Source organism: Trichomycterus rosablanca, chromosome 4 (genome assembly GCF_030014385.1).
Source record: "Trichomycterus rosablanca isolate fTriRos1 chromosome 4, fTriRos1.hap1, whole genome shotgun sequence".
NCBI classification, from domain to species: Eukaryota; Metazoa; Chordata; class Actinopteri; order Siluriformes; family Trichomycteridae; genus Trichomycterus; species Trichomycterus rosablanca.
In genome coordinates this window covers 12038252-12104153 of record NC_085991.1, presented here as the reverse complement: position 1 = coordinate 12104153, position 65902 = coordinate 12038252, and the positions used below count along the sequence as shown (strand labels likewise).

The 65902-nt window shown below is 39.7% G+C and overlaps 5 non-coding genes and 1 gene segment (V, D, J or C); 2 read left to right on the top strand and 4 right to left on the bottom strand.

Annotated features, from left to right (window-relative positions):
- Positions 1-25469: 25469 nt before the first annotated feature.
- Positions 25470-25541, bottom strand: trnap-agg (transfer RNA proline (anticodon AGG)). The gene has a single exon. It is a non-coding gene; the product is annotated as a tRNA-Pro (tRNA).
- Positions 25542-26636: 1095 nt separating this feature from the next.
- Positions 26637-26708, bottom strand: trnap-cgg (transfer RNA proline (anticodon CGG)). The gene has a single exon. It is a non-coding gene; the product is annotated as a tRNA-Pro (tRNA).
- A 3851-nt stretch (positions 26709-30559) lies between these two features.
- Positions 30560-30641, top strand: trnas-gcu (transfer RNA serine (anticodon GCU)). Its single transcript has one exon. It is a non-coding gene; the product is annotated as a tRNA-Ser (tRNA).
- A 6614-nt stretch (positions 30642-37255) lies between these two features.
- Positions 37256-37715, top strand: LOC134311814 (T cell receptor alpha variable 14/delta variable 4-like). The segment is given in 2 exon segments: positions 37256-37298; positions 37408-37715. Coding segments are annotated over 2 exon segments (351 nt in total).
- A 22135-nt stretch (positions 37716-59850) lies between these two features.
- trnap-agg (transfer RNA proline (anticodon AGG)) lies at positions 59851-59922 on the bottom strand. The gene has a single exon. It is a non-coding gene; the product is annotated as a tRNA-Pro (tRNA).
- Positions 59923-60477: 555 nt separating this feature from the next.
- On the bottom strand, positions 60478-60549 carry trnap-agg (transfer RNA proline (anticodon AGG)). The gene has a single exon. It is a non-coding gene; the product is annotated as a tRNA-Pro (tRNA).
- Positions 60550-65902: the final 5353 nt, after the last annotated feature.

The window sequence follows — 65902 nt, the reverse complement described above, 5'->3', positions numbered from 1 at the left end:
TGATTCATTTATATTTCCTATTAGAATTAAAAAAAAATTGAAATATATTTAAAATTATTATATTTTAATTTAACACAAAAATTTTAACTGCATGTTGCTTAACAATATAACCCTTTTACTTTCAAATGATCAAACCAGATATACTGACAGAGATATATACACTTTATTAGAGGAGGTATACTGTCCATTTTATTAGGAACACTTTGAGAATAATATAATAATTAAGTTAGTCAGTAATGCAGCATGAGTGCAGTGCATGAGATCATACAGACCTGGGTGAAGATTCAGTTACTCCTCATATCCAACATGAAAATAACATTTTATCTGAGATGTTATTAAAGTTATCTGATTGACTTTGACATGGTTGTTGGTGCTGGATGGGCTGAATTATGCATGTCAGAAACTGTCTAGACCAGTGGTTCTCAAACTTTTTAGACCGAGTACCACCCATTGTCAAACCAAAACTTCCAAGTACCACCTATGTCTCTCATCACAGAACCACATATAGCACACATTAATTAGGTGTGTGTGTGTATATACAGTATATACTGTATATATATATATATATATATATATATATATATATATATATATATAGGCAGTGATGGGAATTATGGCTTCTTGACAGGAGCCGGATATTTTGGCTTGGTTCCTTTTAAAGAGCCATTCAAAAAGTGAATCTTCGTGCTGCTAGGTAAACTATAAGACATCCCCGATATTAACATAAAATTTGCATTAAATGTAGGCCTAATTCAAACATCACTTAAATAAGAAAGATTAATTTCAAAAGGCAAAAAACTACAGGGAAGAGACAGACTTTGGTTGCATTTCATTAAGTTTTAGAAAAATCCTTTCTTGTACAAAGATGTGACTGAGTTTGATTCTGCTTTAAAACATAAGCACAATAAAATAATCAGATTTAACCTAATTAAACAAGTTTATAGTTTATTTCTGAATTATTTGTCATTATACTACTAGCTCTCTCTCTCTCTCTCTCTCTCTCTCTCTCTCTCTCTCTCTCTCTCTGTGTGTGTGTGTGTGTGTGTGTGTGTGTGTGTGTGTGTGTGTGTGTGTGTGTGTGTGTGTGTGTGCGTGCATGTGTGTCGCTCGCTCATTCTCCGCGATACTGAAAGTGTTTTCGGATTTGAGTGAGTGCGCGTGTTTAGCGGAGCAGCCTGGTGATGTCAGGAACGAGATCAGTGAGATTCAAACACAGATCTGCTCTGACAAAAGCGAGAGAGCTACTGATAACTTTACTGATAACTTTACTGATAACGTTTCGGAAATTTCGAGATGGAAACTGCGAACGTGAAGTATAGACTTAATGAAGTACGGTGTCTGCGTAGCCCCGAATATTTTTAAAAACACATTAGTTTAAATACAACTTGTTTTAATTAAACTGATTTTATTAAAACAGAATTATAAGAACTTTGAAACAGATTTTATTAGTAATTTACACATTTTGTTTCATATTATTTTTTATTTATAATTATTAAATTATTTATTTTTTCGGTCCATGTAATTACTTTTCCGAGATTATCTGGCGTACCACCTCATGCTGCTTCACGTACCACCAGTGGTACACGTACCACAGTTTGAGAACCACTGGTCTAGACAAACACGACTGTCTAGAGTTACACAGAAAGATACAAAAAAGCTATACAGGCAGAAACAGCCTGGCATAAATGATCAGTTACCAATTTGTTTATTTTTGCACACAGATGTAGGGAGGGAAAGTACACACTTGATGGCAGACTCCATCTACCTTTTGCCAAACACTGTAACAAAGCTGTACTGTTGGGGAGGTTGAAGAGAGGAAATGGTTCAGACAAACATAAGAATGATAACAGTCTTTTTGCTACGTTATTCAACAGCACAAATATGGCATTGCTTGGTTTGTATGCTGAGTGATATTCATCGATGTATTTTACTATATCACAAACACTATATGGATAAAAGTATTAGGACATTGACACATAACACCTCCAGGAGCTTTTATGATATTCTATTCTAAATCCATAGGCATTAATATGGAGTTGGTCCCTTACTTGCAGTCATAACAGTTTCAGTTCTCTCTTCTAGGAAGGCTTTCTACAAGATTTTGGAGTATGTTTATGGGGATTTTTGCCCATATTTTAAGAATGAGATCAAACACTGATGTTGGGCGAGAGGGCCTGGCGCAAATTTTCTGTTCTAGTTCATTCCAAAGGTGTTAGATGGGATTAAGGTCAGAACTCTGTGTGGGCCAGTCAAGTTCTTACACACCAAACTCACTTAACCATAGCTTTATGGAGGCGCAGTCCTGCTGAACCAGAAAGAGGAAATCCTCAAACTGTTATCACAAAGGTGGAACATACAATTGTCCCAAATGTTTTAGTATGCTGTAGGTGTGAAACCCTGTATCTGGCATCAGAATGCTCGATAGAGTAGGATGATTCATCACTCCACAAAACACGTTTCCACTGCTCCGGAGTCCAGTGGTGGTGTGCTTTACATCACTCCATCTGACAATTGACATTATGCTTGGTGATGTAAGGCTTGCATGTTGCTGCTCAGCCATGGAATCCCATACCATAAAACTCCTGGAGCAGTTTTTGTGCAGATGTTAATACCAGAGGAGGTACTGAGTCAACAAAGCGTGACAATTTATTTAACTCACCAGCAATCACTTTAGAAACCACAGTGTAGTGTTTATTTCAACATTTATATAAGGTTGTATAATAAGTTTAATACGTTTATAATAAGGTTGGATATAAGGTTACTTAGAGCTAAAAACTATCAGAAAATGCATCAGGACCTGTTACTTCATTAGAGGAACAATTGAGAAAATTTAATTTGTAGACTCCCATTTGCAGCATATATAACAGTATTTGATTAAAATATTAAATATAGCTGTGACTAATGTAAAGCTCTGCTTTTATTCCCCACTCAATCAACTAAATATAGGAGGAGTTTGTATAGAACTGTAAAGATGCACAATTACCCCGTCCTTCCTTCACTTCTCACAATACAAACATGATGTTCCTGTGTTCTATTCTACTCTTCTCAGCTATACAATGTAAGTACATCTCAGTATTTTTATGCAGTCACAGTACACAATGTGTTTTACTTTTACTGTATGACTGTATTTATTTATTCCATCACATATAACATATTTATCTGATTTGCAGGGAGGAGTTTGGCACAGTCAATAAAATCACTGAATGATACATTAAATGCAGCAGTGGGTCACAGCATTGTTCTGTCTTGTGAATATAAAAGTGCAAATGTTCTGCAGTGGTATCGTCAGCATCCTGGATCTACACCAGAGTTTATAGTTTATATCGGTACACATCAGTCCTCTGAGAACTCAAGCATTCCTGGTTTATCAGCTACAATTAATGGATCAGAAAACCTTGTGAATCTGAAGATCTCCTCTGCTGCAGTATCAGATTCTGCTCTGTACTACTGTGCCATGACGCCCACAGTAACAGGAAACTCCACTGTGCTATACAAAAACCAGTGTATACAGATCACAGACTGAGTAACATGCATTATTTTTATAATTATATTACAGAATGTGATTGGTTTCTCTTTGGATCTTAGTTTTGTTTTTGTATGTGGATTCTGTTTGCTTACTTTGAATCTTGACACACACCAGCAGGACAAAGACCTAAAGCAAAAAGTAATAAAAAAGGACAAAACACTCACACATTCTGAAGTTGCTTACGATGAAAATATGAAACCCATCAAACACACATCAAAGAGATTTTAAAACAGTTGGGAGAAAGAAACCTGCAAATGTCCAAAACTAGAAAAAATTAGATAGATGAAGAGAAAGTAATTAGATTTAAATATAATTTCTGTTATTGATTACAAAAAGTGTGCTACATATATACAGTGTATCACAAAAGTGAGTACACCCCTCACATTTCTGCAGATATTTAAGTATATCTTTTCATGGGACAACACTGACAAAATGACACTTTGACACAATGAAAAGTAGTCTGTGTGCAGCTTATATAACAGTGTAAATTTATTCTTCCCTCAAAATAACTCAATATACAGCCATTAATGTCTAAACCACCGGCAACAAAAGTGAGTACACCCCTAAGAGACTACACCCCTAAATGTCCAAATTGAGCACTGCTTGTCATTTTCCCTCCAAAATGTCATGTGATTTGTTAGTGTTACTAGGTCTCAGGTGTGCATAGGGAGCAGGTGTGTTCAATTTAGTAGTACAGCTCTCACACTCTCTCATACTGGTCACTGAAAGTTCCAACATGGCACCTCATGGCAAAGAACTCTCTGAGGATCTTAAAAGACGAATTGTTGCGCTACATGAAGATGGCCAAGGCTACAAGAAGATTGCCAACACCCTGAAACTGAGCTGCAGCACAGTGGCCAAGATCATCCAGCGTTTTAAAAGAGCAGGGTCCACTCAGAACAGACCTCGCGTTGGTCGTCCAAAGAAGCTGAGTGCACGTGCTCAGCGTCACATCCAACTGCTGTCTTTGAAAGATAGGCGCAGGAGTGCTGTCAGCATTGCTGCAGAGATTGAAAAGGTGGGGGGTCAGCCTGTCAGTGCTCAGACCATACGCCGCACACTACATCAAACACTACGTCTGCATGGCTGTCACCCCAGAAGGAAGCCTCTTCTGAAGTCTCTACACAAGAAAGCCCGCAAACAGTTTGCTGAAGACATGTCAACAAAGGACATGGATTACTGGAACCATGTCCTATGGTCTGATGAGACCAAGATTAATTTGTTTGGTTCAGATGGTCTCAAGCATGTGTGGCGGCAATCAGGTGAGGAGTACAAAGATAAGTGTGTCATGCCTACAGTCAAGCATGGTGGTGGGAATGCCATGGTCTGGGGCTGCATGGGTGCAGCAGGTGTTGGGGAGTTACATTTCATTGAGGGACACATGAACTCCAATATGTACTGTGAAAAACTGAAGCAGAGCATGATCCCCTCCCTCCGGAAACTGGGTCGCAGGGCAGTGTTCCAGCATGATAATGACCCCAAACACACCTCTAAGACGACCACTGCTTTATTGAAGAGGCTGAGGGTAAAGGTGATGGACTGGCCAAGCATGTCTCCAGACCTAAACCCAATAGAACATCTTTGGGGCATCCTCAAGCGGAAGGTGGAGGAGCGCAAAGTCTCGAATATCCGCCAGCTCCGTGATGTCGTCATGGAGGAGTGGAAAAGCATTCCAGTGGCAACCTGTGAAGCTCTGGTAAACTCCATGCCCAGGAAAGTTAAGGCAGTTCTGGGAAATAATTGTGGCCACACAAAATATTGACACTTCAGGAACTTTCACTAAGGGGTGTACTCACTTTTGTTGCCGGTGGTTTAGACATTAATGGCTGTATATCGAGTTATTTTGAGGGAAGAATAAATTTACACTGTTATATAAGCTGCACACAGACTACTTTTCATTGTGTCAAAGTGTCATTTTGTCAGTGTTGTCCCATGAAAAGATATACTTAAATATCTGCAGAAATGTGAGGGGTGTACTCACTTTTGTGATACACTGTATATATATACAGTGTATCACAAAAGTGAGTACACCCCTCACATTTCTGCAAATATTTTATTATATCTTTTCATGGGACAACACTATAGAACTAAAACTTGGATATAACTTAGAGTAGTCAGTGTACAACTTGTATAGCAGTGTAGATTTACTGTCTTCTGAAAATAACTCGACACACAGCCATTAATGTCTAAATAGCTGGCAACATAAGTGAGTACACCCCACAGTGAACATGTCCAAATTGTGCCCAAAGTGTCAATATTTTGTGTGACCACCATTATTATCCAGCACTGCCTTAACCCTCCTGGGCATGGAATTCACCAGAGCTGCACAGGTTGCTACTGGAATCTTCTTTCACTCCTCCATGATGACATTACGGAGCTGGTGGATGTTAGACACCTTGAACTCCTCCACCTTCCACTTGAGGATGCGCCACAGGTGCTCAATTGGGTTTAGTCCATCACCTTTACCTTCAGCTTCCTCAGCAAGGCAGTTGTCATCTTGGAGGTTGTGTTTGGGGTCGTTATCCTGTTGGAAAACTGCCATGAGGCCCAGTTTTCGAAGGGAGGGGATCATGCTCTGTTTCAGAATGTCACAGTACATGTTGGAATTCATGTTTCCCTCAATGAACTGCAGCTCCCCAGTGCCAGCAACACTCATGCAGCCCAAGACCATGATGCTACCACCACCATGCTTGACTGTAGGCAAGATACAGTTGTCTTGGTACTTCTCACCAGGGCGCCGCCACACATGCTGGACACCATCTGAGCCAAACAAGTTTATCTTGGTCTCGTCAGACCACAGGGCATTCCAGTAATCCATGTTCTTGGACTGCTTGTCTTCAGCAAACTGTTTGCGGGCTTTCTTGTGCGTCAGTTTCCTTCTGGGATGACGACCATGCAGACCGAGTTGATGCAGTGTGCGGCGTATGGTCTGAGCACTGACAGGCTGACCTCCCACGTCTTCAACCTCTGCAGCAATGCTGGCAGCACTCATGTGTCTATTTTTTAAAGCCAACCTCTGGATATGACGCCGAACACGTGGACTCAACTTCTTTGGTCAACCCTGGCGAAGCCTGTTCCGAGTGGAACCTGTCCTGGAAAACCGCTGTATGACCTTGGCCACCATGCTGTAGCTCAGTTTCAGGGTGTTAGCAATCTTCTTATAGCCCAGGCCATCTTTGTGGAGAGCAACAATTCTATTTCTCACATCCTCAGAGAGTTCTTTGCCATGAGGTGCCATGTTGAATATCCAGTGGCCAGTATGAGAGAATTGTTCCCAAAACACCAAATTTAACAGCCCTGCTCCCCATTTACACCTGGGACCTTGACACATGACACCAGGGAGGGACAACGACACATTTGGGCACAATTTGGACATGTTCACTGTGGGGTGTACTCACTTATGTTGCCAGCTATTTAGACATTAATGGCTGTGTGTTGAGTTATTTTCAGAAGACAGTAAATCTACACTGCTATACAAGCTGTACACTGACTACTCTAAGTTATATCCAAGTTTCATGTCTATAGTGTTGTCCCATGAAAAGATATAATGAAATATTTGCAGAAATGTAAGGGGTGTACTCACTTTTGTGATACACTGTATATATATATATATATATATATATATATATATATATATACAGTGTATCACAAAAGCGAGTACACCCCTCACATTTCTGCAGATATTTAAGTATATCTTTTCATGGGACAACACTGACAAAATGACACTTTGACACAATGAAAAGTAGTCTGTGTGCAGCTTATATAACAGTGTAAATTTATTCTTCCCTCAAAATAACTCAATATACAGCCATTAATGTCTAAACCACTGGCAACAAAAGTGAGTACACCCCTAAGAGACTACACCCCTAAATGTCCAAATTGAGCACTGCTTGTCATTTTCCCTCCAAAATGTCATGTGACTCGTTAGTGTTACTAGGTCTCAGGTGTGCATAGGGAGCAGGTGTGTTCAATTTAGTAGTACAGCTCTCACACTCTCTCATACTGGTCACTGAAAGTTCCAACATGGCACCTCATGGCAAAGAACTCTCTGAGGATCTTAAAAGACGAATTGTTGCGCTACATGAAGATGGCCAAGGCTACAAGAAGATTGCCAACACCCTGAAACTGAGCTGCAGCACAGTGGCCAAGATCATCCAGCGATTTAAAAGAGCAGTGTCCACTCAGAACAGACCTCGCGTTGGTCGTCCAAAGAAGCTGAGTGCACGTGCTCAGCGTCACATCCAACTGCTGTCTTTGAAAGATAGGCGCAGGAGTGCTGTCAGCATTGCTGCAGAGATTGAAAAAGTGGGGGGTCAGCCTGTCAGTGCTCAGACCATACGCCGCACACTACATCAAATTGGTCTGCATGGCTGTCACCCCAGAAGGAAGCCTCTTCTGAAGTCTCTACACAAGAAAGCCCGCAAACAGTTTGCTGAAGACATGTCAACAAAGGACATGGATTACTGGAGCCATGTCCTATGGTCTGATGAGACCAAGATTAATTTGTTTTGTTCAGATGGTCTCAAGCATGTGTGGCGGCAATCAGGTGAGGAGTACAAAGATAAGTGTGTCATGCCTACAGTCAAGCATGGTGGTGGGAATGCCATGGTCTGGGGCTGCATGAGTGCAGCAGGTGTTGGGGAGTTACATTTCATTGAGGGACACATGAACTCCAATATGTACTGTGAAATACTGAAGCAGAGCATGATCCCCTCCCTCCGGAAACTGGGTCGCAGGGCAGTGTTCCAGCATGATAATGACCCCAAACACACCTCTAAGACGACCACTGCTTTATTGAAGAGGCTGAGGGTAAAGGTGATGGACTGGCCAAGCATGTCTCCAGACCTAAACCCAATAGAACATCTTTGGGGCATCCTCAAGTGGAAGGTGGAGGAGCGCAAAGTCTCGAATATCCGCCAGCTCCGTGATGTCGTCATGGAGGAGTGGAAAAGCATTCCAGTGGCAACCTGTGAAGCTCTGGTAAACTCCATGCCCAGGAGAGTTAAGGCAGTTCTGGGAAATAATGGTGGCCACACAAAATATTGACACTTCAGGAACTTTCACTAAGGGGTGTACTCACTTTTGTTGCCGGTGGTTTAGACATTAATGGCTGTACATTGAGTTATTTTAAGGGAAGAATGAATTTACACTGTTATATAAGCTGCACACAGACTACTTTTCATTGTGTCAAAGTGTCATTTTGTCAGTGTTGTCCCATGAAAAGATATACTTAAATATCTGCAGAAATGTGCTCACTTTTGTGATACACTGTATATATTTATATACTGGCTGGCCAAAAAAAGTTCACACACTCTAATATTTCGTTTAGCTGTGGCATTGTTTTCACAAGCTTCTGCAATGTCACAAGATTTATTTCTGTCCAGAGTTGCATTAATTTTTCCCCAAGATCTTGTATTGATGATGGGAGATTTGGACCACTGCACAAAGTCTTCTCCAGCACATCCCAAAGATTCTCAATGGGGTTCAGGTCTGGACTCTGTGGTGGCCAATCCATGTGTGAAAATGATGTCTCATGCTCCCTGAACCACTCTTTCACAATTTCAGCCCGATGAATCCTGGCATTGTCATCTTGGAATATGCCCGTGCCATCAGGGAAGAAAAAATCAATTGATGGAATAACAGTGGTTCAGTATATTCAGGTAGTCAGCTGACCTCATTCTTTGGGCACATAATGTTGCTGAACCTAGACCTGACTGACTGCAGCAACCCCAGATCATAGCACTGCCCCCACAGGCTTGTACGGTTGGCACTAGGCATGATGGGTGCATCACTTCAGCCGCCTCTCTTCTTACCCTGATGCACCCATCACTCTGGAACAGGGTAAATCTGGACTCATCAGACCACATGACCTTCATCCAATCTTTATGCTCTCTAGCAAATTTAAGCCGTTTCTGCCGGTTAGCCTCACTGACATTTTCTTAAGGCTACACAGCTGTTTAGTCCCAATCCCTTGAGTTCCCTTCGCATTGTGCGTGTGGAAATGCTCTTACTTTCACTATTAAACATATCCCTGAGTTCTACTGTAGTTTTTCTACCATTTGATTTCAACAAACGTTTAAGTGATCGCCAATCACGATCATTCAAAAAAAAATTTCCGACCACATTCCTTCCTTGAAGATGATGTTTCCCCACTGTCCTTCCACTTTTTAATAATGCGTTGGACAGTTCTTAACCAGATTTTAGTAGTTTCAGCTTCTCCTTAGATGTTTTCTCTGCTTGATGCATGCCAATAATTTGACCCTTCTGAAACATCTTTTCCACGACCACAGGATGTGTCTTTCCACATGGTTGTTTAACAAATGAGAAGCTACTCACTGCATCAGTTAGGGTTAAATAACAGCTGAAACATAATCACCCATGCAGTAATTATCCAATGGGACCAATGGGGGGCTCTTACCTCTTTGCTTAGTTATTTCAGGTGGTGACCCTTTTTTTGGCCAGGCAGTGTATATTATACTTTTTGTGATCTGGATCAGTTGTGTGTGTTAATTGTTATTGAATAAAACAGCCAGCTAGTGAGCTGTTTAATCAGAATAATTATATAGGAAAATAAACAGAAGGTGGCAGCATCCATCTACATTTTACTATAATCTGACCCAGCTGCAGATGTGAAGAGGAAGTCAAAGTAAAGACGGTAAAGAGTTCAAACCTACATAACTGCAAGATGAACAATGTAACACTGTAATTCAGTCATGACACTGCTTATACATCTCTGTGTTCTTCACATTATTTTAGGTAAGACATCATGAGCTCGTATTTATTTTTATATTCTACATCACTTAAATACACACTAATATTTTACATTAATTTTACATTTATATCTGATAGAAATAAAGAAAAGAAATAAATCTGATTAATCTTTTTTCCCTTTTATACAGGTTATAATTCTGCAGCAAAAATTCAGCCACTTTCTACAACTGTCCTGGAGAAAACTTATGTTACTTTATCCTGTAATTACAGTAGATCAGGTCAAAATAATGACAGACTGTTGTGGTATCGTCAGAACTCAACATCCAGACCAGAATTCCTTATTTTGATTACTGAACTAAAAACTGAAATAAAAGCTGATCCTCCAGTTCCAGGAATATCTGTAAAGATAAATGAAGATAAAAATCGAGTGGATCTGAACATCTCCTCTGCTGCAGTATCAGATTCTGCTTTCTACTACTGTGCTCTGCGGCCCACAGTGACAGGAAATCATTCTATACTGTACAAAAACCAATAAATGGACATGAATTAAACTAATTTCATAAAGAATATTCTTTTTTTGTCTGTGTTTCAATACAAGCTTAAACTTTAGTTCCACAATTTGACTTAAATAGCAAATAAAACATTTCTTCCACAGATGCTTTACTCTTTCTTCTGAGTTTTGGCACTTTGCTTTTTTCATTTCCTTTTCTTTTTATTTCATAGAATAGAATAGAATAAAATAGAATAGAATGCATGTACTTTTAATGTGAGCATTTAGCCATACATAGATCCGGAATACATTCTTTGTGGTAATACTGAACAATTCTGAACAACTAATGCACTTATAAATGGTGTAAACACTTTGATTAATTATTATTAATGTATACCATTTAAATTATTTGTAAAAGAATTATAAAAAAAAATACAAAATCAGCTAAATATTTTAATTTTATGTTCATAGAAAAAGTCCAATATGTATTGTAGTTTGTGACATGGTGCATTACAATGCAGTAGTTATTATACACACATATGAGCAAAAACACAATTAGGGTTCCACATTGTATTCTAATCTAAACTGACTGAGAAACAATTACAGATTCGTTATATGTTACTGTACTTGTTGTCATCACATTTTTGTTTTAAAATACTTCACACATTCTTTATTGGGGACAGGTCAGGACTGCAGGCAGGCCAGTCCAGTACCTGTACCCTCGTCTTCCACAGCCATGCCTTTGTAATGTGTGCAGCATGTGGTTTTGCATTGTCTTGTTGGAAAATGCATGGACGTTCCTGGAAAAGATGTCATCTTGAAGACAGCTTATGTTGCTGTGGTTATACTTTTCTGCATTAAAGCTGCCAACACAGAAGTGTAAATTACCTTTGCCAAGGGCACTGATACACCCCCATACCATGATAGAACCTACCATTTAAACTTGTTGCTGATATCAGTGGCTTTTGTAAATGTATCTCCGGATTGTAGGGCTGGACAAAGATTTGCCAAAGTAATCCCTTGCCCATAAAGTGTATATGAACTGTTGATGAATAACAGTACTTGATACAGTGTCGCCTGAGAGATTGGACATGTGTTCATCCTAGATGTGCACTCTTGCTCTTCACACACTAAAATTCCTCCAAATTCTGCCAACCTTACATAAATGGCCAGACAGTGGATATTTACTGCTGTATCTTTCTTTGCAAGATGCAGCTGCGCACTGCAGTCTATAGTGACAGGAAATCCAAAACACTGGAGAAAAAGCAACTGGCAGATCCTGCTTTTGTCAAAAGAGGGAGCTAACTGTTTATATTTTACATGTTTAATAATCTAAGATTCTAAGCTGTTTTAAATGTTAAAGTTTCTGTTACACCAGGATTTACAATACAACATAAATAAGAAATATTATTGATACTTTAATTGTTGAAGGTCTGTGCACTGGTGACTTTGTAAATCATTCATTCATTGTCTCTTTTACCACCACTTTATCCTATTCATGGTTGCGATGGGTCCGATTCAGTGGGAAAAAGGTAGGAAACACCGTGGACAGGTCACCAGTCCATCACAGGGCACACACAGGGCAATTTTTTTTAGCTCCAATTAACCTGACTTTTAACCAGATAAAGAGAGAACTGTCTGGGAGAGCATGGAAACTCCATACAGAAAGAACCCAGACCTGGGAATCAAACCCAGGAGCTTTGATCAATGTGAGGTGACGGTGCACCATATAAAATGCAGGATGAAGACTTGTATTCACCTGTTGAACTAACAAAATATATATATAATTATTATCAAATTTTACATCAACCTTTACTAGAGTCACTAAGTACTGTATTACAACATACTGTAGCACAATCAATTACTGTAAACTTCCCTTTGAATCAACCAATAATCAAAAACAAATGAGCCAATAGAAATATTTGTGGAATTTTATTGTGTTTAATTACTTTAGAGGTCTGTATGATGTTTAACTGTGTAACAACACATCAGATGAAGGCAGAGTTGACATGAATGTAACTGAATTGGGGGTGGGGATCTAAATGTGGTTACATACAGTGAAAGCAACTCTATTCTACGTAGATCTGAATCTGACACTTGGCACAACAATGTTACTCATCTTCTTCATTTTCATCATTGCTGATAATAATGGTGAGTGTTATATAATAAGCATCATGTTTAACTGGTTCTTCGCTATAACTAAACTATTACACACCTTTTTCATTATTATTTAGTATTAACTAAATGTCATAAATTGCTAAATGTTTTTATAGCAGAGGCTGCTGAGAGCATTACAACAAACCAAACCAGCGTATCTTCAGCTGAAGGCAGCAACATCACACTGTCCTGTACATATAATCATCTCAGTGTCAGTAATCTTCAGTGGTATCAACAAAAGCTTGGATCCACACCAGAGTTTCTGCTGCTGATTGTTGAAGGTATTAAAGATGTTGCTACAGTTCAATCTCCAGACCAAAGAATGTCCATGATACTCTACAATAAGGAAAAGAAAACGGATCTGAAGATCGTCTCTGCTGCAGTATCTGACTCTGCGCTGTATTACTGCGCCCTGGAGCCCACAGTGACAGGAAATCCAACTTTGCTGTACAAAATGCAATTTTTAAAGGAGTTGACTATTACACTTACATTTACAATTTCCAGTCTATAATGTCAATGTATTGTGTACGTTAAAAAGGCCTTTGTGAAATAACTTCTGAATAATCCCAAATAACATTTTAAAACAACCAGTCCAATTATAAATAGTTTATCTAATACACAACCACTTTGTGTCAAACTTTGTAAAGGATTGCTAATCAGTGTAAGAACACATTTTTCAACAACAGATTGCAATATTTTAGGTTTTAACATAAATTCTAAAAACTGAATTAAATCTCTATCAATGTGGAGGAATTCATGTGCCCTCAACGCTGCATGTAATATATTGTATAATAATGTTGCCATCAAGGCAACATCTTTTCCAGAGAAGTCTCCTATTGTAAATAAATGCTGCATCATGAAGAGGTTGATCAGTCAATTGCAAAACTTCATAAATTAGTATCCTCAGTTCCCAAATAAATAAAAGTGAAAATAATTGGAATCCTAATGTAACACCGTGCTAAACATGCATTTGTCTTAAGTGGGTTGCAGGCATTAATTTTTTTTATGTTTTTATGTGTACAACATATGAATTGGTCAGTAAAACATTGGAAATCTTGTCCTTTTTGTCACTTGAATAAAGGTTCAAGAAAATGAAAAGAATCACAAATTCTTGTGTTACTGCACTTTAAAAAGTGTCCAAACTTTTCTGAAAATTGGGTTTGTTTTTAGGGGTTTGTTAGCTCTGTTGTGTGCATAGACTGACAGAAGTAATCCTTAATGTTTTTTTTGCCATTTTAATTAATATGATAAATCAATTGATTGGTACAATTTTCCTATTTCTGCACAATGAGACTGTAACGGGGGGGCTAGGACAAGACAATAAGGGTGGACACACACGCAGAGATGTATAAGCTAACAAAGGATATTTATTGATAACAAAAGACAAAACCATAACATACAAAACCAAACAAAACTAAACACACATGGACTAACAAGGCAAACAAGGAGAAACACAGCTAACTAAACTAGAAACAAGACTTAGCATGATCAAGGGCTACAAACATGACTTAGCATGAGCAAGAGCTACGACATGACTTCGCATGAGCAAGAGCTACGACATGACTTCGCATGAGCAAGAGCTACGACATGACTTCGCATGAGAAAGAGCTACGACATGACTTCGCATGAGCAAGAGCTACGACATGACTTCGCATGAGCAAGAGCTACGACATGACTTCGCATGAGCAAGAGCTACGACATGACTTCGCAAGAGCTACGACATGACTTCGCATGAGCAAGAGCTACAACATGACTTCGCATGAGCAAGAGCTACAACATAACTGACTTTGCATGAGCAAGAGCTACAATATGACTTTGCATGAGCAAGGGCTATAAACATGACTTAGCATGAGCAAGGGCTACAAACATGACTTAGCATGAGCAAGGGCTACAAACATGACTTAGTATGAGCAAGAGCCACAAACATGACTTAACATGCGCAATAACAGACCCTACAGATTGGAACAGAGTCCTGTAAAGCAGTCCAACCAAGCCACAATAGTTCCCAAGGTCTTTGCTCCAGCACACCTCTTATATAGGGGGCAGCTGGAGCCAATCAGTTTGAATGAACCAATCATGAGCTAGGGCGTGGTAGGAGACAGAGTGTGCTCATGGAGAGGGGGGCGTGGCACATCAGGAGCACCAGAGCACACAGAGGCTTTCAGTGTTACATAACCCGCCCCCCCAAGGGGCCTAGAAAGCAAAAAACACAAGGAGGTCCTGGGCCCTGCGGGGCAAATTTAAAGTCATTGAGAAAGTTCTGAGGCAGGCATGACAAAATCGCTGCAACACAGGCTGCTGACGGAAAACCAGCCAACGAGAGTTCAGAAGCACCCTTTCGGGGTGCTGACTTGACAGGAGCGCCATCGGGGGCCGCCAACTCTGAAACAGAAGCGCCCTCGGGGGGCGCCAACTCGGGAACAGAAGTGCCATCAGGGGGCACCAACGACGAAAAAGAAGCGCCGTCGTGGGGCGCTGATGAGGAGCCAGGAGCACCATCTAAGGGTGCCGACGAGAGTTCAGAAGTGCCGTCGGAGGGCACCAACGTGAGTTCAGAAGCACCCTCTGGAAGTGCTGACTTGAGAGCAGAAGCGCCATCGGGGGCGCCGACTTGAGAGCAGAAGCGCCATCTGTGGCGCCAACAAGAGTTCCGAAGCACCCTCTGGAGGTGCCGGCCTGAGAGCAGAAGCACCATCGGGGGCGCCGACTCGGGAACAGAAGCGCCATCGGGGGGTGCCGACTCGGGAAAAGAAGCGCCTTCGGGGGGCGCCAACTCGGGAAAAGAAGCGCCTTCGGGGGGCGCCAACTCGGGAAAAGAAGCGCCTTCGGGGGGCGCCAACTCGGGAACAGAAGCGCCATCGTGGGGCGCCAACTCGGGAACAGAAGCGCCATCGTGGGGCGCCAACTCGGGAACAGAAGCGCCATCGTGGGGCGCCAACTCGGGAACAGAAGCGCCTTCGGGGAGCGCCAACTCGGGAACAGAAGCGCCTTCGGGGAGCGCCAACTCGGGAACAGAAGCGCCATCGGGGAGCGCCAACTCGGGAACAGAAGCGCCTTCGGGGAGCGCCAACTCGGGAACAGAAGCGCCATCGGGGAGCGCCAACTCGGGAACAGAAGCGCCATCGGGGAGCGCCGGCGAGAGTTCAGAAGCACCGTCAATGGGTGTCAACTTGGAAACAGAAGCGCCGTCAGGGAGCGCCAACGAGGAAACAGAAGCGACGTCAGGGAGCGCCAACGAGGAAACAGAAGCGACGTCAGGGAGCGCCAACGAGGAAACAGAAGACAGGAACAGCTTCGTCTTGAGTCAGCCGCTTGGAACCTGGAGAGGTTTCGTGAATCAGCTGCTTGGAACCTATAGAGGTTTCTTGAATCAGCTGCTTGGAACCTGGAGAGGTTTCTTGAATCAGCTGCTTGGAACTTGAAGAGGCTTCTTGAGTCAGTAACAGGTTTCTTGGGTAAAAAACGCAACTTAGAAATAACTCAGACTTGGTAGACTCTGACTGGTTGGCTAGAGGACCCGAGACTACAAACAATTTCTCTTTAAAATCCTGGTCTGATGACTGACACTTGGAACTGACAGAGACAGATGAACATGGAACATAACTAGACAAACTAGAACTCATGGAACCTGACTTAGAGACATGATGAACTTGGACAGATGGACAAGACATGACAGGCTGACTGAATGAACAAGCCTGACCAGACAAATCAGGACTTACTGAACCTGACAAAGGGACAGGACGGACCTGGACAGACGGACAGGGCATGACAGGTTGACTTACTGCGCAAGCATGACCAGACAAACTTGAACTTACTGAACCTGACTTAGACACAGGACAGACTTGGACAGACGGACTTGGACAAGACTGGACAGACGGACTTGAAACAGACAAGATCGACGGACTAACAGAATTAACTGGACTAAACGCAGTGGCTGGACGAGTCTGACCTAGCGAACATGACATGGACTGGACTGAACTAGACACTGGCAAACATGACCGAACTGGCAGGATACAGTCATAAACTTTCCTAGACAAAGACTTAAACTGATTATGAGTCAAGGAAACAGACGGAACCAGCAGAGGACTCACCCGAACCTGAGTACCTGAAACTGGCAAACATGACATGGACTGAACTGGCATGTTACGGCCATGGACTTTCTTAGACATTGACTTAGGCTGACTAGGAGTCAAGGAAACAGATGGAACCAGCAGAGGACTGACCTGAACTTGAGTACCTGGAACTGGAGCCGACGAAAAAACAGAAGGACCCCTGGAGCCATTGGGGTCTTTACAAGGAACATGACTAGACAAACTAACCTGACTGGCTCCTAACATGGACATGGGACGGTCACGAGCTTTGATAGCGGGCACTGGCACCCGGACCACATCAGCAGTGGGCACTGGGGGAATTTTAACATCCCCAGTGGGCACTGGATGCCGGGTATAAGCTGCAGTGGGCGCTTTGCTGCTGGGAGCGTCACCAATGGGTACAGGAGGTTGGGAAAACCTCCCCACACCAAACCGGCAGGGGTTGCTTGGTTTAAATTCAACTCGCATGAGGCCCTCAAACACTTGCACCCAGTTCAGCTCAGCTCCCCCTTCAGACCATAGCTTCCTAGCCCATTCACGAGCTTCACCCCTCAGCCGAGACATCATGAACAACACTTGTTGTTTCTCAGTGGGCTGAGGGTCACTGAGGTACTGCAAGTAGAGCTTGCACTGATGAAGGAAGCCTTCCACACCGAGGTTGCTTCCATCATAAGGAGCTGGCCTACTAAGCGTGCAGGTCTGAGGGAAACCCATGGAGTCATAGTCAGGGAACTCTTGAACAAAAAACATCTTGCTGTGTCCAAGTTTGGGGAACTATTATGTAACGGGGGGGCTAGGACAAGACAATAAGGGTGGACACACACGCAGAGATGTATAAGCTAACAAAGGATATTTATTGATAACAAAAGACAAAACCATAACATACAAAACCAAACAAAACTAAACACACTTGGCACGAGCACGGGCTACAGCACGACTTGGCACGAGCACGGGCTACAGCACGACTTGGCACGAGCACGGGCTACAGCACGACTTGGCACGAGCAAGGGCTACAAACATGACTTAGTATGAGCAAGGGCTACAAACATGACTTAGTATGAGCAAGGGCTACAAACATGACTTAGTATGAGCAAGAGCCACAAACATGACTTAACATGCGCAATAACAGACCCTACAGATTGGAACAGAGTCCTGTAAAGCAGTCCAACCAAGCCACAATAGTTCCCAAGGTCTTTGCTCCAGCACACCTCTTATATAGGGGGCAGCACCAGAGCACACAGAGGCTTTTAGTGTCACAGAGACCTGATCTGCACTGTTCTTTCTTTTCATTTATTTTGTATTATGGCAATGAAAGCTGCTCTGTATTGATGATCTGTATAATTTTTATTTGACTCTTTCATATATTTCTTTGTCTCTCTTTAAAATTAATATTATTAATATAATAAGTAACTTAAATTATCTGCAGTACATTTTTTTCAATGTTTGCTGTGGGCGTACAGTGACATACTAAGAATGAATCTGTATTGGTTTTGTACTGGCAATCTGGCACAATAATAAGTGATCTTAATACTACCAAGTGTACTCAACTATGTTTTGTAATGTATAAAATTTTAATCTATAAAAAATGCTACCAAACTGCATGACTTGTGGGTGACTTCTGTCTTCTGGGAAAAAAAACAAATGTTGTTTCATACCATCTTCTGTGGAAAGTAAAAAGAAGCTAATTTAACCACAGTCTTTGTAAGTAGCCTAGCACTGTGTACTAAAATGCTGAATTATAAGTCAGCACAGGCAGAAAAGCATTAAGGAAGCTGCTTCTAGATTTAGACCCTCCTCATGATTCACTATGACTGTGGGGGGAGCTAGATGTGAGAACAAAATGTACAAACATGCATTTTCTTTAAAGCTGCTTATTTGACCTGACACACAGAACAACCATGTTACTCCTTGTTTTAGCATTTATTGTTGTTGCTCACACTGGTAAATATATATTTACTCTTTGTTAATTACATTTAGTATTACTATTATTAGTAGTAGTAGTATTTGTATTGTTGTTATTATAATTTAATTATTTATTTTAATACACTTTATTTGATATTGGTTTGAGTAAATTATGTTTTTATAGCAGAGGCTGCTGACAGCATTGAACCAGACCAAACCAGCTTATCTTTAACAGAAGGAAGCAGCATCACACTGTCCTGTACATATACAGGATCACCATATAGACTCCACTGGTATCATCAAAAACCTGGATCAAAACCAGAGTTTCTGGGGCTGATTATGCGATCCACAAAAGATGCCACATATGCTAAACCAGCTGATCCACGTCTGTCCATAACTCTTAATACAGAAGATATGAAAGTGGAGCTGAAGATCTCCTCTGCTGCTGTAACAGATTCTGCACTGTGTTACTGCGCCATGGAACCCACAGTAACAGCAACTCCAGTCATGCTGCACAAAAAGTCCTTCATGTGAAAAGTGTTTTGTTCTCACTAGGTGGGGCTGTTTGCTTTTTAAACAGATGTATTTTATCTGGTAACGTTTACTCATATATCAAAGATGCAGGTACTGTAGCATGTACTGTAAAGCTTTTGTAACACATGAATTGTCATGTACAGTAGGTTGTCACTTCGTGGTACTTTTACACATAACACAGACTCTGTAATTTGCTGTTTGAAAAGTACTTAATTCTGATCGACAAGATAGAGCAAAAACTTGGTATTTTGATAGCTAGTTATCTCTGAGGAGGCATTGCAAATGTTGGACAATTTTTTTATTTGTTTGGGATCTCCTTAGAATCTTCCCCGGAACCGTGTAAACAAACAGTGTGGCGTGAGTTGCGTAGATGAATGGGAACAGTCCCGTTAGTCAGATTTCAGTAACGTGAGGCTAATTTAGATCAGTTTCAAGTCGGTGGTTGTTTTTGTCACAGAAAAGTCTGGTTCCAGTCGTTTTGGATAACGTGCAAGTGGATTCAGTGGTGTTATCTTGGAAAACTTTAGAACAGCAACTCAAACTCTGTCTCGCACTCTGTAGCATGCATTAAAGAGGAAATGCCCATTCTCTCTCGTTCCCTTCGTGAGTACACCCTGCCATGAACCTTTCTCTCTGCACTAGAACTGGGCCAAATTAAAGTGACACTAGACTGAAAGTGGAGTGTTTTTTGTGGTTTTGAGACAAATGGAAGTTTCAGATGTTTGAGATTCTTTGCACATCAGCTAACGAACTGGGGAGCGTTTCCCGATAACGATTGATCTTAGCGATTTACGAACAACTTTAAGAATGACGTAACTTTAAGAACGCCAATTTTGCGCCTGTTTCCCAAAAGCCCTCGTAAGTCTCCGAAACTACGAACGAGGTGTAAGTAGTTCTTTGTTTGCTCCGCCTCTGAAAAGGCACCACCAGTCGAAAACTGAATCACCGATTATCATATAATTTCTCATTATTACATCACAAAAAGCAAATAATTCTTCAAGAAAACCTTTTTTACAAACTACTAACCAATAGATCTTTAAATTACTGGTATAAAAACTTTACATTTGAAATCGCTATCAGTCGCATATTAAGGCTATAAATAGGCGCATCAATCCAGAAAAGCATGCCAAGTCTACAGCGCAAACTGGGGCGTAATTCAGGAAAGAGAGAGCCAAGACAGGTGTAGGTCAGTTATCTGCAACAGGCCTTACTGTGGAAGAGGAAGCATTACTGACAATATTAAGTCCAGCAGCCACTGAAGGGATAGCTGGGGGAGTAGATGTATGTTTAAAGTTCCCATCTACCCATCTACCCCATCTCTTGTGCAGCCTTCATTTTGCAGCAGTCCTGGGTCATCTCCTGGGCCTTCCTCTGCACAGTCCAGTCAAATAGCTTTACCTGATCAACAGGACTTCATGGCCAAGCAGTTTTCAATAGCAGAATTATAGCTAACCAATGCCATCTATTGATTTAGTTATAAAAAATAATAAAATGATTTAAACATTGAAATACAACAGTGCTTATTTTATAGTCAAAATTAAATGAATGACCTGCACATATATATATATATATATATATATATATATATATACAGTGTATCACAAAAGTGAGTACACCCCTCACATTTCTGCGAATATTTTATTATATCTTTTCATGGGACAACACTATAGAAATAAAACTTGGATATAACTTAGAGTAGTCAGTGTACAACTTGTATAGCAGTGTAGATTTACCGTCTTCTGAAAATAACTCAACACACAGCCATTCATGTCTAAATGGCTGGCAACATAAGTGAGTACACCCCACAGTGAACATGTCCAAATTGTGCCCAAAGTGTCAATATTTTGTGTGACCACCATTATTATCCAGCACTGCCTTAACCCTCCTGGGCATGGAATTCACCAGAGCTGCACAGGTTGCTACTGGAATCCTCTTCCACTCCTCCATGATGACATCACGGAGCTGGTGGATGTTAGACACCTTGAACTCCTCCACCTTCCACTTGAGGATGCGCCACAGGTGCTCAATTGGGTTTAGTCCATCACCTTTACCTTCAGCTTCCTCAGCAAGGCAGTTGTCATCTTGGAGGTTGTGTTTGGGGTCGTTATCCTGTTGGAAAACTGCCATGAGGCCCAGTTTTCGAAGGGAGGGGATCATGCTCTGTTTCAGAATGTCACAGTACATGTTGGAATTCATGTTTCCCTCAATGAACTGCAGCTCCCCAGTGCCAGCAACACTCATGCAGCCCAAGACCATGATGCTACCACCACCATGCTTGACTGTAGGCAAGATACAGTTGTCTTGGTACTTTTCACCAGGGCGCCGCCACACATGCTGGACACCATCTGAGCCAAACAAGTTTATCTTGCTCTCGTCAGACCACAGGGCATTCCAGTAATCCATGTTCTTGGACTGCTTGTCTTCAGCAAACTGTTTGCGGGCTTTCTTGTGCGTCAGCTTCCTTCTGGGATGACGACCATGCAGACCGAGTTGATGCAGTGTGCGGTGTATGGTCTGAGCACTGACAGGCTGACCTCCCACGTCTTCAACCTCTGCAGCAATGCTGGCAGCACTCATGTGTCTATTTTTTAAAGCCAACCTCTGGATATGACGCCGAACACGTGGACTCAACTTCTTTGGTCGACCCTGGCGAAGCCTGTTCCGAGTGGAACCTGTCCTGGAAAACCGCTGTATGACCTTGGCCACCATGCTGTAGCTCAGTTTCAGGGTGTTAGCAATCTTCTTATAGCCCAGGCCATCTTTGTGGAGAGCAACAATTCTATTTCTCACATCCTCAGAGAGTTCTTTGCCATGAGGTGCCATGTTGAATATCCAGTGGCCAGTATAAGAGAATTGTACCCAAAACACCAAATTTAACAGCCCGGCTCCCCATTCACACCTGGGACCTTGACACATGACACCAGGGAGGGACAACGACACATTTGGGCACAATTTGGACATGTTCACTGTGGGGTGTACTCACTTATGTTGCCAGCTATTTAGACATTAATGGCTGTGTGTTGAGTTATTTTCAGAAGACAGTAAATCTACACTGCTATACAAGCTGTACACTGACTACTCTAAGTTATATCCAAGTTCCATGTCTATAGTGTTGTCCCATGAAAAGATATAATGAAATATTTGCAGAAATGTGAGGGGTGTACTCACTTTTGTGATACACTGTATATATATATATATATATATATATATATATATATATATATATATATATATATATATATATATATTGGGGCTGTCAAACGATTAAAATTTTTAATCGCGATTAATCTCAGAATTTCATATAGTTAATCGCGATTAATCGCATTAAAAAAAAAAAGAAAACAAGGATTTTTAAGTGAAATGTTACAATTAAAATGGTGAACACATTTTATGCTAAATGTACTTATGTTAAAAACTGCTGGGACAAGAGAAAACTGTAATTCACTCACATACTAGGCAGTAATACTATCCAGCAGAGACCCTTGACTTCGTATAAATGTCAGATTGTAGGTTAGAATTTCTTCAAACATTGTAGATCAGCGGTGCTTTAGGTGGGATAAGGCGTAGTTATTGTAACAGACTTTTCTGTGGTTGTATCGTGACATTTGATGGACGTTTCTACACGAAGTGAGTGTGTTTTGACCCTTTGGGGCTTCCATAGTTCATGGAATAGCATGCTTGGCTAACGCGATGACTCTAGCTGTCCGGTACCGTAACAGAAGGAGTTAATAAAGTGTTCTGCTCCCGACAACTTGTGAATATACCGTGTATTTATTTCTTTATTAAGCGAGTGCATCACTACACGCTTGATTACATTATGTTAACAAACCGCAAATGAAAAACGGTGGCAAGTCTCAACATGAACTACGGATGACTCGCAGGGCCAAATAGAATTTGCGTTAACAGCACTATTTTTTTAAATCGCGTTAAATTGAGATTGCGTTAATGCGTTATTATCGCGTTAACTTCGACAGCCCTAATATATATATATATATATACAGTATATATATATATATATATATATATATATATATATATATATATATATATATATATATATATATATATATATATATATATATATATATATATATATACTGAGCAGCCATAACATTAAAACCAGTTAGTGTGTGTTGTGCTGGTGTGTTGGGCTAACAAAGCATGCAAAGAAACAGATGGACTACAGTCAGTAATTGTAGAACTACAAAGTGCTTCTATATATGGTAAGTGGAGGTAATGAAATGAACAGTAAGTGTAGAAACCAGAAGGTGGTTTTAATGTTATGGCTGAACAGTGTGTGTGTGTGTGTGTGTATGTATGTATGTATGTATGTATATATAAGCACAATTCAAGTATAAAGTATAATTTAATATATATATTTCATGATAGTTAATATTTTTTATAAAGGTGATGTTGCGGTGTATAGACCCAGTGCATCTGTGAGCTTTTTTAAAGGCAAATTGGCTTAATTAATCGGTTTTGGGCACGTAAAGTTCAAGTTAAGAGGTACTTAGTGAGTTACGAATGGGTCAGACTACTCTTAATTTACTAACGATTTTAAGTACTATGTTAGTTGCGAAAGGTTTCGGGAAACACTCGTAAATTTAAGAATGTTCGTAAGTACGAGGTTACGAAGTACTTAGCGTTACGAACGTTTTGGGAAACGCACCCCTGAACATTACATGAAAAAAAAGGAAACAAACTAGTTTTGTTCATTTTTTTGACCTGTTGACGAACTATGGAGATTGTGGGTATAAATAAAGAATGTTTTTACTAAGACGTGAGTGATGTAATGTTTAAGTTTCTCTAAATTCACTCTCAACACAGTTTAATTTACTGTTTATTAAATATCTTTTTCTAATTAACTAATTTCGCTTTGTGTTATCAATTGGTTTTTTTGTGATAAATTTATTTCAGGAGCTTTGCTTAGACAAACTTACCCACAGCAGTGCTCACTCTATCTGCTGCAGATCTCCCAGCATTCAGTTAGCTTAATTGAAAAAGGTGCTGGCGGCATATGACCAAAAGATGGCCCTGAACTATAGACATAAACGTGAGCATCATTTAACACTGTTACATCAGCATGTGTCATTTTTGTTTGATCATTAGATTTTAACAGGACTCTTGATAAGTTTTTTGTATAGTTCAACGAAGCATTCCACTAAACATGGGCTCGTCCGGGATTTGAACGCAGGACCTATCGCACCCAAAGCAAGAATCATACCACTAGACCAACAAGCCAGTGGGAATAAGAGTCTTTGTGTTACTTTGATCATATTTGAAGCCTACACTTTGGCAAACTGGTTTTAATTAGTCAACTGTAAAGACTTGGATTTTAACAAGACACCTCCCAAAATTTACCCAAGAATCACAAATCTTGGACAAACCATCCTACGACGACTAAAAGTCCTTTAAATTTACCCAAATATTACAGTAACCAAATATCTAAAGTTACAATTCTTTATGACAACATTTTTAAAATAATTAAATCAACTTTAATTTACATGTCATTGATCAGTTGGTTCAATTATTATTTTTTTTTTTTACATACAAATAAAAACATAAAACAGATCTTGTCTAATAATTTAATTCAGAGGCAACAAAACAGCATTTAATATTCTAATAATAAAGTTAGTAATATTTATTTCTTTTTCTACATAAAACAAACGCTATAATGTTTTGTATTATCTGTTATTAATACTAAAGATTGAAAGAAATTTATGTTGACATGAGATTTTCCTTGTCGTGTTGACTTCATACTCTGCACTGTTTGACTTTCCTTCACAATGACAGTGCTTTACATTTAAACATGGATTCACAAAACCTCTCGATGGCTTTTAAAATAACTCTGGCAGCATGATTTTATAAAGGTTTTTTTGTTTGTTTTAATTGTACGAGGACAAAGTTTAAGCTAAAGGTTAGAATTTTAATAATGTGGTTTGGCATCCACATAGAAAGCTGTTCAAGTTTTGCCATTTAATCACCCCGTTTCATTTCCATTTGCACACTGGGATTAGAACCTGAAGATGCAGTTGATATATTAAACGCGAGTAAACAAGGGCTCGTCCGGGATTTGAACCCGGGACCTCTCGCACCCTAAGCAAGAATCATACCCCTAGACCAACGAGCCAGCTAGAACAAATTCCAGGGCATTTCTTTGATCTCAAAACCATGTTGACTGCTTGCAATGGGAAGTTTATTCATGACAAAACAAAATTCAATGCAGAGCTTCATTAAAGCATTTCTAACAGTTTAAGCATGAGGTGTCATTAAAGACTCGCTTTGTCAAATGAAAAGACTTGGAAGCATTTGACAGGAGCTGTGTGCAGTCCCACTGACTTTATGCTTCACACTGTTTACATTATGTATCATGTTTATCCACCCAAACTGTACAATACAAACGTTGTGATGCTGTCTTTAATCGGTTAGTTATACAAGAGATTTTGCAGCATTTACATTACCATGATATTTTATCTTGTCGTGTTGACTTCATGCTCCTTGCTGTTTGGATTTCGTAACATTTTTAATGCTTTGAAAATCTGTAGAAGAAAAAAAAAACTTTAAGCTGACTGGAAGAATTGTTATGAAGGGTATTTACATCCACATAAGCTCACCAAATTCTACCAGTGTATCAGCATGTGTCATTTTTGTTTGATCATTAGATTTTAACGGGACGCTTGATAAGTTGTTTGTATAGTTCAATGAAGCATTCGACTAAACGAGGACTCATCCAGGAATTGAACCTGGGACCCAAAGCGAGAATCATACCCCTAGACCAACAAGCCAGCAGGAACAAGAGTCTTTGTGTTACCTTGATCTGTGTGACTGACCTTCAAAACTATATTTTCTGGTTGAGCTGGTAAGTGTGGTCGGTGCTTGCATTACAAAACTATCAAAACCTCCAGTTTCAGTACATAGACTGGTAATCCTGCAAATTGGGCTTGTTTTCAGTTCTTGCAGGTGCAGGGCTCCACTTGGCATCTTAGTGGTGAGGCACAACCCGTCCTGTTACAAAATAATGTTCTTGGGATCATATGGCAACCCGTAGTTTTTCAAACATAATCAGCTATATTTTTGTCATCGATTTAATTTATCTAAATGCTTGTCTCAATGCAAATGCAAATTTGTCTCTATGTGCTTTTTAGGTACTTACTTTAGGTACTTACATTTTAACGAACACTTGATAAGTTTTTTGTATAGTTCAACAAAGCATTTGACAAGTTGAGGGCTCGTCCGGGATTTGAACTTGGGACCTCTCGCACCCGAAGCGAGAATCATACCACTAGACCAACGAGCCAGCAGGAACAAGAGTCATTGTGTTACTTTGATTTGCGTGACTGACCTGAAGTGGCCTGCATGGGAACCTGAAGAGGCTGTTGTTAAATTAAACGTGAATAAAAAAGGGCTCGTGCGGGATTTGAACCCGGGACTTCTCGCACCCTAAGAGGAGACCATACCCCTAGATCAACGAGCCAGCTGGGACAGAAACCAGGGCATTTCTTTGACCTCAGTGGCTTAGCGTCAAAACCATGTTGACTGGTTGCACTGGGAAGTTTATTCATGACAAAACAAAATTCAATGCAGAGCTTCATTAAAGCATTTCTAACAGTTTAAGCATGAGGTGTCATTAAAGACTCGCTTTGTCAAAATTAAAAGACTTGGAAGCATTTGACAGGAGCTGTGTGCAGTCCCACTGACTTTATGCTTCACACTGTTTACGTTATGTATCATGTTTATCCACCCAAACTGTACAATACAAACGTTGTGACGCTGTCTTTAATCGGTTAGTTATACAAGAGATTTTGTAACATTTACATTACCATGATATTTTATCTTGTCGTGTTGACTTCATGCTCCTTGCTGTTTGAATTTTGTAAACATTTTCAACTCTTTAAATTTGCCCAAAGATTCTAAAATCTGTAGAAGAAAAAAAAACTTGAAGCTGACTGGAAGGTATTTACATCCACATAAGCTTACCAACTTCTACCAGTGTATCAGCATGTGTCATTTTTGTTTGATCATTAGATTTTAACGAGACACTTGATAAGTTTTTTGAATAGTTCAACAAAACATGTCATTAACCAAGGGCTCGTCCGGGATTTGAACCCAGGACCTCTCGCACCCAAAGCGAGAATCATACCCCTAGACCAGAGGTCACTAACAGGCGGACCGCGGTCCGGATCCGGACCCAGAAGCTGTCCCATACGGACCCGGACCTACAGCCAAAACAGAAAGTTATTATTTGAAACCTGACGGGGCGCTTCTATTTTAACCGGCGCAGCTTTTGTAGTCTTTACAGTAGCGGTTTAGCGGATGAGAAAACGCACAGACCAATCACGTGACACAACTCAGCCAATCAAGTCTGTGCATTCCAGCCGGTAAACACTGCGACTCTACAGTGCAGACAGATGAGAGAGTTAGAGGCGATTTACATGTGGAAAGATGGTGAAAAGAAAAAGGAAGATAGCGAACGTAGAAAAAACGAAGGGAGAGATACAGACGACTGTGCAGGAGAAAGTTGAGAAAAAGACGAGTGAGACAGGAGACAAATGACGCTCTCCAAAAAAGAAACGTGTACAGCGAAAATACAGCATTTAATCCGTGATGGAGAGACTCATTTCTGTTCTTACTTCCCACTGGAGCACAATTTATTTTTATTTTGTCTTAATTTGATAAGAGAAAGGTTTGATAAGGTGGGACGGTCCGGGTCCTCTCTGTGTGGAGTTTGCATGTTCTCCCCGTGTTCGCGTGGGTTTCCTTCGGTGCTCCGGTTTCCTCCCACAGTCCAACGACATGCAAGTGAGGTGAATTGGAGACACTAAATTGTCCATGACTGTGTTCGATATAACCTTGTGACCTGATGAGTCTTGTGTAATGAGTAACTACCGTTCCTGTCATGATGTAACCAAAGTGTAAAACATGACGTTAAAATCCTAATAAACAAACAGACATCTGATTTGACAGTCAGTTATTGATTACATGCAGATGTTGATACAACTACTAGGCTATTTATATATAATATATATCAATATATATGTTAAATATATATATATATATATATATATTTGCTTCAAGAAATTTTCTCTAACTGGACCTCTTTAAATTTTAATTGAATACCCCTGCCCTAGACCAACGAGCCAGCAGAAAGAAGAACCTTTGTGTTACTTTGATCTGCGTGACTGACCGTCAAAACTATGTTGTCTAGTTGAGCTGGTAAGAGTGGTCGGTGCTTGCATTACAAAACTATCAAAACCTCCAGTATCAGTACATAGACTGGTTATAACCTCTTTTTATATAGTTGAAACATGATAAATATTTAAAGCTCAAAATAGTAAACATTTCTTTTAATTAGTCGACTGTCAGGACTAGGAAGCATTTGAAAGCTTTGTGCTGTTTTCATAAAGTACCTTTGTAACCACATGTAATTAGACAGACTTTACATGTTTACCAATTTAATGCCACCTTTGATTTCTAATTGCACACTGTGATACATTTTGAAGAGACAGTGTCTGCTTATGACCCACTAGACAGCTTGCATCTCTCTGGCTAGACAGTAAGCACCATGAGAAAGACTGGTACTTGAGCACAAAAACCAGCATTCTAGACAAGCTACTGCTTTATATTAAACCACCAGTAGAGGTCACAAGGGCACCAAGGTCAATCAGTATTGGACAGCAAGTGAATGGAGGTAACTTTTGCTTTTTTATGCAATACCTGTCTTGAACAACATTTTGAAGAAGAAATATTTGAATCATCTATTTTTATTAGTTTTTGCACTGCACATTCTTCTCCAGGATGCCATCAAAGTGAGTCAAGTAGAAAACAAGCTCTTCACAAATTTGTGTTTAACTATATGGTGCTGCTAATGTTTCTTTTAATGTTCATTTGTTGATGCACCTGGCAGAAAGTGTGCAGAACTGGGGACCACTGTGAGCAACATCAGCATTTCCTAAAGGTTTTTTAATGGAACAACGCATGTGCCTACTCAGATAGTAAAGAGATTCCTCAGGTGGAGAATCTTATCCAGAAAAGCTGAGAAAATTATGGCCAGTGCAAATGTAAATGTTAGGCAACTGTTTTACAACCTCCAAGGTATCTCTAGCTACACAAAGAGGTCTGCAGAGTTTCCAGGTCATGTGAGAGGTTTATGCTGCCCAAAAACTGAGAGTACATCTGTGTTACAGAGGATGGCTGTTACAAAATTTCCTGGAACCACAGTTCTGTCAGGTTTATTTTATAATCGTTTCAGCTGTACAGTTAGAAGATGGAACCTTCTGCAAAATCATGAGTTGGAACTCCTACTACAAATATCTTCTGTGTTTTAGTAAAAGAGCTTGCAAGCATTTACATTTTCAGCATTTAGCAGATGCCTTTATCCAAAGCGACTCACAGTAGTGACAGTATACACTGTGAGCAATTGAGGGTTAAGGGCCTTGCTCAAGGGCCCAACAGCTGCAACCTGGCAGTGGTGGGGCTTCAACCAGTGACCTTTTGATTACTAGTCCAGTACCTTAACCACTAGGCTACCTCTGCCCTAGCAGCAGCAGAAAGCTATATAATATAGAGTCAAGCCGGAAAGTCTGCACACCCTTTTCACCTTCTCCACGTTTTATTATGTTACAGACTCATTCTATATCAGATTGAGTTCTTGTTTTCCCTCAAACATCTACACACAATCACCAATAATTACAAAAATAAAACAGGGTTTAGAAAATATGCAATTTTATTTTACTGAGAAAAATGAGTTATTTAGGGGTTGCATATACTGTATGTACACACACTTATGTACACAGCCTAATACTTGGTTGATGCACCTTTGGCAGCAATTACAGCTTCAAGGCGTCTTGGGAAAGAAGCTACGAGCTTGGCACACTTGCTTCTGGACATTTCTGCCCATTCCTCTTTGGCATATCCATCATGTTTTTTTTAGCTCCTTCCACAGATGTTTGATTGGATTCAGGTCTGGGCTCTGGTTGAGCCACTCAAGGACATTCACAGACTTTCTCCGAAGCCACTCCTTTGTTCTCTTGGCTGTGTGCTTCGGGTTGTTGTCATGTTGGAAGATAAACCTTCACCGCAGTCTGAGGTCCAGAGCGCTCTGGAGAAGGTTTTCTTCAACCAGAAATAACATTCCACATAGCTTGACCAGACGAGGTGGCCGAGTGGTTAAGGCGATGGACTGCTAATCCATTGTGCTCTGCACGCGTGAGTTCGAATCCCATCCTCATCGAAAACAATACCTTTTAAATTCTTAATGCATGCTCAATAATTCAGCTCCACAAATCCACAAAGTGGAGACCATTAAACAGTGGTTACTAATCTGTATGTCATTAACATTGTATTAAAAGAATGGCTGTATAAGATGAGCTGTTTCTATTTGGTGTTACAGTTGTGAGTTTTTTGTGAGTAGTGCCAATATTTTACACAGAGCAGATAGCAAGAGTTTCAGGGGTTTTGTTCAATGCTTAAAATTCTGGTTTTCAATGAGGATGGTATTCGAACCCATACGTGCAGAGCACAATGGATTAGCAGTCCATTGCCTTAATTACCACGTCAGAACATGCTCTACCTCCATGAAGTAAGCCAAAAACACAACTGCATTAAAAAATTCCTGTATAAGATGTGCTGTTTCTCTCTGGTGTTACAGTTGTATTTTATGTGAGTAGTACCAATATGTTGTAAAGGTGGAGCTTAATTATCAGAGCTGAAAGCAAGAAATTTAAGGGCTTTTGATCAATGTTTAAAGGTCTGGTTTCCAAAACCACGCATGCAGAGCACAACAGATTAGCAGTCCATCGCCTTAACCACACAGCCACCTCGTCTCAACCTGCCTAGGAAAATGTGTTTCTGCCGTGACCCGGATTCGAACTGGGGTTGCTGCGGCCACAACGCAGAGTACTAACCACTATACGATCAAGGCATTCCAACGATCAGCCACTGATAGACTGATAGACTGCAGTCATAGTTCCAACAGAACAAGCTTCTTGAGCTACAGCAACATGGTGCAGATGAACTAATAGGCAAAGTTTTGCCCGACTCCTATCATAAAGACGAATTCCCATACCGGGAGTCGAACCCGGGCCACCTGGGTGAAAACCAGAAATCCTGACTGCTACACCTTATGGGAAACTGAAGAGCGTGTCATTGGCTGATGCCAGCATCAGTCACTTCTTTCCACTTTAACAAGACCTGCATTGTTGGATCTGAGGTACCAAGAACCATACACAAGGAGTAAGAAAGACAAAAAAGAGCACAAGGTAACTGAGCCAGCCAGGAGTCGAACCTAGAATCTTCTGATCCATAGTCAGACGTGTTATTCATTGCACCTCTGGCCCCTGAGAGACTGAGCTTGTGACTTCCCTGAAGCTCCGGCCTCATTTCTGTCTTTTGACCAATGAGAGAATGGAAAACTTTGAAGCACGGCATACAAAAATACCCTGCCGTGACCCGGATTCGAACCCGGATACGATCACGGCATTCCAACGGTCAGCCACATCCAGCTCATGTCCACTGGTCCCTGATAGACTGCAGTCATAGTTCCAACAGAACAAGCCTCTTGAGCTACAGCAACATGGCACAGGTGAACTAATAGGCAAAGTTTTGCTCTAGTGCTATCATAAAGATAGATTTCCACACCGGGAGTCAAACCCAGGCTGCCTGGATGAAAACCAGGAATCCTGACCGCTAGACCATATGGGACACCAGCATCAGTCACTTCTTTCCACTTTGACCAGACCTGCGTTGTTGGATCTGAGGTACCGAGAACCATACACAAGAGATATATTGTAGCAATCGATTTCTGAGAAAATTCTGGTCTTCTTTGATATGCTACATGACCACCTTCCCATTGGAAAAACTTGCCCTTGATTAAATATGGCGGCTTTCAAGATGGCGGCCATGTTCCAGACGTAGCCTAAAAGATAGGCCCCCCTCACCCATTACTTGTTGGGGTATTCAGATATGTCATTTTCCCTTTCGTTTCTGAAATAAAAGAGTGTCCTGAGACTTTTGACTCACCCTGTACATATTTTACAGTAAGTACAGTGCTCTTGTGATTATATGGTAAGCCTTCTAAATGCGTGTGTGCACATTTTTGACGTGTCTTTCAGTGCACTTTTTGCAAGTGTCTTCTGGCCTATTGCTTACCATGATAAATACTTCACTTATTATTAACCAAATGTACTAACAGTTATGTGTCAGTAGTGCAATACATTAAATACATAATAATACATAAATCAAGAGTTTAAGTTAGTGTTAACATCAAATATAAAAAAGACAGCAGTTCTGTAGGAATAAACATATTACATATAATATTTGCATAAACGATCAGTTATACAGTACAGATGTAGTGAGTGTAAGTGTGCACATGATGGCAGGCTCCATCTACATGTTACTAAACTCTGTAACAGGGCTGTACTGCTGGAAAAGGAAGTTAAAGAGAGGAAATGGTTTAATTATGTATAAGATATGATAGCAGGTGTTGAGCTACATTATTCTGCAGATCAGTCATGGCATTGTTTGGATTTCTGTGTCTTCTTTCCATTGTTTTAGGTGAGAAATAACATCACATAACACATAAGAACCTTTATCCAAACCTTAAATAGAAGTTACAATGTATCTGCTGCTAGATTCTTGTCAGTTTTTTTTCTTACACTCGTATCTTTATATATAAATAAACATTGTTCTTTCTCTGTCCACAGGTTTTAATCACGCACAGGAAATTAATTCAGTTTCAATCACTAAAACAGTCTTGGAGAGAGACTCTGTTACTTTATCCTGCAATTACAAAGGATCTGGTACAAATTACCTGCAGTGGTATCGTCAGTTCTCTACATTCAGACCAGAGTTCATTATTCTGGTTAATGAATATAAGAAAGAAGATGCAGTTTCTGGGTTTTCTGTAAAAATAAATGAAGATAAAAATCGAGTGGATCTGAACATCTCCTCTGCTGCAGTATCAGATTCTGCTCTCTACTACTGTGCTCTGCAGCCCACAGTGACAGGAAATCATACTATACTGTACAAAAACACACACCTAAGTTACATATATTAGTTCCTTTAGATAAAATGTGTATATTTTTTTTTTTTTAAATAACTATATAGCCTTTTCTACAATAAAGAACTGTAATGTGTTAACAGTTAATTACCATAATTTTACAATAGAATTAAAGTGAGCTTACAGTAATATACTGTACATTTGCAGCACAGTTGCCAGTAATGTACTGTCATTCTACAATAACTAACTGTGGAGCATATTTACAGTGATGAACTGCAATAGGTTACCAGTTAATTACCGTAAGTACCGTACAAACTGCACAATAGGTTCCAGTACTGCAGTGAAAACCTTAGTGCTATTGATAGTTTTTAGTGTACTAAGATGTTGTCTACGTTGTCTGGGACAATTGTGGCCTAGTAGTTAAGGTACTGGACTAATAATGGAAAGGTTGCTGGTTCAAGCCCCACCACTGACAGGTTGCCACTGTTGGGCCCTTGAGCAAGGCCCTTAACCTTTAATTGCTTAGATTGTATACTGTCACAGTACTGTAAGTCGCTTTGGATAAAAGTGTCTGCTAAATACTGAAAATGTAATGTAATGTAAATGTCTATACAAAACTTGATGTCACACAAAAGAAACACTACAATTCTCTTTTTATTTCCTCTTTTATTTAAACTTTATTTGAATTTTAGACATAAATATTCAACAACTTCTTCAAACAAACCCCCGAAATTGTTGCCAGGGTTTGTGAACGTTTCGAATTTTGTGCATAAAAATAACCTAAAATAACATCATATTTAAATAAAAGTCCTTAAAATAGAATACAAAAGAAGAAAAGTATGTGAGGAAAATATTCTTTGTTAGTTGCACTCACACAATCACAAAACTGACAGTAAAACATTATAAAACATACAAAACTTTAAGCTTTGGCATGTGTCTGGGCTTATATTATTTTGTTAACTCAAAACACACCAATGTCTGGCTTGTGGGAGGTAAGAAATAGCAGACAAATATCTTTTTACTATTACTATACTAAAACAAAAGCAGTAATTATAACAACACAATCAGTTGAAGTGTATAGTAACGTTATCAAAAGAACCACTCAACACACCACTACCATTATACAGCACTATTAACAACTTAGCTCCCGAAACCAACACCAAATTACCAGTGATTAAGAGCATCGGCGCCCAGATGGCGCAGTGGGATATTCTGCTTGCACACTAACACCGAATTTCTGAACTCCTCGGTTCGAAACTCGGTGTTGCCTCTAGTCGGCTGGGCGCCATCTAGCGGGCATAATTGGCAGTGCCTGCAGCAGATACTAATTGTCAACCGTGTCTGCACAGTGGGGGCTGGACTATGTATGTATGTATGTATGTATGTATGTATGTATGTGTGGGTGGGTGGGACTTCATACGTTGTGTACGGACCCTGATTGGCGGAGGAGACGCCTGTGCAGAATGCATGGGCGAAAAGAGGAGGGCTGTACACGTGTTGGAAGAGGCGTGTACAGTGACGTTCTCTCCTCAGATGCAATCTGGTATCTCTCAGCAGCGGCAGACAAAATTTAGTGCGCTAAATTGGGAGGAAATGCATTTAAAAAAGCATCGATCAAATGTACACCAAGTGTCAATTATTTACTTTTTAAAAATATTATACCTCAATATGCACCTTGTTAGAAAATACGCCGCACACTACACAGACCAATTTGATGTAGTGTGCGGCGTATGGTCTGAGCACTGACAGGCTGACCCCCCACCTTTTCAATCTCGGCAGCAATGCTGACAGCACTCCTGCGCCTATCTTTCAAAGACAGCAGTTGGATGTGACGCTGAGCACGTGCACTCAGCTTCTTTGGACGACCAACGCGAGGTCTGTTCTGAGTGGACCTTGCTCTTTTAAAACGCTGGATGATCTTGGCCACTGTGCTTGGCCACTGTGCTGCAACCAGATAGAAAAATGAATATTTTTGTACAAAGAAACTGTAAAACTAAACTTTAAATTAACCAATCATCTCAAAACAAATACATCCCTAATCCTAAATTACAGACGTGATTATCTACATCTAGTTTGTATTCATAAATAAGATTTATTCAGCTACCTTCACAATATCAGATGAAAGAGGAGTTAACATGACTAACTGAATTGGGGGTGGGGAGCTAGATGTGGTTACATACAGTAGAAACAACACCTTATGTTTTATTTGAATCTGACATTCAGCACAATAATGTTACTCCTGTTCTTCATCTTCATTGTTGCTGATGATAATGGTAAGTTATATAATAAGCATCATGTTTTATTGGTCATGTATTAATTTTCTACTATAAACATATTCGCAATATCCAGATAAAATAAATGTTATTTATTTATTTATTTTAGCAGAGGCTGCTGAGAGCATTAAACCCAGTCAAACCAGCGTATCTTCAACTGAAGGAAGAAACATCACACTGTCTTGTATATATGAAGGATTTGAAAATGGTCTCCACTGGTATCAACAAAAACCTGGATCAAAACCAGAGTTTCTGCTGCTGATTGATGAAGGTACTGTCACCCCGGCTCAATAACTTATAATTGGCAGTGCCTGCAGCAGATACTAATTGTCAACCGTGTCTGCACAGTGGGGGCTGGACTATGTATGTATGTATGTATGTGTGGGTGGGTGGGACTTCATACGTTGTGTACGGACCCTGATTGGCGGAGGAGACGCCTGTGCAGAATGCATGGGCGAAAAGAGGAGGGCTGTACACGTGTTGGAAGAGGCGTGTACAGTGACGTTCTCTCCTCAGATGCAATCTGGTATCTCTCAGCAGCGGCAGACAAAATTTAGTGCGCTAAATTGGGAGGAAATGCATTTAAAAAAGCATCGATCAAATGTACACCAAGTGTCAATTATTTACTTTTTAAAAATATTATACCTCAATATGCACCTTGTTTTAAAAAAAGTTTGCGATTCAACCACCTCAACTGTCAAGGCACATTTAAATGGACCAGATAGAAAAATGAATATTTTTGTTTCCTAAAGCGCGGTTTACCACATGAATATAGACGTATACTAAAACTGGATTCAGAATCAAACAATGCCGTGTTTTGCTGACACTGATTAAAAGAAAACGGTGTTGGTGTAAGCTTCTAACTCCCACCTAAAGAATAAAAATCCAATCATGCATTGCAGTTTCTTGTATTTTACTGTAAACTAAGGCACGCCCAATATCATACAGTATAATACTGTAAATGATAAAATATAGTATTTTACTGTGGAAATATTTACTGTAAATTTACAGCAAGTTTATCTTTGCAGTCCTTATTTTTATTTTAGTTTCAGACCTCCAAGTGACACTTTTTTGTATTATTTCAAATAAACCAAGCCTTATTTTTTGGACTACATTCTGCTGTGGACCTTGACTTTCTTTGAAGGTGGAGAGTCAGACAAAGCTGCTCAACCACCATAGTGGTTAAAAACAGGACAGGAAATAACCACTACAACAAGCAAGCAGTAGTAAAACAATACATTAATTAAATACTATTTCATAATAAACTAACTAAATAAAGCCACTAAACTTTGTACAAGCAAATAAAAAAATGTAGAAATGTACAAAGAAACTGTAAACCTAAACTTTAAATTAACCAATCATCTCAAAACAAATACATCCCTAATCCTAAATTACAGACGTGATTATCTACATCTAGTTTATATTCATAAATAAGATTTATTCAGCTACCTTCACAATATCAGATGAAAGAGGAGTTAACATGACTAACTGAATTGGGGGTGGGGAGCTAGATGTGGTTACATACAGTAGAAACAACACCTTATGTTTTATTTGAATCTGACATTCAGCACAATTATGTTACTCCTGTTCTTCATCTTCATTGTTGCTGATGATAATGGTAAGTTATATAATAAGCATCATGTTTTATTGGTCATGTATTAATTTTCTACTATAAACATATTCGCAATATCCAGATAAAATAAATGTTATTTATTTATTTATTTTAGCAGAGGCTGCTGAGAGCATTAAACCCAGTCAAACCAGCGTATCTTCAACTGAAGGAAGAAACATCACACTGTCTTGTATATATGAAGGATTTGAAAATGGTCTCCACTGGTATCAACAAAAACCTGGATCAAAACCAGAGTTTCTGCTGCTGATTGATGAAGGTACTGTCACCCCGGCTCAACCACCTGACCCGAGAATGTCCATCAGACTTAACAAAAAGGATAAGAAAGTGGATCTGGAGATCAACCCTGCTGCAGTATCTGACTCTGCACTGTACTACTGTGCCATGAGGCCCACAGTGATATGAACTCAAACTGTGCTGTACAAAAAGCCTGTTTGGTCAGAGGAGGGAGCTGTTAGCATGTTTACATTTAACTGCCATTTGACTCCCAACATATGCTGACATAATACTTTAAAGCTTTTTGTATGGTTGACTGTAATAAGGCACATACTGTAGATGCATCTAAAAATATTACCAGTCATATTCATCATAGTTTATTACCCATTCCCATGTTTTAAAGACTATTAGGGTAATTTTATTTATCCTACAACAGTTATCAAAGAGTATTTGCCCAAAACATACATCGCTCAAACATTATCAATACCACAACAATAACACACTGAAAAGATGTTAGCAGCAGATCCTTTAACTCCTGTAAGTTGTGAGGTTGGGCCTCCATGGATCTGACTTGTTTGTCAAGCACATCCCACAGATGCTCGATTGGATTGAGATCTGGGGAATCTGGAGGCCAAGTAAACACCTCAAACTCGTTGTTGTGCTCCTCAAACCATTCCTGAATCATTTTTGCTTTGTGGTAGGGCGCATTATCCTGCTGAAAGAGGCCACAGCCATCAGGGAATACCGTTTCCATGAAAGGGTGAACATGGTCTGCAACAATGCTTAGGTAGGTGGTACGTGTCAAAGTAACATCGACATGGATGTGTGATGAAGTAAGTGTAGCTTACCTATGACTATGGCATGTACTTACCTTAAACTTACCTGTGTTGATCCATCCTCTGGTAAGGAGAGGGGGAGGAAGACCTGTAAAAGAGAAAAGTGTACACTTATATGTAACGTAAATAATTGTATGTTGGTTGAAGTGCCATGGCCATGCATGGGGTTAAATAAGACAATATATTGTTCTATTTACCATTGTAAAGCATTGAAATGTATCTGTATTCCGTACCCTATGCTTACCTATAACAATATCGGCCCAGCCGAGGGGGAGGGGCTATGATGATAAAAGCAGCGTGTAGGTAGACAGAAAGGGGGGAGTCAATCGAGAAGGAGAGAACAATAGCACAACAGCGTTAATGACTTTGTAGTCAGTAGTTGTATGTACATTGTCTGTAGTGTTTAGTGTATGTTTATATACTTATCCGTTTTGTTTTCGTCAAGTGTGAGCGCGTGTTTGTATATATGTAAATAGCGTTGTGTTTGTGTGTAAATAAAAAAGGCGGGGAAAAGAAGCACACCTGTGTCCTCAACGTTCATTCCGGTTACTAGACCCACGGGGTTCGCCCCGTCACAAATGGTGGCAGCGGTGTCGCAACAAGTCTCGGGGAGAACTCGGAGGAGGACATTGGAAAGAAGCCACTTAAAAGAAAGAGCATAAAGCGACCGTGAGGTCTGCAGTTCTGAAAACTACCTCACGTTGGCGATGGCTCCGAAGAAACTTCCAACTGCCCAATCTACACAGGTAAATAACGGCGAAGAAGATGCTGAGGTATGCGAACCACCCTCAGCGCAAAATCTCACAGAAAGTGTAGCTGAGATGGCCAGCCTACGACAAATGTTCCAGACCTTTATTGATCGGCAGCAAAGAAGAGTCACGGCAAGATCAAAGGTGGCGCGCGCTACAACATCAGTTCGGCTTGCCACAGGATGAAGTTTGCTGAGGGCAAAGGCCAGCGCAGCAGGAATCGGAAGCATACCCAATCACAACAACAGCAGCAGCAGCAACAACAGAAACAGCGACGTGCACGAAAATCTACAAGACTGAGGGAGTAGCGGCTCTGATAGCGCCGATGGCGTGGCCAAGACTCCCGCAACTCAAAGACTCGGATGATCCGGAGCATTACTTCATAATGTTTGAGCGGCTGGCGATCGCAGCTATGTGGCCAATACTGACTGGGCTTTTCCTGGCCTAAGTGAATATGGTCATGTAGTTATTTTTATTACTCTGTATAGCTGTAGCCTAGTGGTTAAGGTACTGGACCAGTGATCAGAGGGTTGCTGGTTCAAGCCCCACCACTGCCAGGTTGCTGCTGTTGGGTCCTTGAGCAAGGCCCTTAACCCTCAATTGCTCATACTGTATACTGTAACTGTACTACTGTAAGTCGCTTTGGATAAAGGCGTCTGCTAAATGCTGTAAATGTAATGTATAAAAAAAACATAGCAACATTTATGTAAATATAGTGAGTAATATAAATGTATACTATTATATTTCTATTTTCTATTTGTTTTCTATTTATTTTTGGTGAGTATATTATTTGTTATAGTATTATTTGTATATTGTATCCTTTGTATATTTTCATTAATTTATATTATGGGGAGACTGGTTTATAAGAGATGCTCTCTTGTTGATAAGATATAAAATATTTGAATGAAATTTTTGTAAATTAATACATTAAACATAATTAATTATAATTTTATTTAGCTGCTTTTCATCACTTTATTTCAACTTTCTCCCCTGCTGCCAGAAAATTTCCGTTTTTTTACACTTTTTTTTACAGCGTACCTCTCAGACTGACAACCTTAATTCTAACAATAACTTATTATTAGAACCCTAACCATAAACCTAACCCCAAAAAATTAATTTCTCTTGTTTTTTGCAAGGTATATAGTTCACTCAGTCTGTCACACTTTTGGTTTAAATCATGTTGCCCTCTTCTCAGATTTACAATATCATAATGCTGGTCTAATTAAGGCCTATTGTAGGCATTTTAATGGGCAATTTACAGTAGGACCATAAACACCTCAAACCCCCCATTTTCTCACAATCAAGTCAGACTGCCATATTATTCCAATTGTTAGTCATTAATGTATTAATTAGGGTTAGCTGTATTAACTGTTTTAATGACATTTTAAAATACTGAGCATGTGAAGTTATATTTACTTTATTATTGAACAATATTTATTATTGAACAATAATAATTGAAATATATTGTATTTTCATGGTGATTTTTTTTAATAAAAGTATATTGTATATATAACATTTGTTAATGTATAAAAAATGCGATGAACGAGACTTGATAACGTGATTTCTGTACTAACATTAGATCATTGTTTTAATATCAACAATTTCTGTTTATTTACAGGGCTTCCTAACTTTCAGGACAAGCCAGTGCATGTTAACATTTCTTTTGTTTAAAAAAATTGTTGATGTATTTTTTTGAATTGTGCAGTTTTGAAAGTTTTACTAAATGCACTTTTAAATACCTAACAGGTCATGTAAACATTCAGTGGTCTTTAATGTTGATTGAACAACATTTAATTTGTTTTCTATTTCTATTTTCTATTTGTTTTCTATTTATTTTTGGTGAGTATATTATTTGGCCTAAGTGAATATAGCTTGCTATCAAATATAGGCCCAACTGAACAATATAGCTCCAATCTGCACTGCTAAATACTTTATTATTTAACAATATTTATTATTTAACAATAATAATTGAAATATATTGTATTTTCATGGTGATTTTTTTGGTAAAAGTATATTGTATATATAACATTTGGTAATGTATAAAAAACAAAGCAACATTTATGTAAATATAGTGAGTAATATACAGTGTATCACAAAAGTGAGTACACCCCTCACATTTCTGCAGATATTTAAGTATATCTTTTCATGGGACAACACTGACAAAATGACACTTTGACACAATGAAAAGTAGTCTGTGTGCAGCTTATATAACAGTGTAAATTTATTCTTCCCTCAAAATAACTCAATATACAGCCATTAATGTCTAAACCACCGGCAACAAAAGTGAGTACACCCCTAAGAGACTACACCCCTAAATGTCCAAATTGAGCACTGCTTGTCATTTTCCCTCCAAAATGTCATGTGATTTGTTAGTGTTACTAGGTCTCAGGTGTGCATAGGGAGCAGGTGTGTTCAATTTAGTAGTACAGCTCTCACACTCTCTCATACTGGTCACTGAAAATTCCAACATGGCACCTCATGGCAAAGAACTCTCTGAGGATCTTAAAAGACGAATTGTTGCACTACATGAAGATGGCCAAGGCTACAAGAAGATTGCCAACACCCTGAAACTGAGCTGCAGCACAGTGGCCAAGATCATCCAGCGTTTTAAAAGAGCAGGGTCCACTCAGAACAGACCGTTGGTCGTCCAAAGAAGCTGAGTACACGTGCTCAGCGTCACATCCTGACAAACTGCTGTCTTTGAAAGATAGGCGCAGGAGTGCTGTCAGCATTGCTGCAGAGATTGAAAAGGTGGGGGGTCAGCCTGTCAGTGCTCAGACCATACGCCGCACACTACATCAAATTGGTCTGCATGGCTGTCACCCCAGAAGGAAGCCTCTTCTGAAGTCTCTACACAAGAAAGCCCGCAAACAGTTTGCTGAAGACATGTCAACAAAGGACATGGATTACTGGAACCATGTCCTATGGTCTGATGAGACCAAGATTAATTTGTTTGGTTCAGATGGTCTCAAGCATGTGTGGCGGCAATCAGGTGAGGAGTACAAAGATAAGTGTGTCATGCCTACAGTCAAGCATGGTGGTGGGAATGCCATGGTCTGGGGCTGCATGAGTGCAGCAGGTGTTGGGGAGTTACATTTCATTGAGGGACACATGAACTCCAATATGTACTGTGAAATACTGAAGCAGAGCATGATCCCCTCCCTCCGGAAACTGGGTCGCAGGGCAGTGTTCCAGCATGATAATGACCCCAAACGCACCTCTAAGACGACCACTGCTTTATTGAAGAGGCTGAGGGTAAAGGTGATGGACTGGCCAAGCATGTCTCCAGACCTAAACCAAATAGAACATCTTTGGGGCATCCTCAAGCGGAAGGTGGAGGAGCGCAAAGTCTCGAATATCCGCCAGCTCCGTGATGTCGTCATGGAGGAGTGGAAAAGCATTCCAGTGGCAACCTGTGAAGCTCTGGTAAACTCCATGCCCAGGAGAGTTAAGGCAGTTCTGGGAAATAATGGTGGCCACACAAAATATTGACACTTCATGAACTTTCACTAAGGGGTGTACTCACTTTTGTTGCCGGTGGTTTAGACATTAATGGCTGTATATTGAGTTATTTTGAGGGAAGAATAAATTTACACTGTTATATAAGCTGCACACAGACTACTTTTCATTGTGTCAAAGTGTCATTTTGTCAGTGTTGTCCCATGAAAAGATATACTTAAATATCTGCAGAAATGTGAGGGGTGTACTCACTTTTGTGATACACTGTACATTTATACAACAAGGTAAATGAAAATATCTTATAGATATTTTATATATCTTATAGTATCATATATTATTTAAGTAGTTGTTTCATAACAGATTTACTTAATATTTTGAAGTAAGTAAGCCTTTCTATGAAGAAAAACTAAATGGACTAAATGGAGATCGTCAGCTGGCTGATGACCTTAACAGGTTCTACTGCAGGTTTGAAAAGGCCATTAACGAGCACCCATCCAACAGTACTTTACTCCTGTCTGACACTCAGTCACCCATCCACACTGAAAAAAACTGACTTTTTGGCATAGTAATATATAATTAAAACTCTCATAAAGTTTACACTATAATTTTTACTAAATGCACTTTTAAATACCTAACAAGTCATTGTGGTTTGAATAAAGATTAAAAAAGGAATTAGGTGTACACCAGAGTTGGTGTAATTTTTAATTCATATTGCAAAATGTTTTCCAAATTTTACATTACATACTTTAAATAATAAGTCATTAATAAGGGTACTGTATTAATCAATACCATATTCTGTTACTGCTGTTACTGTTTTTTAGAGGTGTATGACACAATTTTAACAATTAAAATCTGTTGAAAGTAAGAGACTTAATGAAATTATAGGACTATTTCCTGTAAAAAATAGTACAATGATGGATTTTAATTGTTTCTTAACTTTCAGGACAAGCCAGTGCATGTTAACATTTCTTTTGTTTAAAAACATTGTTGATGTATTTTTTTTAATTGTGCAATTGTTTTGAAAGTTTTACTAAATTCACTTTTAAATACCTAACAGGTCATGTAAACATTCAGTGGTCTTTAATGTTGATTGAACGACATTTAAATTGTTTTCTATTTTCTATTTGTTTTCTATTTATTTTTGGTGAGTATATTAGTTGTATATTATTTGACCTAAGTGAATATGCCCTGCTATCAAATATAGGCCCAACTGAACAATATAGCTCCAATCTGCACTGTTAAATACTTTATTATTTAACAATAATAATTGAAATATATTGTATTTTCATGGTAATTTGTTTGGTAAAAGTATATTGTATAATGGATAATGTATAATGTATAAAAACAAAGCAACATTTATGTAAATAAAGTGAGTAATATAAATCTATACAACAAAGTAAATGAAAATATCTTATAGATATTTTGTATATCTTATAGTATCATATATTATTTAAGTAGTTGTTTCATAACAGATTTACTTAATATTTTGAAGTAAGCCTTTCTATGAAGAAAAACTAAATGGACTAAATGGAGATCGTCAGCTGGCTGATGACCTTAACAGGTTCTACTGCAGGTTTGAAAAGGCCAGCAACGAGCACCCATCCAACAGTACTTTACACCTGTCTGACACTCAGTCACCCATCCACACTGAAAAAAACTGACTTTTTGATATAGTAATATATAATGAATTAACTCTCATAAAGTTTACACTATAGTTTTAAATATCAGTGAAAACTAAACATTTTTAAGTTAGAATATAAATATATACACAATATATTTAAGTAGTAAATGAACTGTGTGGGGTGAATAAATTTTATTCTTAACATTCTAGTAGTGTTAAAATGTTTTTTTTTTGTCATTGACCATAAACCTAGAAATAATAAGTAAATATTAATCAAAAAACACATCACGTTTAAATCCATGCATGCACGATGAACGAGACTTGATAACGCGATTTCTGTACTAACATTAGATCATTGTTTTAATACCAACAATTTCTGTTTATTTACAGGGTTTCCTAACTTTCAGGACAAGCCAATGCATGTTAACATTTCTTTTGATAAAAAAAAATTATGTATTTTTTTTAATTGTGCAGTTTGAAAGTTTTACTAAATGCTCTTTTAAATACCTAACAGGTCATGTAAACATTCAGAGGTCTTTAATGTTGATTGAACAACATTTAATTTATTTTCTATTTCTATTTTCTAAGTTTTATAAAACTTTATAACTTTTAAAAAATATATTTTTATTTTAAATAAGTGTTCTATGTGAAAAGTATGCTGAAGCATTTTAAAGCCATTGCTAAGGACTTCTTGTATTGTGCACAACAAAATAGTTGTTTCATAACAGATTAACTTAATATTTTGAAGTAAGTAAGCCTTTCTATGAAGAAAAACTAAATGGACTTTACATACGTAAGTAGTTTAAGTACATATAACTGTTAACCTAACCCTAATCCTGAAAATGAATTTATCTTGCTTTTTGCAAGGCATATAATTAACTTATATTATGTAAGTGTTTTTCATTGTGTATCATTTTACTCATTATCTTAGGCCTAAGGTCTGGCTGACTGGTTTCTAGAACCATTAACACTAGGCGGGTCTTGGTCTATTGGGGGGTGTGGCATTCTTTTACAGTAGCATATAATTGACCAGCCAAAAGGGGCTCCATCACTACTGCCCCTTGTATTGTCAAGGTCAGTTCTCTTTTTTATCTTCTCTGAAGTTTTCAAGTTCTTCAAATCTACGAGTTCAGATGGCTTCTCCTGTGTAAGTACAACTTTGTTCTTGGTATATTTATTTGAACCAAACCCTAACATAACATAACCCCACCCTAACCTAACCATAAACTCTTATTAGGGTTAGGGTTTGTATTGGAATTATACATATATGATATGTCACTGTATATAATATCTAATTTCCTTGATATTGTGGTTTGAATAAAGATTAAAAAAAGGAATCAGTCAGAGTTGGTGTTTTTAAGACCACTCCTACAAACCTTGGGAGACACTGTATAGTGTAAATATAAAATTGTAGATAATTTCCTTTTTTGTCTTGTATTCCTTACAGCCAGTCCCGCAACAAGACCCACCTGCTGTGCCCTTTCTGCAAGTTGGTGCAGTCCAGTCTTTCAGGCCACCTGACCCAGAAGTGCATGAAGGACAACTCAGTCAGTGACAGAAAGAGGGTGCTTGAAGCTGCAAAGAAAGAGGCCCATGAATTGCTCCACAGAGGCCGTGTCATTGAGTATGGCCCTATCAGGAGAATTATGGACAGCCCTAGCCCAGTTGAAAGGTATGACAGTAGTGTTTTCAAACTTTGTGTACTTCTTTGTAAAAAAATAAAAACACATATTGTCTGACAACTCACCCTTCTGCCTGGGTGATGGAAAAAGTGATAATAGTTTCTTAGTGATAAAAATGTGACAATAGGCCAAGGTAATGTCATTGAGTTAGTGTTAATGGCCCAATTAATGACCCAGACCTAGTTCCAAACTTTGTCTCAATTAAAATTTAGCACTGAGATATAACTGTATGTTATTAATAAATTTAATTGAGTTTTAAGACTCAATAACTTGAGCAACCTGAGCCATATGGTCATTTGTTCTCAGCTTTAGATAATATTGTCAAGTATACTTTTTCTTTTTTTCTTTTTCCTGTGACAAATCAATTCAATTTTCTCTCTTTTTTTAGCCTGATTCAAGAGTTGGAGAAGAGGGGTTTTGTTGTGGTCAACATTCCTCCAGGCATCCCGGTTCCAGCCCAGGAAGCAGCTCAGTCTGCAGCCCTTTCTGCAGCTGTAGCTGAACCTGCAGCATCCATCCCCTCTTCTGAAAGTTCTCAAAGCTCTGGAGAATACTTTCAAGGGTGGGTCTTTACAGATCTTGCTTACATATATATCTTGCTTACATACAGTGGCGCTTGAAAGTTTGTGAACCCTTTAGAATTTTCTATATTTCTGCATAAATATGACCGAAAACATCATCAGATTTTCACACAAGTCCTAAAAGTAGATAAAGAGAACCCAGTTAAACAAATGAGACAAAAATATTATACTTGGTCATTTATTTATTGAGGAAAATGATCCAATATTACATATTTGTGAGTGGCAAAAGTATGTGAACCTCTAGGATTCACAGTTAATTTGAAGGTGAAATTAGAGTCAGGTGTTTTCAATCAATGGGATGACAATCAGGTGTGAGTGGGCACCCTGTTTTATTTAAAGAACAGGGATCTATCAAAGTCTGTTCTTCACAACACATGTTTGTGGTAGTGTATCATGGCACAAACAAAGGAGTTTCTGAGGACCTCAGAAAAAGAATTGTTGATGCTCATCAGGCTGGAAAAGGTTACAAAACCATCTCTAAAGTGTTTGGACTTCACCAATCCGCAGTCAGACAGATTGTGTACAAATGGAGGAAATTCAAGACCATTGTTACCCTCCCCAGGAGTGGTCGACCAACAAAGATCACTCCAAGAGCAAGGCGTGTAATAGTTGGTGAGGTCACAAAGGACCCCAGGGTAACTTCTAAGCAACTGAAGGCCTCTCTCACATTGGCTAATGTTAATGTTCATGAGTCCACCATCAGGAGAACACTGAACAACAATGGTGTGCATGGCAGGGTTGCAAGGAGAAAGCCACTGCTCTCCAAAAAGAACATCGCTGCTCGTCTGCAGTTTGCTACAGATCACGTGGACAAGCCAGAAGGCTACTGGAAGAATGTTTTGTGGACGGATGAGACCAAAATATAACTTTTTGGTTTAAATGAAAAGCGTTATGTTTGGAGAAAGAAAAACACTGCATTCCAGCATAAGAACCTTATCCCATCTGTGAAACATGGTGGTGGTAGTATCATGGTTTGGGCTTGTTTTGCTGCATCTGGGCCAGGACGGCTTGCCATCATTGATGGAACAATGAATTCTGAATTATATCAGAGAATTCTTAAGGAAAATGTCAGGACATCTGTCCATGAACTGAATCTCAAGAGAAGGTGGGTCATGCAGCAAGACAACGACCCTAATCACACAAGTCGTTCTACAAAGAATGGTTAAAGAAGAATAAAGTTAATGTTTTGGAATGGCCAAGTCAAAGTCCTGACCTTAATCTAATCGAAATGTTGTGGAAGAACCTGAAGCTAGCAGTTAATGTGAGGAAACCCACCAACATCCCAGAGTTGAAGCTGTTCTGTACGGAGGAATGGGCTAAAATTCCTCCAAGCCGGTGTGGATCATTTTCCTCAATAAATAAATGACCAAGTATAATATTTTTGTCATTTGTTTTACTGGGTTCTCTTTATCTACTTTTAGGACTTTTATCCTAAACTTTATTTTATCTGTCTTTTACTCGGTTTACTACAGTATATTTCAGAGATGCAGTTTGTTTGTTTGTTTATTGGGATGTTAACGTCATGTTTTAAACTTAGGTTACATTCATGACAGGAACGGTAGTTACTCATTACACAAGGTTCATCAGTTCACACAAGGTTACATCGAACACAGTCATGGACAATTTTGTATCTCCAATTCACCTCACTTGCATGTCTTATGACTGTGGGAGGAAACCGGAGCACCCGGAGTAAACCCACGCAGACACGGGGAGAACATGCAAACTCCACACAGAAAGGACCTGGACTGCCCCACCTGGGGATCGAACCAAAGACCTTCTTGCTGTGAGGCGACAGTGCTAACCACTTAGCCACCGTGCAGCCCCAGAGATGCAGTTATGTACTGTAAAGCTTTTGTAACACATTGTCATGTACAGGGGTTGGACAAAATAACTGAAACACCTGGTTTTAGACCACAATAATTTATTAGTATGGTGTAGGGCCTCCTTTTGCGGCCAATACAGCATCAATTCGTCTTGGAAATGACATATACAAGTCCTGCACAGTAGTCAGAGGGATTTTAAGCCATTCTTCTTGCAGGATAGTGGCCAGGTCACTACGTGATGCTGGTGGAGGAAAATGTTTCCTGACTCGCTTCTCCAAAACACCCCAAAGTGGCTCAATAATATTTAGATCTGGTGACTGTGCAGGCCATGGGAGATGTTCAACTTCACTTTCATGTTCATCAAACCAATCTTTCACCAGTCTTGCTGTGTGTATTGGTGCATTGTCATCCTGATACACGGCACCGCCATTGGATGCACATGGTCCTCCAGAATGGTTCGGTAGTCCTTGGCAGTGACGCGGCAATCTAGCACAAGTATTGGGCCAAGGGAATGCCATGATATGGCAGCCCAAACAATCACTGATCCACCCCCATGCTTCACTCTGGGCATGCAACAGTCTGGGTGGTACGCTTCTTTGGGGCTTCTCCACACCGTAACTCTCCCGGATGTGGGGAAAACAGTAAAGGTGGACTCATCAGAGAACAATACATGTTTCACATTGTCCACAGCCCAAGATTTGCGCTCCTTGCACCATTGAAACCGACGTTTGGCATTGGCACGAGTGACCAAAGGTTTGGCTATAGCAGCCCGGCCATGTATATTGACCCTGTGGAGCTCCCGACGGACAGTTCTGGTGGAAACAGGAGAGTTGAGGTGCACATTTAATTCTGCCGTGATTTGGGCAGCCGTGGTTTTATGTTTTTTGGATCCGGGTTAGCACCCGAACATCCCTTTCAGACAGCTTCCTCTTGCGTCCACAGTTAATCCTGTTGGATGTGGTTTGTCCTTCTTGGTGGTATGCTGACATTACCCTGGATACCGTGGCTCTTGATACATCACAAAGACTTGCTGTCTTGGTCACAGATGCGCCAGCAAGACGTGCACCAACAATTTGTCCTCTTTTGAACTCTGGTATGTCACCCATAATGTTGTGTGCATTGCAATATTTTGAGCAAAACTGTGCTCTTACCCTGCTAATTGAACCTTCACACTCTGCTCTTACTGGTGCAATGTGCAATTAATGAAGATTGGCCACCAGACTGGTCCAATTTAGCCATGAAACCCCTGTAGGTTGTCACTTTGTGGTACTTTCACACATAACACAGACTCTGTTATTTGCTGTTTGAAAGGTAGTTAATTCTGATCGACTAGATAGAGCAATAACATACTTTACACCAAATGACCAGGGCTGTTTATGCACATTAATTATCTAATGTACATGTGCCATATTTTACACCACTTATACTCTTATATTTACTACAACCCCTGTCACATATGTCCTTTCATCCGGTATGTATTTTTAATTATGCCTGGTATTTTAAAATATGGTATATAAAAAAACTTGCTCTGCCACATCAACATATATGTGCACGTGTGTATGTACAACGAAAGATAAATAGAAAAAAAATAATGAAAAACATTACAAATTTCTACAAGCAAAATATTAAAGAGCACAGTGAGATTTCACTACCACTGTGGTTCAGATTAGACTGTCTGTACTGGTTTAGTGAGGCTCCTTAACTACTCAAAGCTCCTTCAACTGACCCATAAAACTAGTAATGTAACTTACCAATCTGCTATGCCCACTTTAACCAGCAAATGAAGCAACACACTAACACAAGTGCATTTATCTGGAAAGTACAACCCCAAATCAGAAAAAGTTGGGACAGTATGGAAAATGCAAATAAAATAAAAACACATTGTTCCCTGCATTTACCTGGACTTTTATTTGAATGCAGACAGTTTGAACCTGAGATATTCCATGTTTTATCTGCTCAACTTCATTTCATTTGTTAATATACCTCCATACCTGCATTTCAGGCCTGCAACCTATTCCAAAAAAAGTTGGAACGAAGGAAATTTAGGGCTAGTAATGAGGTGACAGAAACTAAATAATGATGTGATTCCAAACAGGTGATGTCAACAGGTGATTGTAATCATGGTTTGGTACAAAAGCAGCATCCAGGACAGGTCAAAGAAAGAGTCTTTGATGAGCAAAGATGACCAGAGGATCTCCAGTTTGTCAACAAATGTGTGAGAAAATGATTGAAATGTTTAAAAACAATGTATCTCAAAGAAAGATTGGAAGGGATTTGCATATTTCTCCCTCTACAGTGCATAACATCATTAAACCATTCAAGGAATCAGGAGGAATTTCAGTTCGTAAAGGCCAAGGGCGCAAGCTTAAGCTGAACACCCGTGATCTTCAATCCCAAAGACGGCACTGCATCAATAACCGCCACTCAACAACAGCTGATATAACCACATGGGTGAGGGATTACTTTGGCAAACTTTTGTCAAGCACTACAATACAGAGTTACATGCACAAATGCCACTTAAAACTTTACTGTGCATAAAAAAAGCCTTATGTTAACCATGTCCAGAAGCGGCGTCGACTTCTCTGGGCTCGGAGGCATCTAGGATGGACCATCACACAGTGAAAACATGTATTGTGGTCAGATGAATCAGCATTCCAGGTCTTTTTTTGGAAAAAATAGACACTGTGTGCTCCGGACCAAAGACAAAAAGGACCATCCAGACTGTTATCAGCAACAAGTCCAAAAGCCAGGGTCTGTCATGGTATGGGGCTGTGTCAGTGCCCTTGGCAAAGGTCATTTACACTTCTGTGATGGCAGCATTAATGCAGAACATTAAGTACATTGAGATCTTAGAGCAACACATGCTGCATTCAAGACGTCATCTTTTCCAGGGACGTCCAGCATTTTTCAACAAGACAATGCAAAACCACATGCTGCACACATTACAAAGGCATGGCTGTGGAAGAAGAGGGTACGGGTACTGGACTGGCCTGTCTGCAGTTCTGACCTGTCACCAATAGAGAATGTGTGGAGAATTTTTAAAGTAAAAATGCGACAACGACGACCCCGTACTGTTGCACATCTTAAGACGTGTTTGCAGGAAGAATGAGACAAAATAAAAGCTGAAACACTAAATCACTTGGTATCCTCGGTGCCAAAACGTCTTTTAAGTGTGGTGAAAAGGAATGGCAACATTACCAAGTGGTGAATGCTTTACTGTCCCAACTTTTTTGGAATGTGTTGCAGGCCTGAAATGCAGGAATGGATGTTTATTAATAAATGAAATGAAGTTGAGCAGATAAAACATGAAATATCTCAGGTTCATCCTGTCTGCAATCAAATAAAAGTCAAAGTAAATGTAAGAAACTCTGTGTTTTTGCATTTTCCATGCTGTCCCACCTATTTCTGATTTAAGGTTGTGTATACACAGACAGAGACACACACACATACAAAAATATATTCAGGGTTTGGTCAGTAATATTAACTTCAGTTACATTTACAATAATAATAATAATAATAATCCATTTTATTTATGGCGCCTTTCAAAACACTCAAGGACACCTTACAAAAGCAAGAAAGTAACAGACATCAATAAACCATTAAAATCTAATAGAAAAATCAATAAAGATAAATACAATAAAATCAATACAATCTCTAAACAGTCAAATGTAATCACTATTAAACAAATATTGGGGTAGTAGTACCAATCAAGTTTGAAAGATTAGTAGTAGGCTAGCTTGAAGAGGTGAGTTTTAAGTTGGGATTTAAAAGTAGAGAAACAATCGATAGTACGGATATGGATTGGGAGGGTGTTCCAGAGAGAAGGGGCAGAGTGGCTAAAAGCCCTCGCACCCATAGTCGACAGGCGGACAGAAGGAATAGAAAGCTGGAAGGCTGAGGAAGACCTAAGAGTGCGGGTGGGATTGTAGAATTGGAGTAAATCGGTTGATGTAAGAGGGTGCTAGACCATGTAGAGCTTTGAATGTGAATAATTTATTTATTATTTTTATTTACCTTTATTTAACCAGGATGATCTCATTGAGATTTAAAATCTCTTTTTCAAGAGAGACCTGGTCAAGAATGGCAGCAACACACATCCGTTACAATACATAAAACAAAACAGTTTTTACAATTTTTATCAAAAAAAGACACCATAAAACAGCTGAGAAAATAGACACCATAAAACAGCTAAGAAGTATCTTATGAATTAAAACATTTACAACAAGATGCCTCCTGAACGTAATGTTTTAGTCTTGTCTTAAAAACATTCAACGAGACCAACTCCTTCAGCTTCAAACCATTCTGAAGTTGGTTCCAGTCTGATGGAGCAGCAAACTGAAATGATTTTTTACCAAGTTCAGTACGGACTTTAGGTATTTCTAATAAAATTAAATCTTCCGAGCGCAGCGAATAACCCCCTGTGGATCTGTTTACAATATAAAACAGGAGATAAGATGGTAGCAAACCCAAAATTGCCTTATACACAAGTGTATACCAATGATAAAGTCTGCGGGAGGACAACGCAGTCCACCTAACGCGGGCATACAGAACACAATGATGGGTACGAGCTTCAAGATTTGTGATGAAACGTAAGGCCCCATGATAGACCGAATCTAATAAATGCAACACCTGTGAAGATGCATGCATATAAATTACATCCCCAAAATCTAGGATAGACAAAAATGAAGCAGCAACAAGGCGTTTTCTAGCCTCAAAAGACAGACATGATTTAATTCTAAAATAAAAACCCAACTTTAGTTTTAATTTCTTTATCAGCTGGTGGATATGGGGAGCAAAGGTCAGCGCATCATCTATTATAAAACCTAAGTATTTATACTGGGACACACTTTAATAACAAGATCTTAAAGTGTATGCGATAATTTACGGGGAGCCAGTGAAGCTGTCTGAGAACTGGAGTGATGTGATTAGTTGAGGGTGAGCTAGAGATAATCCGTGCAGCAGAGTTTTGGACTAGTTGGAGTTTTTGTAATGATTTATGAGGTAAGCCGAATAGGATTGAATTACAGTAGTCAATTCGGCAATTCCAGCGCATGGACGAGAATGGCAGTACTTGTTTGACTGAGGAACGGGCGTAGGCGGTTGATATTCCTTAAGTGGAAGTAGGCAGATCGTGTAATGTTATTGATGTGTGCTTTGAAAGAAAGATGACTGTCAAGAACAACACCCAGGCAACCTGGGAAGAAGGCGAAATGACAGAGTTTTCAAAGTTCTAAGTAAACGATTTGGTTTTGGCGAGAGTGGTCTTAGTTCCCACAAGGAGAATTTGGGTTTTATCTGTATTAACCATCAGGAAGTTTTTAGAGAACCAGTTTTTAGTTTCGTCTAAGCAGTCAGATAGGGTAGAAGGTGGGAGCAAGGCATTAGGTTTAGTGGATAAGTATAGTTGGGTGTCATCAGCATAACAGTGGAATTGGATTTTATGTTTCCTAAATATTTGACCAACAGGTAGAAGGTAAATAATAAATAAGAGAGGTCCTAGAACAGAGCCCTGTGGGACACCACAAACAACTTCAGATGGGTGAGACTGAAAATGTTTGAGTTGAACGAACTGGCTACGACCATTAATATAGGAGAAAAACCATGCAAAAACAGTATCAGTAAGTCCAATTGATTTGAGGCGGTCCAGCAAGATTTTGTGTGAGATAGTATCGAAGGCCGCCTTCAGATCTAGAAGAATGAGAATGGTTAGCAAACTAGAGTCAGCTGCCACTAGAAGGTCATTAGTTATTTTAAGAAGTGCCGTTTAGAGGGCGAAAACCAGACTGGAAAGCCTCATATAAATCGTTGTCTATTAGATATTTATGAACTTGAGCAAAAACAACTTTCTCAATAACTTTCTAAATAAAAGGTAGATTAGAAATAGGACGAAAGTTATTTAGGTCATTGGGATCCAAGCCAGGTTTCTTAAGTATGGGTGTAATAGTTGCCATCTTGAGAGGGGCAGGAAGGGAACCAGAAAGAAGAGATGATTGAACAATGGCAGTAATAGGAGTACACAGAGAGGAAACGCAAGATTTGACAAGGTTTGTAGGGAGAGGATCAAGAATGCAGGTTGAAGGTTTAGATTTTTGGATAAGGCGGGTTATTTCAGTTATAGTAGGAAGTTCAAAAGTAGATAGGGAACAAGAACATAGTACATGAGCAGTTGTACAGTCATAGCTTATAGTATTAACAGGTGGAGAGTACTGCTGCTGGTGAATATTTTGGATTTTGGAATTGAAGAATGACATAAACTTGTCACACAGTTCAGTTGAGTACATGTGGTTAGGTAAAGTGTCCGGTGGCTGCAAAATGTTATTCACAGTAGAAAAAAGTGCTCGGGTGTTACCCTCAAACGCCCTAAATAGTGATCCATAGTAGGTAGATTTGGAAGCCGAGATAGCATCTTTATAATGCAGTAGGTGGTTATTATACATTTCCTTGTGCACAGTAAGTCCACTTTTCCTATACAGGCGTTCGAGCTGTCGTGCCCTTGATTTTAGTTGTCGTAGTTCAGTAGTGTACCATGGTGCAGTGCGAGTAAATGAAACAGTTTGTGTTTTTAATGGGGCAAGATTATCCAAGAGATTATGCAGCTCTGTGTTGTAATGAGAGATGAGGTCTTGGGTAGAAGCAGATCCATAGTTCCAATGGAGAGCACTGACTTCCGATGATAGGGCAGTATGATCGATGTTCTTGATATTACGGAATGAGATGGCCCGAGGACTCGTTTTAGCTGATGGCAGTGTCACAGTAAAAGAAATCAGGTGATGATCAGAGATAGGAAGATCTGAAGCAGTACAATTCAGAGGGGTTACTCCAGAACAGCAGATGAGATCTAGAGTATGCCCCTTGCAATGGGTTGGAAAGTCCACATGTTGCTGCAGGCCAAAACCATCGATGCATGACAAGAAATATTTTGTAAATGTATTATTTTTGTTGTCAATGTGGATGTTGAAGTCTCCGAGAACTATTGTGTTCGGTGACATAGAGCAGAGTGAAGTTAGGAAAGTGGAAAAATCATTTATAAAATCAGTATTATGCTTAGGTGGTCGGTAGATTGTGGCCAAAATAGTAGGTATTGGTCCATTAATTTGGATAATAGTTGATTCAAATGAAATATGAGGAGGAACAGACACTGAGGTCACTTTCCATTTCTTACTGTAGAGGGTAGCAATACCGCCTCCTCGCCCAGTGGTGCGAGGTTCACAGGTAAAGGCAAACCCGGGTGGAATGCATTGATTTAATTGAGAAAACTCACCAGGTTGTTGCCATGTCTCGGTCAGGCAGAGAAAATCAAATTTATGATCGGTTAGTAAATCATAGACCAAAGAACTCTTGTCAGAGAGCGAACGGATATTCAGTAGACCAATGTGAAGAGAGTTCAGACTGTGTACGGTGCTTGGCGACCTAGCCAAGGTAGCCAGCACATCCCGGTTAACAGACCGAGTACGGCGTCTGCTGGGTGAACGGGGTAGAGTTGACCAAAGAGACCTTATCGGTTTGCTATCGTCAAATTTGTAATTTCGATGAGAGCCACGATGGATATATTTACGACGTGGAAGGTGAGCAATATCCAGGTGTGAAAACAAAGATGATGACGGCTTGAGGGACGGTATCCGGTAACGGAGTTGGAGAAGTTCCATAGCTGTATATTTTAGAGTGGACATCGTTTGTTGTAAGATGGGAGCAAAAAGCGAAAGCCAGACGAGAGATGTCCACAGTGGGGGCAGAGCAGAGAGAAGAAGGGCGATGAAGCAGGACATAAACAAATGTACCGGTAGCAGATGATAACTCCAATGCTAACTCAAGGTATAGTGCTATTATCCAACAAGGCGCAGATATTTTCTGATTAAAAATAAATAAATAGAGCGACAGGAGCGGTAGTGATCACAGGAGTGTATAAAAATATGAAAAAGAATGAAAAATACAATAAAAATACGATAAAATACGGTAGCGGTAGCGGCAGCCAAATGCGCCAGCGTCCACCATCACCATGACAACGAGAATAGAAATAGAAATGCTTTGGTGTGTGTGTGTCTGGGGGTGTCCACATACTTTTGGCTATACAGATCACTGGGCACTATACAGATCACTGGACACTGGGCGTGTCCACATCTGAGGTGAATGTTAAAGACACTGAGTGGTGCTGTGATCATCAGCTCTGCTCTCAGCTCCAGCACACACTGTGACATCATGATGATGTCACAACATTCTACAAGCTCTGATCTGAGCTCCTGTGCTGGTGCTGCTTCACTTTGAGATGGAGCATCGAAGCAGCAGCAGCTAAAATGTTCTGGTTTAAAAAGTTGTGGTGTTGTAGCGTCCCGTCTGAGGATGAGGAGCCACACAGCCTTAGACCCAAACCTGAGAAGAAGAAGAAATGGTGGCAGAGACTCAAAAAGAAGGAGAGGCAGGAGGAGACGAACGTGGAGGAGAATCAGATAATAGAAAATGAGGAAAATGCAGGGATGAGTACACAGGTTCTGCCGAACCAAGGGCAGGAACTAGAGGTACAGAAGAGAACCAGGTGGAGCAGAGCATGGAGGAGAAGAACATGGAGGAGAAGAATTCAGAGGAGCAGAACCCGGTTACAGAAGGGACTGAAGGTACATCTTGAAGGGGTTTTTTGAGCTGTGTGGTGTTTAATCCATCATGGTGCTGAATCGGGTTTCATTTCTCCAGCAGATCTACTTCAGGCTGTTCTGAAGAACGTCTTCAGGTCCTCGTCTGATGAAGTGGTGCAGCATCAGAACGTCCAGGACGAGCACGTTCTGATTGCTCCCACATTTATAATCCAACCTGAAGAGTGTGGGAGACTGATGGAGACCACGGTGGAGAATAAAGGTGATTATTTTCAGATCTAGATCTTCATCCTAGTGAGCAGATGAAGGCTGGAGTGTTCCTGTAACGTGTGTGTGTGTGTGTGTGTGTTGTGTAGGCGTGTCCGTGCCTGCTGGCGCTCCCGTGTCCCCGGTCTACATGCTGAAGCTGAAGAGAACGAGCCGCTGGACCGTGCGCCCTGTACTGGTGCTGCCGTCCTCAAAATATGTTTCATCGGCTCTGCGATCAAGATCTGTGGAGGCTGCAAAAATAACAGGTTCAACATGTTCTCCCATCTCAGGACCTTCAGAACTTTTTTAGAGGGACCGCTGGGTCCTTCTTTACCTCCCTGATTTAGGAGGGTTCAAAGTCGTGCTTGTAATGATTTTGGGCTAGACGGGACAAGAGGGGGACACACCCGGAGATGTTTCAACGAAGAGTTTAATAATAACAAAACACACAAGACAGGTTTAAACTAGATAAGACACACTAACACAAGACCTATGCTAAATGCTAATCTACACACATGAAACATGAACCTAACTAAACCTAAATCCTAAGCTAAGCTAAATGCTACACTAAACACACCTGAACAAAACTAAACAAGAACTAGACTAAGACAAACAGAAAAAAGACTAAACAAGACATGAATCAAACAGGACAGGAGGAAACAAAACCAAAAAAACAAAACAGTCTCCGCCGCCTGATTCACAGCTGCACCCTTATACAGTATTAACCTGACAATGTCGTGTTAGGTCACGACCAAAACTGCAAATTTTAAACCATATGACAGATTTGCAAAATATGCTGGATTCTCATGAATGGATCCCCTTTATTTATAGACAAAATTTCATGAGATTCTGAGATGAGGGTATTTATTGAGTTGAGCTGGAATGACCCTACAGCAGGGGTGCCCACACTTTCGTGGCTTGAGATCTACTATTTCAGTCAGGTCATCGCGATCTACTTTTTAAGGTTTGACCTCATCATTAAAAAAAAAAGCTTTAAAGCTTAAAGGACAAGCAAGTGGAAAATCACACGCACCTTATTCTGATGATTTGCACTGAATGATGTCAGGCAGGTTTATGTAGTCTGGACAGTAGCTGCTGATGCCAAATCTTAAGCAGGCTTCCAAGAGTTCATCAGTAAGCATGGACAGATATTTAGACTTAATTATTTACATGATGAAAAAGACTGATTCACACAAGTAGGTTGATACAAAAATGCTGTCATATATGTGGCACAATTTCTTATGTTTGGTTTTTCCTCAGCCAGCAAGTTCCAAAATTGTCCAGCAGAGGCCCTTGACTTCATATGAATGTCAGATTGTAGAGTAAAAATTTCTGTATGTAACATGAGATCTGAATATTGTCCATCAGCTTCTTCTACATACGAAACGCCATCTGCTCAGTGGTCTTACCGGAATCGAACCGGGTTTGGTTTCTTTGTGCTTGGTTGTGCACTCACCTTCACAAACAGTGTAGCTTAAAAAGGAAAAATGCAAAAATGGTGCAAACTGGCTACTGATGAATGAAACCTTTCTAGATTTGCAGTGCTTTAGGTGGGCTGAGGTGTAGCTATGGTAACAATCTACCAAGCGCAATCTACCAGCGTGCACTGTGCAATCGACTGATAGATCGCGATCGACGAATTGGGCACCTCTGTCCTACAGCATCAATAATCAGAGCCGGCCCATTTACCACAACCCCAAATCAGAAAAAGATCGGACATTGGTTGGTTGATTGATTAATTGAAGAAATTAAGTAGTTAGGCCAGTAAAGCATTTACCACTTTGTAATGTTGCCATTCCTTCTCACAACATTAAAAACACACATTCTCTACTGAGGACAGGTCAGAACTACAAGCAGGCAAATAGAAGTGTTTCTACTTAGCATGTTCTCTTTCTCACAGAGTTGCTGGCTCCTCTGTTAGCATCATACTTTCTCTAGGACCGGTGATACCAGGCTTGATCTGGTTCAGGTTTTTCACCTGCGCAGATGCATAATCTTTTTTCCTGGGAATTCAGCTTGTCTTGGCACTTTTTAGCCGTCACAATATAACCTCTCTGGACAAGCGAGCTTCCCCAGAGGCATCATGGTTCTTTCTGGATCAGGTCCCATGTTTGAATCAGTGCTGAGTGTGGGTTGCACCAGTTGGTGGGGTGGAGTGCTGCTCATTCATTACAATATGATTGTGTCTTTCATTTGTTATTTTGTTTCTATTATTTTAGCCACCTTAGTGGTGAGGCACAAGTTACAAAACGATGTTCTTGGGATCATATGGCAACCCGTCTTTTTCCAAACATAATTAGCTATATATTTATCATCATTTTAATTGATTTAAATGCTTGTCTCAATGCCAATGCGTCTCTATTTCATTTTAACGGGACATTTGATAAGTTTTTTGTATAGTTCAACGAAGCATTTGACAAGTAGAGGGCTCGTCCGGGATTTGAACCCGGGACCTCTCGCACCCGAAGTGAGAATCATACCCCTACACCAACGAGCCAGCGGGAATAAGAGTCTTTGTGTTACTTTGATCTGTGTGACTGACCTGAAGTGGCCTGCATGGGAACCAGAAGAGGCAGTTGTTCAATTAAACGTGAGCAAAAAAAGGGCTCGTCTGGGATTTGAACCCGGGACCGCTCGCACCCGAAGTCTTTGTGTTACTTTGATCTGCGTGACTGACCTGAAGTGGCCTGCGTGGGAACCTGAAGAGGCAGTTGTTAAATTAAACGTGAGCAAAAAAAAGGGCTCGTCTGGGATTTGAACCCGGGACCGCTCGCACCCTAAGCGAGAATCATACCCCTAGACCAACGAGCCAGCTGGAACAAATGCCAGGGCATTTCTTTGACCTCCCTGGGTTAGCGTCAAAACCATGTTGACTGGTTGCACTGGGAAGTGTATTCATGACAAAACAAAATTCAATGCAGAGCTTCATTAAAGCATTTCTAACAGTTTAAGCATGAGGTGTCATTAAAGACTCGCTTTGTCAGATTAAAAGACTTGGAAGCATTTGACGGGAGCTGTGTGCAGTCCCACTGACTTTATGCTTCACACTGTTTACGTTATGTATCATGTTTATCCACCCAAACTGTACAATACAAACGTTGTGACTCTGTCTTTAATCGGTTAGTTATACAAGAGATTTTGTAACATTTACATTACCATGATATTTTATGTTGTGTTGACTTCATGCTTCTTGCTGTTTGAATTTCGTAACATTTTCAATGCTTTGAATTTGCCCAAAGATATTCTAGAATCTTCTTCAACTTCTACCAGTGTATCAGCATGTATCATTTTTGTTTGATCATTAGATTTTAACGGGACACTTGATAAGTTTTTTTGTACAGTTCAATGAAGCATTCCACTAAACGAGGGCTCGTCCGGGATTTGAACCCAGGACCTCTCGCACCCTAAGCGAGAATCATACCCCTAGACCAACGAGCCAGCGGGAACAAGAGTCTTTGTGTTACTTTGATCTGCGTGACTGACCTTCAAAACTATGTTGTCTGGTTGAGCTGGTAAGTGTGGTCGGTGCTTGCATTACAAAACTATCAAAACCTCCAGTATCAGTACATAGACTGGTTATAACCTCTTTATAAAGAGTTAAAACATGAAAACTATTTAAAGGCTCCAAATAGTAAAAACTTTTAATTAGTCAACTGTCAGGACTAGGAAGCATTTGAAAGCTTTGTGCTGTGTTCATTAAGTGCCTTTGTAACCCCATGTAATTAGGCAGAATTTACATGTTTACCAATTTAATGCCACCTTTGATTTCTAATTGCACACTGTGATAAATTTTGAAGAGACATTTTGATAGACCAACACTGCGTGACTGACCGTTAAAACTCTGTTGTCTGGTTCAACTAGGAAGTGAATTCAGTGCTTGCATGACAAATCAGTACTAATGAAGATGCCGCCGGTGTGTTTTTTAGCTGCTTGTTGCATCCTCTTCTTTATTTAATGCTTCATTGTTCCTCTCTCTCTACCCACCCTCTTTTATGACCACGAGACTCTCCTAGCTATACGGTCTACTGGAATGGCCAAAAATGTCCCGAAACAAGTGTGCCAAGCTCGTAGTTTTTCCCAAGACCCTGGAAGCTGTAATTTCTGCCAGAGGTAGATCAACCAAGTATTAGGCGACGTGAAGAAGGTGAAAGGGGTGTGCAGAGGGTTAGGGTTAGGGTTACCTAATCTTAATATTTGCTGCCACATTAATCATGTCATATAATTAAAATGATTTCTGTTACTTTCCTAACCCTAACCCTAACCCTGACTATAACCCCTGTCACATATGCCCTTTCACCCATGAATGTATTTTCAATTTAGTGGTCATACCTGGTATTTTTGATAGCTAGCTGTATGTGAGAAGACATAGCAAACATTATTATTATTTGGCTTAGTGAGGCTCCTTAACTACTCAAAACCTCTCCTACTGACCCACAGAACCAGTAGTGTAACTAACCAACCTGCCATGCCCACTCCGAACAGCAAATGGTGTGACACGCTAACAAACTACAATGGCCAGCATTATTTAGGCTCATAAGCACTCATCGTTTTTCTGCATGAGTAAGTACAATGTACAACATTCAACAAGACAGAAAGTGTCAGTGACATACTTGGTTAGTTTGCAATAATACACTCAAACATCCCCCACAAAAATAGTGCTGGATCAGACCTGAAACAATAATACATATTAAGGGTGTTTTGCATGGTAATCCAACAAATAAGTTACCAAAATGAATTTGGATAAACAAAAACATGTCAGAAACAAAGAAAGGTAAAACAGAAGTATGTTCATTTATAAAATATAAGTATATATTATGCACACACTGCAATATACACAGATTACTTAAAGATGGACAGGGCAGGAGCAGCCTTTTACAGTGGAGCATTATAACAGATCAATGTACGTTAAAGTTAATGCACTGGGATAGATAGTGATATAGAACAGTGGCTATATTACAGAATCTGATGGGTTCCTCTTAATTCTTTTTAAGATTTCTTCTGTATGTTTGCTTACTTAGGATCTTGACACACATCTCTGTAAAGCTGTTGTGCAATAATCTTTATTGTTTAATGCCTTTTGAAAAATACAAATAAAGCAGGTATTAATTAAATTATTAACTGCAGTGTCATTATTGAACCCCAAACATGAAGAAAATATTTTAGAAGATACAAATATTTTAATAGTCTTACACCAAAGCTCAGAAACTCCAGAAGTCTCCAGCAGTATTTTGGTAAAGAATAGATATGAAATGATGTGTGCACAGTGTTGCTGCAGCACCTGCACTTCATGTGTGTGGCTTCCTAGAGACGTGTTTCCTCATGTGATGAGTTCAGCACTATTATACAGAGTCCTCACAAAGCTGTGATCAGAAATGGCTCCACTATGTAACTTACTGCACATTGGGAGATACACAGCACTGATTCTCACTGTAGCATCAGGTAATTTATTAAGATTTTAATCAATGCACGTTTTTAAAACGTTTAATTTCTTTAAAAAATTTTTTTATTATTTAACATATTTTCTTTTCTGTTAACAGGTGGTTTTGCAGATAAAATTTGGCCAGTGAATTCTGACATTGTTGCTAAAGAAACAGAGACTGTTACTCTACGATGTTCATATGAGTCAAGCAGTAGCAACACTTGGCTTTACTGGTACAAACAAAGTCCTAACAGTGCACCACAGTATTTACAGTATAAACAAGGATCATCATCAGGTTCTACTGAATTTACTATCAGCAATGTAAAGCTGTCAGATTCTGCTCTCTATCACTGTGCACTAAGAGAAGCCCAGTGATACAAAGCTATTGAGATGCTGTACAAAAACTCACTCATATGAAGTTAGAAGATCAAAGTTATTTTCACACCTTATCAGTTAACCACACACACACACACACACACAGAGGGTGTTTAGGTATAAACACTGACAGGTGAAGTGAATAACACTGATTATCTCTTCATCACGGCACCTGTTAGTGGGTGGGATGTATTAGGCAGCAATTGAACATTTTATCCTCAAAGTTGATGTTAGAAGCAGGAAAAATGGGCAAGCGTAAGAATTTGAGCGCGTTTGACAAATCGAGCATCTGTGGGATGTTCTGGACAAACAAGTCCGATCGATGGAGGCCCCATTTCACAACTTACACAGGAGTTAAAGGATCTGCTGCCAACATCTTGGTGCCAGATACCCCAGCACACCTCGACGGGTCAGGGCTGTTTTGGCAGCAAAAGTGGGACCAACACAATATTAGGACGGTGGTCATACCAGATTAGTGTATTATCAAGATTAAAGTGTAAACATTGTGTCACTTCTGAGTTGTTTATTCTGGAATTTTTATGGTTGTTTTTTATGGCAGTGGAATCTCATCAGTTAAGGCACTGGACTAGTAATTAGAAGGTTGCTGGTTCAGTCTCCACCTCCACCAAGGTGCCACTGTTGTACCCAGGAGCAAGGCTCTGAACCCTCTATTGCTTGCAGTGTAAGAAAGTGTGAGAAAGTTTAGAGGATGAAATATTCTGTGTATTGTGATGTTCAGCTTTTCATAAGTGTAATGACATGTGGAAGCTTCTCAGTAGCCTGATCATCTTGTTCCCCATTTGGCTAAAGTGCTGGACAGGGTGTGATGGGTCAGTAATGATTTACTCCAGCAGTGTGGGCAGCTTAACACTAATGTTCTTCTCTGCAGACCCTGATAATGTGCTGCAGTCTGTGAGTGTCGCGCTTGGTGGCTGAGCTGCACCACACAGTAATGGACATGGTGATGACATTGACTCTATGATGGCAGTGTATTCAGTAACAAGTGTACGTCACTTCAGATAAAAGCATCTTCTAAATGGCATAAATGTAAAATGCCGCCTTTCACTGATTGGTCTATAATTTCACCCAAGTAATAAGTTGAGCGTAACTGAACAAACTGTAACTTTTGGACCCAGTGATCCAATAAATCACCTCTTCAGCTGCACATGCACAAACATATAAATCCCATAGCAAGTCAAATACCCAAATACATGATTTGAATAATCAGGTTACTGGCCAGAAATCCAGGTATCTTAATCTGATTATTTATCAGGCTCTCAAAGATCTCAATGTATTTTTCTGCATTAATGCTGCCATTACAGAAGTGTAAATGACCTTTGCCAAAGGCACTGACACAGCCCCATACCATGACAGACCCTGGCTTTTGGACTTGTTGCTGATAACAGTCTGGATGGTCCTTTTCGTCTTTGATCTGGAGCACAAAGCATCCATTTTTTTTCCAAAAAAGACCTGGAATGCTGATTTATCTGACCACAATACACGTTTCCACTGTGTGATGGTCCATCCTAGATGCCTTTGCACACTGAAATTCCTCCCGATTCCTTGAATTGTTTAATAATATTATGCACTGTAGAGGGAGAAATATGCAAATCACTTCCAATATTTCTTTGAGGTACATTGTTTTTAAACATTTCAATTATTTTCTCACACATTTGTAGACAAACTGGAGATCCTCTGGTCATCTTTGCTCATCAAAGACTCAGCCTTTCCTGAATGCTGCTTTTGTACCAAACCATGATTACAATCTCCTGTTGACATCACCTGTTTGGAATCACATCATTATTTAGTTTTTTCACCTCATTACTAGCCCTAAATTGCCCCCGTCCCAACTTTTTTTGGAATGTGTTGCAGGTCTGAAATGCAGGAATGGATGTATATTAACAAATGAAATGAAGTTGAGGAGATAAAACATGAAATATCTTGGGTTCAAACTGCCTGCAATCAAATAAAAGTCAAAGTAAATGTATGGAACATTGCATTTTCTTTTTTTTTGCATTTTCCATACTGTCCCAACTTTTTCTGATTTGGGGTTGTAGCAACAAACCATCTAAGTTGGTAATGTTCTGCAGGCAAATGTTGGACTTTTTATTAACTCATTGAAATGAGCAAGTAAGCTCCATGAAGACACGTTTTTATTAGTTTGTTGTGAAGAAACTTCAGTGGCTAGTACAGAACCCTGGCCTCCGCTGAACATCTTTTTATTTTAGTAAAAAATGATGAAGTAAAAAAATATTCCAATATTACAAATGAATAATATTAGCATTTAGTAGCGAAGGACATTACACTTTAAGGATGTATACAGTATTTCAGCATTATGGTTTAGTTTTGGCTCATTACTCTTGGTAAATTGTCTTTGACAACTGGAAATGATAAGAATGCCTCTGAAGGACGAGTTATTTCAAAATCCCTTATCATTAGGATGCAAGTCAGTTATTTGGCTATAAAAAAGTCAGTTATTATAGTGTAATACATTAAATACATAATAAGACATACATCAAGAGTTCAAGTTAATGTTTATATCAAACATGAAAAAATACAGCAGTTCTGTAAGAATAAACTGATTAAATATAATATTTGCATAAATAATCAGTTATACAGTACTAATAGATGGTAAGTTTTGTTCCACACAGATGTAGTGAGTGTAAGTGTGCACATGATGGCAGACTCCATCTACATGTTACTAAACTCTGTAACAGGGCTGTACTGCTGGAAAAGGAAGTTAAAGAGAGGAAATGGTTTAATTATGTACAGTATAAGACATGATAGCAGGTGTTGAGCTACATTATTCTGCAGATCAGCCATGGCATTGTTTGGATTTCTGTGTCTTCTGTAGTGTCATGGATATTTGGATTTCTCTTTTCGTTCTCTTCTTTTGGAACACTAAAACAAGGATTTCTCCACTTCGGACCTGGACACACCTGCGAGATTGTAATCTTCAGAAGTCATGACATGAACCCCATTTGACACCTCCTTTCT